Source organism: Medicago truncatula, chromosome 2 (assembly GCF_003473485.1).
Source record: "Medicago truncatula cultivar Jemalong A17 chromosome 2, MtrunA17r5.0-ANR, whole genome shotgun sequence".
Classification (NCBI taxonomy): domain Eukaryota; kingdom Viridiplantae; phylum Streptophyta; class Magnoliopsida; order Fabales; family Fabaceae; genus Medicago; species Medicago truncatula.
Window position 1 is genome coordinate 23,962,008 of NC_053043.1, and position 63,192 is coordinate 24,025,199.

The 63,192-nt window shown below is 37.3% G+C and overlaps 1 protein-coding gene and 2 non-coding genes across 3 annotated transcripts; 2 read left to right on the plus strand and 1 right to left on the minus strand.

Annotated features, from left to right (window-relative positions):
* The first annotated feature begins 37,454 nt into the window (after positions 1–37,454).
* LOC120578770 (small nucleolar RNA R71) lies at positions 37,455–37,561 on the plus strand. Its single transcript, XR_005644581.1, has one exon. It is a non-coding gene; the product is annotated as a small nucleolar RNA R71 (small nucleolar RNA).
* Positions 37,562–52,646: 15,085 nt separating this feature from the next.
* LOC120578796 (small nucleolar RNA R71) lies at positions 52,647–52,753 on the minus strand. The gene has a single exon (XR_005644607.1). It is a non-coding gene; the product is annotated as a small nucleolar RNA R71 (small nucleolar RNA).
* A 1,712-nt stretch (positions 52,754–54,465) lies between these two features.
* Positions 54,466–60,430, plus strand: LOC120578058 (uncharacterized). The gene is made up of 2 exons (XM_039830134.1): positions 54,466–55,112; positions 60,296–60,430. Exons 1-2 carry the CDS (start codon positions 54,525–54,527, stop codon positions 60,338–60,340), a joined length of 633 nt encoding a protein of 210 aa, XP_039686068.1. The 5' UTR covers positions 54,466–54,524; the 3' UTR covers positions 60,341–60,430.
* The last annotated feature ends 2,762 nt before the right edge of the window (positions 60,431–63,192 follow it).

A 63,192-nucleotide genomic window follows, 5' to 3' on the forward strand; every position in this document is an offset into this window, starting at 1 on the left:
TGATGGGGATTCTGATGAAGATCCTACTGAGAAGATGGCTATGCTCTCAAGCAAGCTGGAGTATCTAGCGAAGAAGAATAGGAAGTTTCTGATGAAGAAAAATGGCTACAAGAACTTCAAGAAGGAAGATCAGAAGGGATGCTTCAACTGCAAGAAGCCTGGACACTTTATTGCGGATTGCCCTGATCTTCAGAAGGAAAAATCCAAGGACAAGCCAAAGAAATCTAGCTTAAATACAAGAAAATCCAGGAAGCAGATTAAAAAAAGCTTAATGCCAACATGGGAGGATGTAGATAGTGAATCAGACTCTGAAAAGGAGGATTCTGAAGAAGATGCTAAAGTAGCAGTTGGGTTAGTGGCTACAGTGACTTTAGAAGCAGATACTAATTCAGATTCTGAAGATGAAAATGAGGTATATTCTAAATTTCCCAAAGAAGAATTAATTGAGTCTCTTAAAGAACTTCTTACACACTTTGAATACAGAACCAATGAGTTGAAAGATTTAAAAGAAAAATATGTTGCCTTAATGAAGTAACAAGAATCAACTCTATTGGATCTGAAAGCTTCTGAAGAAGGGCTTAAAGGGTTTGACTTCATTTGTAGAACTTATGAAGAAAAACTCAAGCACCTTTGTCAGAAGCTACAAGAAAAGTGTAGTGCAAAGTCTTTAAGCAAAGAGAAAATTGCTCTTGAGGAGTACATTATATCTGGTATTGATAGGAGCAAAGTTGCTTCTATGATATACAACATTTACATAAACAATGGCAGAGGGATTGGTTTTTCAGAAGGAAAACCTAATGAAATCAGTCTCAAAGCTTGTTGTGAATGTATTAAGGAAGGTTTGAAAACCACCTTTGTATCTGAGAATGTTGTCCAGTCAGAACCAGAAGCTTCTAGTTCTAAGGTTGTGATTAATTCAAAGCCAAAGAACTCTAAGCCTAAGGCAATAACAGCTTCTGAATCAAAGATTCCAAAGATTAAGCTTCTGAAGAGATCAGAACCTGTTCCTCAGGGTCTGATGAAACCAGAAGCTGGCATCTTAAAGTCTGGGGTTCGGAAGAAGAAAGTAGTTGATGCCACTGAAAACTCAGAACCTAAAGGTACTAAGCCTAAGGTAATGAACAGTTAGAAGCAGTCAAACTCATAGCACAAAGTACAAGGTGTGAAGAGTAAAACTTCTAGAACTAACCCCAAAGGACCCATAAAACAATGGGTACCTAAATCTGAAAATGCCAATATTGCAGATATGTCTAAGAGCAAAAGTAAAGCAAAAATCATGGTACCTAGATAGTGGTTGCTCAAGGCACATGATAGGAGAGAAGTCTATGTTCCTCACCCTTACAATGAAAGAAGGAGGCAGTGTGAAGTTTGGTGGAAGCCAACCTGGCAAGATCATTGGTACAGGAACTATTGGTAACTCCTATACCTCAATTAATAATGTGTGGCTAATAGATGGTCTTGAACATAACATGTTAATTATCAGTCAATTTTGTGATAATGGTTATGATGTGATGTTTGATAAAATCAGTTGCACTGTAATAAAAAAGGATGACAAATCCTTAATATTCAATGGAAAGAGAGTTGGCAATGTCTATAAAATCAATTTTTCTGAACTGGCTGATCAGAAGGTAGTTTGCCTTCTTTCAGTGAATGATAAGAAATGGATGTGGCACAGAAGGTTGGGACATGCTCACTGGAGGTTAATGTAACAGCCCGATTTTTAGCTAGGTTTATTTTAATTATTTTAATTATGTGTTTGTGTGTGATTATTTGTGCTTGTGTGTATTTAATTGTCATCGGGTGCATTTTCATGGGTTTTCATATTAGAAGGGTATTTTGGTAATTTTGTGAGGATGGGTAAAATTATAATTTTTAGTGGGAATTGCTTTAGTAATTAGTGAGAATGGTTATTTCATTAAGTTACTAGAGAAAGTCGAGATTTTACCGTTAGTGACATTTTACCGTTATTAATTAAAATATCGTTTAGAGTGTAGTAATATTTTTGGTTTGAATAGAAACGGGTTAAGCCCACTAGAAACTAAGTTAAGCCCATTAGTAGAGATAACACTAGGGTAGTGTTAGAAGAACCAAATCATTTTCATTTCACAAAACATTTCTAGAGAGAGAAAGTGGGAAGAGAAGATAAGGGTTTGGAGAGAAGAACTTGAAGAATCCAATTGGGAAAGCTTAGGAGCTAAATTGAAGCCTAGGTTTGGTCTAATCTTCATCTAAGGTAAGGGGGTTAGTCTTTATCATAATCATGTTCATTCTTTGCAATTTTTCATGATTTGTATGAAATGGGTTGAAATGAATGAATGGATAATTGTTGCTAAATTCGTGCTCCAACTTTGATGATATGTTTGTATGCATGAATTGATAATAATTGTATGATTGTTGGTTAAATTACATGTTTAAATATGTGAAAATGAAAAGTTATGAAAATTGTGCAAAATGGATGAATTTGACATGTTGTTGTTGAATTATGATGGAGTGTATGATTATATGTTATGATTGTGGTTGATTGATGATGTTGATCTCATTTCATGACTTGGGTATGATTTATGTTGAGATGTTGTTGAGAATTGTGTTGAATTTGAAGAGATGAATTGTGGTTGTTTGAGAACTTATTGTTTTGAGAAAAATTATTTTAAACAATTTCATAACTTGTACAAATGCCCCGAAACGAGCGAGTTCGATGTGTTAGAGCCTCGGGTTATGCCTCGGATCACTTTTGATGATTGAGGATTTGAAACGTTCGATTTTTGATCGAAATTGGCGAAAACCCGCGGCCGAGACACGCGAAAACGCGCGTTTACGGAGCGCTGCGCCTGTAGTGGAGCGCTGGGCGCCCACTTACAGGGAGTCAGCGCTTGGGCGCCGCACCTCTAGCGCCAGGCGCCCATGACAGGACAGCGGGAACGTTGTTCCGTGTCCGGGTGCTTGGGGGTGGTCGTGCAGGGGTCCTAGGCGATCGTTTTGAAGTGTTCTTTTGCTGTTTTCACCTACTTTTCTACTGGAACACATTTGGCTTTGTCGAAACTTTAATTTTCTAAATGGTTTGAAACTTGAGTTTGTGTCGTTTCGGTTTTTCGGAAATTGTTGGAACTTGGTCTTGGTGAACAAAAGGAGTTGCAAGCTTAGTCTACAGTTCTTATGGGCTTAGGCAATGCTTTTAAGGTTCGTACAATGTCTTAATCATGTCAAAATTGATTTTCGGGTGGGAATGTGGAATGTTTAAACTTGGGATTTTCTCATACGAACTGAGGCTAACCTTTGAACTAATGATCGATAGTTCGTAAGTGGCCTAAGCTCATACTTATATGATTGATTAAGATTGAATTGTAGGATTTCAAACTTGAATAAGTTGCCTAGCTTTGAAAATTATCAATGTTGGCCGTTTACCACATGATTTGGATTTTTGTCGGAAATGTTTCTTTAGCAAATTGTTTTGTGAGTTATTGAGATTATTCTTGTATGACTAAGTGAAGTTGTATGAAGGAGTGATTATATTTTGGATATGATGTTTATCATGAGATGTTGTTTTTCCCTATTGCTTGGAATATGAGAATGCTTGAAATGGTGAAACTATATGATATAGTTAATGTTGCATGACATTGTTGACTATTGATAATTATGTTGAAGTGTGATGGTGAATACTATGATTTAATTGTGTATGGGCATGTTTCCTTGATAATGCAATGTTGTGGAGATAATCAATATAATTGGGTGTTGTCCTATATATTGAGTTTGAAATTGTGATTGTTGTCGCATTATCGAGTCATTACACATGTCCATGCATCATAGTCGTTGTTGCTGTAAAAGGGATGACTCTTTTACTTCGAGATTATTGTAAGGCAGAGGTGAGCCTTATATGCGATGTTGGCTTGTCCATCGGAGGTGACGACCTTGTTGAGATTTGGTACCGCATGCATTTATGTGTCCATAAGTGCATATCATAGCATGAGTCATATGTGAATTATGTGATTGGTGATGAATGAATGTTGCTAATGATTGTCTATGACTGATGTTGTGAATGAATATTTATGATTGGATAATTATTCATGTGATTGATATATGTGGATATGAACTAGCAAGTTGTGATATAAGTATTTATGCATGACTATTATTATTCAAGTACATGATATTATTGAATTTGATTATTATCTGGATTATGATAATGTAATGCTTACCCCCAGTGGTTTTAACCGCCTACTTGCCTGTATGGGTGAGTAGACGTTGTGCAGGAGTAGTCTCGGTGAGTCTTTGCTTGGGATATCAGGAGCTTCCTCCGATATCGGTGTTGTGTCGGCTCTGATCTAGGCTTGTCGTGTCGGTCTAGATTAGGTTGTTTATATTTTCGTTTGGATTATTATTTTGTTGATGACTACCCGTATGTTTGGGTTTTGAGATTTATCTTTGCAATATGATTTATTTGCTCATGACATGTATATATTTGATCACTCTGATTTATATTCCGCTGTAACTGTTGAGGTTTACATACATGTCTATCGGTTTTTGAATTTTGAATAAGACGTAATCTCTATTTCTTGAATAAATGTATTATTCGCATGTTTAATTGCTTTAATAGAAATAGGAGCGTTACAAGTTGGTATCAGAGCCATGGTCATTCGTGTTTAGATTAATCTTTGTTGTGTTGTTTCTTATCGGTTAGATGGTTGTGTAGTGCGAACATGGCAGGAGGTCGTGATGATGCGGCGATTGCACAAGCCTTGGCAGCGATGGCTCAGGTGTTGGCTCAATCGAATGAGCAAGCGGCGATTGATCGTCGGAATGAGGGAGAAGCTGAGGAGCGGAGGCTTGATCGTTTCTTGCGAAACAATCCACCTACGTTCAAGGGAAGGTTCGACCCGGATGGAGCTCAAACATGGTTGCAAGGCATGGAGAGGATCTTTCGTGCTATGGTGACTAGTGATGATCAGAAGGTGAGGTTGGCTACTCACATGCTAGCTGAGGAAGCAGAGTATTGGTGGACTAATGCTAAGGGAAGACTTGAGATTGGTGGGGAGGTTGTGACTTGGACAAGGTTCAAGGCTGAGTTTTTGAGGAAGTACTTTCCAGAGGATTTGAGAACTAGGAAGGAAGTGGAGTTCCTGAATTTGAAGCAAGGGAGTATGTCTGTGGCCGAGTATGCGGCGAAGTTTGAGGAGCTTGCAAGGTTTTGCCCCTACATCAATGCGGAGGATGCTATGGTTTCGAAGTGTGTGAGTTTGAAAGTGGGCTTAGGCCGGACATCTATCAGTACATGTGTGTTCAGGAGATCCGAGACTTTGATACTTTGGTGCATAAGTGTCGTATGTTTGATGATGCTGGGAAGGCTAAGTCTAATTACTACAAGGCTCAGGGTGAAAAGAGAGGAAGAGGACATGGGGCTGGAAAACCTTACAGCAAGGACAAAGGAAAGAAGAGAGAAGCTGGTGGAGGCTCTAAGCCAAGTTTGGCGGATGTCAAGTGCTTTAAGTGTGGATCTATGGGTCACTATGCTAGTGATTGCAAGAATGATTTTACTTGTCACAAGTGTGGGAAAGCGGGTCACAAGGCGCCCGATTGCAGAGGTGTTGCAAGAGAGATTACTTGTTACAATTGTGGAGAGAAGGGTCATATTAGTACCAAGTGTACCAAGCCAAAGAAGGCGGCGGGAAAGGTGTTTTCTTTGAACGCAGAGGAGGTGGAGCAGCCGGATAATCTTATCCGAGGTATGTGTTTCATCAATAGTACTCCTTTGATTGCAATTATTGATACTGGTGCTACTCATTCTTTTATCTCGGCTAGTTGTGTTGAACGTTTGGATTTGGTTGTAACTCCTTTGTTGCGTGGAATGGTTATTGACACCCCGGCTAGCGGTTCGGTGACTACTTCTTTTATGTGTGCTAAGTGTCCTGTTAATTTTGGTGATGTTGATTTTGAGTTGGATCTTGTTTGTCTTCCGTTGAAGCATATGGATGTGATTTTTGGTATGGATTGGTTGTTAGCTTTTGGGGTTAGCATTAATTGTTTGACTAGGAGTGTGACTTTTTCTAAGCCGGTAGAAGAGTTAGATAGGAAGTTTTTGACCGCGGAGCAAGTGAAGAAGTCTTTAGATGGTGAGGCTTGTGTGTTTATGATGTTTGCATCCTTGAAGGTTAGTGGTGAGAAAGGAGTTAGTGATTTGCCGGTATTGCAAGAGTTTCCTGAGGTTTTTCCAGAGGATATTACCGAGTTACCGCCGGAGAGGGAAGTTGAGTTTGCAATTGATTTGGTACCAGGCACGAGTCCTATTTCGATTGCGCCGTATCGGATGTCTGCATCAGAGTTGGGTGAATTGAAGAATCAGTTGGAAGAGTTGCTTGAGAAGCAGTTTATTAGACCAAGTGTTTCACCGTGGGGTGCTCCAGTGTTGTTGGTTAAAAAGAAGGATGGAAGCATGAGGTTGTGTGTGGATTATCGGCAGTTGAACAAGGTGACGATTAAGAATCGGTATCCACTTCCAAGGATTGATGATTTGATGGACCAGCTAGTGGGTGCAGAGGTGTTTAGTAAGATTGATTTGAGATCAGGATATCATCAGATTAGAGTAAAGGCGGAAGATATATCCAAAACTGCGTTCCGAACGAGGTATGGACACTATGAGTATTCTGTGATGCCATTTGGAGTATCTAATGCGCCAGGTGTCTTTATGGAATACATGAATAGAATATTTCATCCTTATCTGGACCGTTTTGTGGTGGTGTTCATAGATGATATTTTGGTGTATTCGAAGTCTGAGGAAGAGCATGCTGAGCATTTGAGGATTGTGTTGCAAGTCTTGAAAGAGAACCAGTTGTGTGCCAAGTTGTCTAAGTGTGAGTTTTGGTTGAAGGAAGTGAGTTTCCTTGGTCATGTGATTTCTAAGGGTGGTATTTCTGTGGATCCTTCCAAGGTTGATGCAGTGTTGCAGTGGGAGTCTCCTTAGTCTGTTTTTGAGATTAGAAGCTTTCTTGGTTTGGCCGGTGATAAACTTTTAGCAAGTGTACTAAAACTATCGAAGTAATAAAAATAAGTTCGTATCCACGAGGACTGTGTTAATCTCAACTTAGCAATAAAGTTAATATCTAGGATGTGTAAATTTTGTAAGTGCCTGAGGCAGTAGGTTTGTGTGCATAAAAAGTAAATAAAAGTTGTTGAAAGATGATTCGAGAAGGATGATTATGCCGATGAATCTGCTATTGCTTTATATGAGTAGTTTACCTCCCTTTATTACTAATTACTATTCAATCTTTACGACAAATTAACTAAGTAGTTTTGATCAATCTCTTGACTCAAAACCCTTTCCTAAGTTATAATCTTTTAATCTCTTAAACCGATTGAATAACTGCGGAAGCTATAAAAGTACGTTAATTCATGAGTCATGATCCTCAATTTCCTATCTCTAGGTTCCTATGTTGAATCAAACAAGATTACTATTTCAGGATTAAAAGCTAGGGTTAATAGTCATTCAATTCCTAATATCAATTCATGTAATTGCACGAAGCTAGGGTTAATAGTCATACAAAGCAATTATTTGAAAAGCAATGAACACAAGTAATTCTGAATAAAGACTGAATAACATTAATAATAAAGAGAGTATCAACTACTGATTCATATATTACAATAGGTTCATCATAGCTTAATCAACAAGGAAATTAGCTACTCATAATTAGAAAATTAAACAACATGAATAAAAGAAATTACAAACAGAGATGTTACGCTCGTGAAGTTTTCTTTTATCATGGAAGTCCTTCTTCTATCTCTCGTGTTGCTGCTGCAGCTGGTTCCCCAAAATAATCCTAATCCCAAAAACGTGATTCTGCTTTTTTTTTTCCCTTTTTGTACCAAAGCGTGAATTGGCCTTTTTTATAACAAAGCTGAAGTTCCAACCCTCGGGTCAACCAACAACATGGGTCAAAACCCACTTTATAATTCCGCGTTTCCTTCAATGTTTATTTTATATGTGGCTTGTTTTAATCTTTTGATGCCAATGTATATAACTCAAAAATATATGTCAGCATGATATATGCTTCCTTGGTCCACTTTTTCATCCAATAACACCATCAATACTAATGCATAATACATGTTCTTGTTATTTTCAATCCAGCCCTCCTTTGTATGTCACACTATCTTTCTCTCTTGTTTGATCATGTAGCTACTGAGCAATAATAATAGATAAAAATACACTACTTGACTCGATAAATAAAAAACTATAATATATAAAATGACTCTAAATTAAATAGTAAACTAATAAAAATAGACTAAAAACTTATTAAAAATAACTTTAAAAATAGTGAATGACTGACTGTCATCACAACCCCAAACTTGAACTGTTACTTGTCCTCAATGAACAAACTTGTTAAATGAAAAATGACAGTAAAATAACAGCTCGCCAACCAATGATATCATCAAAGTTCATCTCCCTACTAGCCATATGTTGAGCTAGTTTGACTTGCTTGCATCCACCATTCACAACTCCACTCAACAATTTGATAAAGGTTCACACACAATATACATGCAGGTCTACATATTACCATACGCTTGAAAAGTTTCTAAACGTCAATCAAAATCAATGTCATTACACACTTTGAGGTCTTAAGGGATTATACGGGGCTTAGGTGAAGGTGGAATAATATTTGGATAAGTAGGCTACACAAAATTTGAGTTAGGCATTCCTACGGAAGTTAAGCACAAAATTCAATCCATCATTCATTCACCTTTTGGAACAACAATTCTTGCAAGGGTACTAGAGATTATTTGTAACTTATTGGGACAATCGAGTTTGGAATTACTCAGATTTTTCAATGTTTGTCCCTTTGTTTTTCATTTTTTTTTAATACACCATTTTTGTGTGTATTTTTCATGATTTGTTCTTTGTTCTCTAGTACCACCACCCCAAACTTAGTTGGTTGCAAATTCCAATAGCAACCCCAAACTTATTTTTTAACAACATTCTACAATGCCTAACTCAGATATAACAATTTCGGACAAATTCTAAAAGTCTCTAAGTTTGTAATGTAGTTTGTCACCGAACAAAATGATCTAAACCTACCGGCTCAATTTGGCTTTCAAAAAGGATAAATTTCAAATCATAATCAGGGTAGGCTTCAAAGGCTCACAGGACCAAGCACTTTGCCTCAATGTGTAAATGACATAGATCAATCAACAGTAAAGAAACAATGCAAGTTCTAGAAATGTAGTTGCACGGAACACTCTATATAAGTAAATTGAAAAATAAAATTTGGTCATGAACCTTACAGTGTTAGATTTCTGTGAGTTGTGACTACCTATCTTTAATTGCCGTACACTTCGCCTTTGAAACACAAGTCACTCCCCCTTTTGAACTTTGATGTTATCATCGGTGAAACAAACTGTTATCAAACTGGAAAATTTCAAGAAACAAGAAAATTCATTAATAATAAACAAGCAAACAATTAAAGTTAATCAAACTGAGAAATGACACAACTGACATCTGATAAAGATAAGTTATTGAAAAAAATAAAAAATAAGAACTGATGTGGACTCTGATTTTTTTTCTCCTTTTTTTTTTTTTGGTCCATCTTTTCACTTTTTTTTGTTTGTTTTTTTTTTTAACTAAAAAAAAAAACCTGCAAAATAAAAAACATTAAAAAAAAGGATGGGTTGCCTCCCACCAAGCGCTTTCTTTTACGTCATTGAGCTTGACGCTTCAACCACTGTTAGGGTGGCAAAAATGATAGAAAAAATATATCATCCTTCTTCTTCCTCTTGTTTGGTAGGAATTCCATGAATTTGACATAAAGAATCAGATACTCCCATGCACCCACTGTTAAACCTTTGGAATTTAAGATCTCCCACCTTAGAGAAGGACATGCATCCATCTGCACACGAGTGATTTCCTTAACCCCCGTTGGTTCAGACTTTGGGAAAATATCAACACTCCTCACTTTGGGATTTTCTTCCACCACAACCTCGTGACACTCGGTCTCCATCTGAACCAGCTTCCTCTGAGACTCATGTGCTTTTGCAACAAGATCACCACACTGAACTTCAAACTTCTCAACTGAAACTTGATTTGACACCAAGAAATCATCTAAAATATTTTGAAGTTGAGTATTGTAATCGATGTTGATCACCTCTTTCTTCTCTTCACAATTACTACTTGGTTGATCCACCTCATAACTGTCACACCTCTCATTTAATAGCGAGATTTTACTGTCCAAACATTTTATCTTCAAAGTTATCATATATTTTTCATACTGCAATGACCAAATCTCTTTTGTCTCATAGAGGCGTAACCTGTCTATCATAGCTGAAAAACTTGGATAAACTTTTTAGTAGAACCGTACAATGAGAAGAAAACGAAGAGCATAAATAATTTTTTTTTTTTCAATATATATATATAAAAAAAAATATATATATATATAAATAACAGAAATCCTAAACAAAAACAAAATTGCCAAGTTGAAATGATTCAACAGTCCCCGGCAGCGGCGCCAAAAACATGATAAACTTTTAGCAAGTGTACTAAAACTATCGAAGTAATAAAAATAAGTTCGTATCCACGAGGACTGTGTTAATCTCAACTTAGCAATAAAGTTAATATCTAGGATGTGTAAATTTTGTAAGTGCCTGAGGCAGTAGGTTTGTGTGCATAAAAAGTAAATAAAAGTTGTTGAAAGATGATTCGAGAAGGATGATTATGCCGATGAATCTGCTATTGCTTTATATGAGTAGTTTACCTCCCTTTATTACTAATTACTATTCAATCTTTACGACAAATTAACTAAGTAGTTTTGATCAATCTCTTGACTCAAAACCCTTTCCTAAGTTATAATCTTTTAATCTCTTAAACCGATTGAATAACTGCGGAAGCTATAAAAGTACGTTAATTCATGAGTCATGATCCTCAATTTTCTATCTCTAGGTTCCTATGTTGAATCAAACAGGATTACTATTTCAGGATTAAAAGCTAGGGTTAATAGTCATTCAATTCCTAATATCAATTCATGTAATTGCACGAAGCTAGGGTTAATAGTCATACAAAGCAATTATTTGAAAAGCAATGAACACAAGTAATTCTGAATAAAGACTGAATAACATTAATAATAAAGAGAGTATCAACTACTGATTCATATATTACAATAGGTTCATCATGGCTTAATCAACAAGGAAATTAGCTACTCATAATTAGAAAATTAAACAACATGAATAAAAGAAATTACAAACAGAGATGTTACGCTCGTGAAGTTTTCTTTTATCATGGAAGTCCTTCTTCTATCTCTCGTGTTGCTGCTGCAGCTGGTTCCCCAAAATAATCCTAATCCCAAAAACGTGATTCTGCTTTTTTTCTTCCCTTTTTGTACCAAAGCGTGAATTGGCCTTTTTTATAACAAAGCTGAAGTTCCAACCCTCGGGTCAACCAACAACATGGGTCAAAACCCACTTTATAATTCCGCGTTTCCTTCAATGTTTATTTTATATGTGGCTTGTTTTAATCTTTTGATGCCAATGTATATAACTCAAAAATACATGTCAGCATGATATATGCTTCCTTGGTCCACTTTTTCATCCAATAACACCATCAATACTAATGCATAATACATGTTCTTGTTATTTTCAATCCAGCCCTCCTTTGTATGTCACGCTATCTTTCTCTCTTGTTTGATCATGTAGCTACTGAGCAATAATAATAGATAAAAATACACTACTTGACTCGATAAATAAAAAACTATAATATATAAAATGACTCTAAATTAAATAGTAAACTAATAAAAATAGACTAAAAACTTATTAAAAATGACTCTAAAAATAGTGAATGACTGACTGTCATCAGCCGGTTATTATCGGAGGTTCATTGAGGGATTCTCTAAGTTGGCGTTGCCATTGACGCAGTTGACTTGGAAAGGACAAGCTTATGTTTGGGATGCCAAGTGTGAGAAGAGTTCCCAAGAGTTGAAGAAGAGGTTGACTTCAGCTCCAGTGTTGATTTTGCCGAATCCGAAGGAATCGTTTGTTGTGTATTGTGATGCTTCTAAGATGGGTCTTGGTGGTGTGCTTATGCAGAATCGTCAGGTTGTAGCTTATGCTTCGAGGCAATTGAAAGTGCATGAGAAGAATTATCCGACTCATGATTTGGAATTGGCAGCCGTTGTGTATACATTGAAGATTTGGAGACATTATCTGTATGGTTCTAAGTTTGAGGTGTTCAGTGACCACAAGAGTTTGAAGTATTTGTTTGATCAGAAAGAGTTGAATATGAGGCAGAGAAGATGGTTGGAATATCTTAAGGACTTTGATTTTCAGTTGAGTTATCATCCCGGAAAGGCTAATGTTGTTGCGGATGCTTTGAGTAGAAAGACTTTGCATATATCTGCTTTGATGGTTAAAGAGTTGGAATTGATTGAGCAGTTTCGAGACTTGAGTTTGGTTAGCGAGTTGACACCTGATGGTGTGAGGTTGGGTATGTTGAAGTTGACAAGCAATATTTTGGAGGAGATCAAGAAGGGTCAGAAGGAAGATTTGGAACTCGTGGACCGAGTGACGTTGGTTAATCAAGGTAAAGGTGGAGACTTTAGATTGGGTGAGAATGGTGTCTTGATGTTTCGTGATCGAGTTTGTGTGCCGGATGTGTTTGAGCTTAAGAGGCAAATTTTGGACGAAGGTCATAGAAGTAGTTTGAGTATTCATCCAGGAGCAACTAAGATGTATCAGGATTTGAAAAGGTTGTTTTGGTGGCCTGGAATGAAGAAGGAGATCGCTGAGTTTGTTTATGCTTGCTTGGTTTGTCAGAAATCGAAGATTGAACATCAGAGACCATCGGGTTTGATGCAACCGTTGTTTGTGCCAGAGTGGAAATGGGATAGCATTTCTATGGATTTTGTTGGAGCGTTGCCTAAGACTAGTAAGGGTTTCGATTCGATTTGGGTGATTGTTGATCGGTTGACGAAGTCAGCGCATTTTGTTCCTATCAAGACTGGTATGTCGGTAGCGAAGTTGGCTGAGATCTACATTGAGCAGATTGTTAGATTGCATGGTATTCCTTCTAGTATTGTGTCGGATCGGGATCCGAGGTTTACTTCTAAGTTTTGGGAGAGTTTGCAAGCTGCTTTGGGAACTAAGTTGAGATTGAGTTCTGCTTACCATCCTCAGACCGATGGGCAGACAGAGAGGACTATTCAGAGTTTGGAGGATTTGTTGAGAGCTTGTGTTTTGGAGCAAGGTGTCAGTTGGGACGAATGTTTACCGTTGATTGAGTTTACTTAAAACAACAGTTTTCATGCTAGTATCGGAATGGCACCATTTGAGGCCTTGTATGGTCGGAGGTGTAGGACACCGTTGTGTTGGTTTGAGTCCGGAGAGAATGCTTTGTTAGGACCGTAAGTTGTGCAAGAAACTACGGAAAAGGTTAAGATGATTCAGGAGAAGATGAAGGCGTCTTAGAGTAGACAGAAGAGCTATCATGATAAGAGGAGGAAGGATATTGAGTTTCAAGTTGGTGATCATGTGTTTTTGAGAGTGAATCCTGTGACCGGAGTTGGTCGTGCTTTGAAGTGTAGAAAGTTGACTCCTCGTTTTGTTGGACCGTTTGATGTGATTGAAAAGGTTGGGGTTGTAGCGTACCGAATTGCGTTGCCACCGTCTTTGTCGAATCTTCATAATGTGTTTCATGTGTCTCAGTTGAGGAAGTATGTGCATGATGCGTCTCATGTGGTTCAAGTGGATGAATTGGAAGTAAGGGATAATTTGACGGTTGAGACTTTGCCGGTTAGGATTGAGGATCGTGAGTTGAAGCGTTTGCGTGGCAAAGAGATTGTTTTAGTCAAAGTGATTTGGGTTGGACCAACTGGTGAGAGTGCCGCTTGGGAGCCGGAGAGTAGGATGAGGGTTTCGTATCCGGAATTGTTTCCTTCAGGTAAATTTTCGAGGGCGAAAATTCTTTTAGCGGGGGAGAGTTGTAACAGCCCGATTTTTAGCTAGGTTTATTTTAATTATTTTAATTATGTGTTTGTGTGTGATTATTTGTGCTTGTGTATTTAATTGTCATCGGGTGCATTTTCATGGGTTTTCATATTAGAAGGGTATTTTGGTAATTTTGTGAGGATGGGTAAAATTATAATTTTTAGTGGGAATTGCTTTAGTAATTAGTGAGAATGGTTATTTCATTAAGTTACTAGAGAAAGTCGAGATTTTACCGTTAGTGACATTTTACCGTTATTAATTAAAATATCGTTTAGAGTGTAGTAATATTTTTGGTTTGAATAGAAACGGGTTAAGCCCACTAGAAACTAAGTTAAGCCCATTAGTAGAGATAACACTAGGGTAGTGTTAGAAGAACCAAATCATTTTCATTTCACAAAACATTTCTAGAGAGAGAAAGTGGGAAGAGAAGATAAGGGTTTGGAGAGAAGAACTTGAAGAATCCAATTGGGAAAGCTTAGGAGCTAAATTGAAGCCTAGGTTTGGTCTAATCTTCATCTAAGGTAAGGGGGTTAGTCTTTATCATAATCATGTTCATTCTTTGCAATTTTTCATGATTTGTATGAAATGGGTTGAAATGAATGAATGGATAATTGTTGCTAAATTCGTGCTCCAACTTTGATGATATGTTTGTATGCATGAATTGATAATAATTGTATGATTGTTGGTTAAATTACATGTTTAAATATGTGAAAATGAAAAGTTATGAAAATTGTGCAAAATGGATGAATTTGACATGTTGTTGTTGAATTATGATGGAGTGTATGATTATATGTTATGATTGTGGTTGATTGATGATGTTGATCTCATTTCATGACTTGGGTATGATTTATGTTGAGATGTTGTTGAGAATTGTGTTGAATTTGAAGAGATGAATTGTGGTTGTTTGAGAACTTATTGTTTTGAGAAAAATTATTTTAAACAATTTCATAACTTGTACAAATGCCCCGAAACGAGCGAGTTCGATGTGTTAGAGCCTCGGGTTATGCCTCGGATCACTTTTGATGATTGAGGATTTGAAACGTTCGATTTTTGATCGAAATTGGCGAAAACCCGCGGCCGAGACACGCGAAAACGCGCGTTTACGGAGCGCTGCGCCTGTAGTGGAGCGCTGGGCGCCCACTTACAGGGAGTCAGCGCTTGGGCGCCGCACCTCTAGCGCCAGGCGCCCATGACAGGACAGCGGGAACGTTGTTCCGTGTCCGGGTGCTTGGGGGTGGTCGTGCAGGGGTCCTAGGCGATCGTTTTGAAGTGTTCTTTTGCTGTTTTCACCTACTTTTCTACTGGAACACATTTGGCTTTGTCGAAACTTTAATTTTCTAAATGGTTTGAAACTTGAGTTTGTGTCGTTTCGGTTTTTCGGAAATTGTTGGAACTTGGTCTTGGTGAACAAAAGGAGTTGCAAGCTTAGTCTACAGTTCTTATGGGCTTAGGCAATGCTTGTAAGGTTCGTACAATGTCTTAATCATGTCAAAATTGATTTTCGGGTGGGAATGTGGAATGTTTAAACTTGGGATTTTCTCATACGAACTTAGGCTAACCTTTGAACTAATGATGGATAGTTCGTAAGTGGCCTAAGCTCATACTTATATGATTGATTAAGATTGAATTGTAGGATTTCAAACTTGAATAAGTTGCCTAGCTTTGAAAATTATCAATGTTGGCCGTTTACCACATGATTTGGATTTTTGTCGGAAATGTTTCTTTAGCAAATTGTTTTGTGAGTTATTGAGATTATTCTTGTATGACTAAGTGAAGTTGTATGAAGGAGTGATTATATTTTGGATATGATGTTTATCATGAGATGTTGTTTTTCCCTATTGCTTGGAATATGAGAATGCTTGAAATGGTGAAACTATATGATATAGTTAATGTTGCATGACATTGTTGACTATTGATAATTATGTTGAAGTGTGATGGTGAATACTATGATTTAATTGTGTATGGGCATGTTTCCTTGATAATGCAATGTTGTGGAGATAATCAATATAATTGGGTGTTGTCCTATATATTGAGTTTGAAATTGTGATTGTTGTCGCATTATCGAGTCATTACACATGTCCATGCATCATAGTCGTTGTTGCTGTAAAAGGGATGACTCTTATACTTCGAGATTATTGTAAGGCAGAGGGGAGCCTTATATGCGATGTTGACTTATCCATCGGAGGTGATGACCTTGTTGAGATTTGGTACCGCATGCATTTATGTGTCCATAAGTGCATATCATAGCATGAGTCATATGTGAATTATGTGATTAGTGATGAATTGAGATGAATGAATGTTGCTAATGATTGTCTATGACTGATGTTGTGAATGAATATTTATGATTGGATAATTATTCATGTGATTGATATATGTGGATATGAACTAGCAAGTTGTGATATAAGTATTTATGCATGACTATTATTATTCAAGTACATGATATTATTGAATTTGATTATTATCTGGATTATGATAATGTAATGCTTACCCCCAGTGGTTTTAACCGCCTACTTGCCTGTATGGGTGAGTAGACGTTGTGCAGGAGTAGTCTCGGTGAGTCTTTGCTTGGGATATCAGGAGCTTCCTCCGATATCGGTGTCGTGTCGGCTCTGATCTAGGCTTGTCGTGTCGGTCTAGATTAGGTTGTTTATATTTTCGTTTGGATTATTATTTTGTTGATGACTACCCGTATGTTTGGGTTTTGAGATTTATCTTTGCAATATGATTTATTTGCTCATGACATGTATATATTTGATCACTCTGATTTATATTCCGCTGTAATTGTTGAGGTTTACATACATGTCTATCGGTTTTTGAATTTTGAATAAGACGTAATGTCTATTTCTTGAATAAATGTATTATTCACATGTTTAATTGCTTTAATAGAAATAGGAGCGTTACAGTTAATCTCTAAGCTTAGCAAGTTACAATTGGTTAAAAGCCTACCTAACATTGATTATCATTCAGATGCACTTTGTGGTGCATGCCAGAAAGGGAAAATTGTGAAATCATCTTTTAAAACAAAAGACATTGTTTCAACCTCCAGACCCTTAAAATTACTTCATATTGATTTATTTGGACCAGTTAACATTGCATCCTTATATGGAAGTAAATATGGATTAGTTATTGTTGATGATTACAGCAGATGGACTTGGGTAAAATTCCTAAAAAGTAAGGATTGTACATGTGATGTATTCAGTAGCTTCTGCACTCAAATACAATCTGAAAAAGAAATGAAAATCTTGAAAGTCAAAAGTGATCATGGTGGTGAATTTGAAAATGAGCCATTTGAACTTTTTTGTGAAAAATATGGAATTGTCCATGAATTCTATTCTCCTAGAACTCCACAACAAAATGGGGTTGTAGAGAGAAATAATAGAACTTTACAAGAAATGGCTAGAACCATGATTCATGAAAACAATTTGGCTAAACATTTCTGGGCAGAAGTAGTGAATACAGCATGTTATGTCGAAAATAGAATCTATATCAGACCTATCTTGGAGAAAACAACATATGAACTCTTTAAGGGAAGAAGACCCAATATCTCTTACTTTCATCAATTTGGATGTACCTGTTACATTCTAAATAACAAGCTCTACCTAAAGAAATGTTATGCCAAGGCCCAAAGAGGAATCTTTCTAGGTTACTCTGAAAGGTCAAAGGCATACAGAGTGTATAATTCATAGACACTTTGTGTTGAAGAATCAATGCACGTTAAATTTGATTACAAGGAGCCTGGAAGTGAAACTCCAAAGCAAGATGAAAGCTTTGTAGATATACGGATTACTGAGAACACTTCAGAATCTAACCAGAAAGATGAATCTGAAGAAAGTCCAGAAGCTGAACCAACCTCAGAAGCACAAAATGAAAATGCTTCTGAAGATATTCAAGATGACTCTCAGCATGTAATTCAATCCAAATTTAAGCACAAGTCTTCACATCCTGAGGAGTTAATCATTGGAAACAAAGATAGTCCTAGAAGAACAAGATCATATATCAGACAAGAAGAGTCTATGATAGGATTGTTGTCACTGATTGAACCTAAAATAGTTGATGAAGCACTTTCAGATGATGGATGGATATTAGCTATGCAAGAAGAGCTAAATCAGTTTCAAAGGAATGATGTGTGGGATCTGGTACCCAAACCTCAGCAGAAGAACATTATTGGAACAAAATGGGTATTCAGAAAAAAGTTGAATGAACAAGGTGAAGTAACCAGTAACAAAGCCAGACTTGTTGCACAAGGTTACAGTCAACAAGAAGGCATTGACTACAGTGAAACATTTGCTCCAATTGCAAGATTGGAAGCAATCAGGTTACTTCTATCCTATGCAGTTAATCATGGCATAATATTATATTAAATGGATGTCAAGAGTGCATTTCTTAATGGCGTCATTGAAGAAGAAGTGTATGTCAAGCAACCTCCTAGTTTTGAGGATCTTAAGCATCCTGACCATGTTTACAAATTTAAGAAATCACTATATGGCTTGAAACAAGCTCCCAGAGCTTGGTATGATAGACTAAGTAATTTCTTAATCAAAAATGATTTTAAGAGAGGTCAAGTTGACACAACACTCTTCAGAAGGAATCTTAAGAAAGACATTCTAGTTGTGCAGATATATGTTGATGATATAATATTTGGTTCTACTAATGCATCTCTTTGCAAGGAATTTTATAAGTTAATGTAGGATGAATTTGAAATGAGCATGATGGGAGAGTTAAAGTTTTTCCTTGGAATTCAAATTAATCAAAGCAAAGATGGAGTATATGTTCATCAAACAAAATATACAAAGGAGTTTTTGAAGAAGTTCAAGCTAGAAGATTGTAAAGTGATGAACACTCCAATGCATCCAACTTGCACCTTAAGCAAAGAAGATACTGGAACAAAAGTAGATCAGAAGCTGTATAGAGGTATGATTGGTTCTTTGTTATACCTCACTGCATCTAGACCAGATATTTTATTCTATGTATGCTTACGTGCAAGATTTCAGTCAGATCCTAGAGAATCTCATTTAACTGCTGTTAAGAGAATCTTCAGATATCTGAAGGGAACAACAAATCTTGGACTTCTCTATAGGAAATCCCTAGATTATCAATTGGTTGGATTCTATGATGCTGATTATGCTGGTGATAGGATTGAAAGAAAATCAACCAGCGAAAACTGTCAGTTCCTGGGAGAGAATCTGATATCCTGGGCTAGCAAAGGAAAAGCAACTATTGTTATGTCTACAGCAGAAGCAGAATACATCTCAGCTGCAAGTTGTTTTACACAACTACTTTGGATGAAACATCAGTTGGAAGACTATCAGATAAATGCTAACAGTATTCCCATTTATTGTAATAACACTGCTGCTATTTGTTTGTCAAAGAATTCAATTATGCATTCAAGAGCCAACCATATTGAAATCAAACACCACTTTATTAAAGACTATGTTCAAAAAGGAATTTTAGATATACAATTCATTGATACTGAACATCAATGGGCTGATATATTCACTAAACCTTTAATTGTGGAAAGGTTTGATGTTATAAAGAAAAATTTGAACATGCACTTTGTGTCTGATTAAATTTGCTTTCTCCTGAACAAGAAGTTTGGTTCTGAAGTCTGTTCAGAAGTTATGGTCCATCAGAAGCTCTTAACTGAGATTCTTAGGAAAATGTGCTTTTGAAGATGACGACAGCACTTAAACTTCAAAAGCTGTATTTCTTACTTCTGAATTGCAGTGTTAGTGGAAACGTTGGAAGTTACTCTTCAGTAACACCCATTCCCACCAACTAAGCAATTATTCTGAAACGACTCTGACGTGGTCTATTTGTATTGGTGTATGACTTTAGTGGGCAATGATGACTTTTTGCTTTGAACGTATTTTTGTAACACCCCGTTATCCCAAACAATTAAATAATAAATAATAAATCAGAGTTCATCAAACAACGGGCATGTCACACTGCTTTTCAAAATTTCTTAAATAGAATATAAAACTATTTAATAAACATCATCCTTTAAAAACCATCAATAAATTGCAGCGGAATATTTTTCATTAAATAACATCAACATCCAATGTTTAATTCTCCAATAAATAATCCTGGCATAAAAGCCTCACCAAATTAATTCAAACAACAAGTAAGGGCTACATCAGCATGTTCCAAAATATGATACATAAGGAATGAAAATAAACAACTAATTCCCATTCCGTTACGTATCAGAGCCCTAGACACTTGAGCCACCATCTACTACTCAGGATCACCTGCAAGTTACCCATAGGAAGGGCAACATTTCCAAGCAGAAGGGGTGAGATTCACAACAATAATAATAGATATATAATTCATCAATTGAATCTAACACCCTAAAATAACAATAATTATTCAATATACATATATATTTCATAATTAACAACATCATCAATATATGGCAATTTCAACCAACAACAGCGACTCATGCAACTACATGACAACACCACTAAGACTTCTCAACAATGCGACTATGCACATGCATGTGGTACCATTTTACAGGGCAGAAGCCCTCACCGAATTTGAATGGTTAAAGCATTCACAGGGCATAAGCCCTCACCAATTTGAACAACAAGGTGTTCCAGGGCCTGAGCCCTCCCACTTTGTATGATTATGCAATGGACTCCACTTGTGTATATCTACATACAACTCAACAATGCATACAACGACAGCCACTATTCATCAATTCATATATATAAATATGACTTACACATCAACATGGTCAACTATGATATCAACAACTTGTATAATTTGTTCAAATGAAATTTTACATAAATCAACAATCAACCATCATTCATATTCCGGGTAAAATAATGTACTCATATATAATCATTATCGTAACCAAAAGAATCAATCAAACAGTGCGTACGACTAGGTACACAAAACTAAAAAATGGTTTCAGCTACTGGGCACTTTCGCCAGATGAACTACTAATCTCGCCAGGCGAATTCAACAAAAAATGGCTGCTCGCTAGGGCGAACAAACTACTCGCCATGGCGAACTAAGTCAGTGTTCTCGGGAATCCCTACTGGGCACTCTCGCCAGGGCGAGCAAAAGGCGAGGGAAGGGCGCTAGTTCGCCAGGCGAAAATTGCTTCGCCAAGGCGAATCGCGTCAGTTCAGACTCGTGAATTCTGCAGTTTTTCACCAAAAATCCCCATTTTCCCCAATTCAATCCCCAAAACTGTTTACAGTAATGTTATGCAATCCAAAAATCGACCTGAACACAATCTAAGTACAATTAACATGGTTTCTATACATTTTCAATTCAAAAACCACAAATCAAAACCTATTTCCCAAAGCTCTACAAAATCTCTCCGGTTCTTTGTAACACCCCGTTTTCCCAACATAAAAATTTCTTAACATAAATCAGAGTAATCATCATAAACGGGATATCACATTTCACATAATTTAAAAACAGTTAAATAACAATTTAACTTCCAACAAAATATCTCAATCATCGCAGCGGAGTTAATTCAAAAATCATAAATTATCTTGGCACGTAGGCCCCATCATAATATCTCAAATAAATTCAGTTAAGCAGCATGAAACATCATAAATGAACACGTAAAGGAAATGAAGCATGCATATCAAAACCCCATCCCGTTATGTATCAGAGCAACCTAGGACTCAGTGAGGCAAGGCCACTCACGACAACACAACAGCAACCTACGCTCGATCACCTGCAAGTTACTCATACGAAGAGCAACATTTCCAAGCAGAAGGGGTGAGATTTCACAAAACAATAATATTAATCAATATAATTCAATAATCGTAATTAACAACATAAACATCTTAAACATGATAGCATCATTGATAATAAAATATCAAGTAATCACTTCATTCAATCATCATAAATAACATAACATCTTAACATCTTTCATCATTTGACTCGACAATGCGACAATGCAACTTAGACCTCTTATATGCATGTGGTACCAATTCAGGGCATGAGCCCCCAACATTTTAGTATTAATATACTTTAAGGGCATAAGCCCCCAACATTATTTTGAGCAAATGCTCCATCGTGGTGAGTACAAAGCTCCAGGGCATGAGCCCCCAACAAATGTATGCTAATGCATGGACTCAATCATCTTAAAACATCTTAATCATCATCTCATATACATCCAATAATTTGGAGTTCAACATCATCTTAATCATCTTGTATAGACTCATGCAACTTAGTTAAATAACAATAGCAGCAGAATCAGATCACAACAACAGCATAACTTCATAATATCAATTCATTTCAACAACATCTTGATCATTCAATAATATTTCAAGTAATGCAATTAATCATTAAATCACATAATAATCAACTTAACAGTTCATAACAGCTTCACAGATTGCAGTTAACATCTTAAATAGGTCACATTACTACCTAAGGGTCCAACCCTAATCAATTTATGCGAAACAGATCGCAACATCCTAACTTGCATTCAGTTCTGGAAGTGCTTGCGAGGCGAGAGCATCTGCTCGCCATGTCGAGTACAAGCCAGATTCCCAACTAAAGTTGTTCTAAGCTAAACCAGGTTCAATCTCACTCTACGTCATCATCTAATCTTTAATAATCATCTTTAGGCACTCAAAAACATCTAAGGTTCAACTCCAAAGTCAAAAGTACAGAATTCGACACGCTCTCTGGTCATGCTCGCTATGGCGAGTAAGGTTGCTCGATGTGGCGAGCTGCGACTTGCAACTCGCGAGGCGAAGGGAAATGGCTCGCGTGGCGAGCGATGAACTTCATCACTCGCGAGGCGAGGATTGATGAGATAAAACCGCAAGTGCACGGTCTTACCGAAGTAGTATAAAAGAGTATCGTTCCGACAGGGAGTAGTTCAATTCAATTAACTTTTTAGAGAAAATTAGAAGAGAGAAGAGAATTGTAAGTTGGGGGTTTTCAAGCGTTTGAAAGATAATAATGATAAAAAGAGCCTTGGGATTGTTGGTTTCCTCCAAATGACAAGTCCTTCTCAAACCAAAACTATAAGCTTATAATGTTATGTTAGACCTAATTTCTCAAGACAGTTTCTCTTATGTTCCTCTAGCAACCAAGCCTATTTCGCTGACTTGATTACTATTAGATTTTGGTTCCTCTAACAACCAAGCCTATTTCGCTGACTTGATTGTTATTAGTTCCCTTGAAGATCGAAACTATATGTCTCAAAGATTGCAAAGCCTATTTCGTTGACTTTGCAATCCTTGTCTGAATTCACTTGTTCGAATATCAAAGCTCCACTTTCGTTTTATGAATTGATATTTGGAATAATGGATAAACAATTATCAAACCCTCCACTTTCGTTTCCACAGTTTGGTAATGGTTGATCCATGTTAAGACGGTGAATTCAGATAAGAAATTAGGGTTACATAAGATTAAGGCTTAGAGCTTGGTTTGATTAGGATTATGTCATTTAGACTTATCCAACAATCCCAAGACAAGGAGAAGTCTACTCACTCATGTTCATCGTAGACATGGGGGAGAAGAGAGAAAGCATAAAAGTAAATGACAAGAAAATAAAGGAAAAGAAAAGAACTTTAATTAGAAAAGCAATTGTCACTTATTGAATTCCAAGTAAAGATGAATATTTGTGATGGATGGCTACTCTATTTATAGAATTCGATCGACTTAAAATCTAAGCTATTACATTTGGGCTAAAAATAGAGTAGCTTAAAATCTAAGCAAAAGCAGCAAAAGGCACTCTGGAGGGTGGCACGGCCGTGCCAAGGCTAGCACGGGCCGTGCCAAGCTTCTGACTTGTGGGAGACATATTTTTGTCTCTCAATCTTCGTATTTTTGCATCTAATCGGCTCCAAGTCCCTTTCTATTGCTCCAAGATTCAATCCATCCAATATTCTTTCCTGAAATATAATAAAATGCAATTTAAAGTAAACTATCCTAAAAAGGAAATAATACTAATATAAAATCATATAAAATCTAAATAAAACTAAACTAAAAAGCATATTAAAATAGTCAATAAATGACTCATCAAACTCCCCTACACTTGAATCTTTGCTTGTCCTCAAGCAAAAGGCATAAACATAGTAGCACAAACAGTTATATCAAATGACAATTCAATTAAAGCACGTGTCTCCTCAAGGGCTCAAATCCCAAATGTACACTAATCACAAACTCAAGCATTTCTTGTAATTTTTATTCAACCCAACGATCAAGTTTTAAGTGAGTGTGTGTGTGAAGTCCAACCCTTTTCTTGCTCCTGTATAAGATAGGCATTATGAGGAAACATGGTCTAATCCTAGCACTAAACCAACCAAGAAAGATTCCTTCTATAATTCATATAAGAGAGATGGGAGTATTTGAGAATCTTTGTTCTTTGCCATTTGCACATTTTAAGTTCTTTATTTAAGGAACAACATCTTCACGTAGGAAGTCGGAGGGCCTACCCCCTTCCCCAATCTAGATTCAATGGTATCCCTTAAAACATCATCTGCACGTAGGAAGTCGGAGGGCCTACCCCCTTCCCCAATCTAGATTCAATGATGCTTTTTAAAGTTTTTCCTTAAGATAACAATCATCTTCACGTAGGAGGTCGGAGGGCCTACCTCCTTCCCCAATCTAGATTCAATGATGAGATCTTGGAATTTATTTGGCTTTTTATGAACTCCCTTATACTAACTTATACTACTGGCACTTTGAGAATCTTTAAAGGTTAATGCACCACTAAGATTAAAACGCGTTTCCTTAAAATACATATTCATACATTTACTCAAGGGAAGCAACTTTGTGTTTTTCTTATTGGAGAATTTTATTCACTTTAAAACAAGATGTGGGTATATCAAGAAGACTTAAAACACAAGAGTTTGCTTTCATGTACAAGAATCAACAAAATAAGAGGAGACAATGAAAATTTTGTGTCATGATATTTTCAATAAAAATTAGCTACTTAACCATGCCTTTTACAATAAAACAAAACAAAAGAATAAAGTTCAAGGGAGTTTGGAAACACTACGACTAAAGACAATTTATTAGGCTCCCCCCACACTTAGGAGAAGCATTGTCCTCAATGATTCAAGATAAAAGAAGAATAAAAGAGAAGGAGAGGAAGAAGAGTGAGATAGAGAGTGAAGAGATAAGGTGAAAAAGAGGAAGAGGAAAGCTCACATTTTTATTGAGGTCCATAGGGAGGGCCTTGGAGGTTGAGGTGTTGCATCATGTTCCGAAGCATTTGGTTATTTTCTTCGGATATGCAGTTGCCCCGTAGGACATCATTTCTTAGCCCGGATAATTCAACACCTTGCCTTTGTTGCTCGGTGCTTATCCTTTGTACCTCGGTTTGCATCCATGCCCATCTTTCATTGTTGTCGTTATGGTCATGGGGCTCCTCTTCATGGTGCATGTGGGCACCTTCTTCGTCACCTTGCTTATGCTCTTCATGTACCTGTAATCCATCACCAACATACAACAAATTTTCCTCCACCTCGAGGTTAGTCCGAGATGGGTTAGGAAGTAGAAATAAAAGAGGTATTCGAAGTTGAAGTGCATAAGTCATGGGTGGGTGAATCTTAATGAAGTTCATAGCAACAAGGGTTTCAATATTAAGCCTATTGTTGCCCTCAATTGGATTTATCCCATCTTCCTCACCCACTCCAAACTTCCTAGCGATGAAGGTAATGATACCACCGACTACTATCTCAGCTCTATTATCAGGTCTAGCTCCTATGGAGGAAAGGTAATCAAGTAGGTAGAAACAAGTATTAACGGGATTGTTACTAAGCATTGCCCAAAGCATAAAAAGTTCATCCGTCCTAGTTGTTCCTACCTCTTTCCTACCCCAAATGGTACAAGCCATGACCCTCTGGAGGTATCTAAGTACTGGGTTGTGAATGTTACTAGCCTTATTGTTGCGAGGATTATATTGCCTTAACCCGGTAATGCGTCTCCAAAAGAGAGCGGGGTCATAGTTTTCCGACTTTAAATTTGGATTCCAAGAGTCATGGATGAACCCCGCATTTGCGAAGTCCATCTCTAAACAGAAATTTTCGAGAGACATCTCATAATCCATATTCAAAAGTCGGAAAGAGACTCTATGGTCGGGGTTGTCAAAATTCACTTTATCCTTCGTAAATTCAATAGAACTTAAGAATTCATAAGTGAAATTTTCGAAACCTTTCATAGGTCTAAGCATATCAACCCATCCTAAATTTCCTAGTAAGCTAAACACATTATCCCTTAGTCCTAGCACACTCAAAGTATAAGGATCTGGATATCGACAAGGATGCAAAGGTTTAGAGAGAAGAATTTTATACCTATCCCTTTGCTTGGTGTCCTTGAAGATTATGCCATGATTCTTGGCTTGCGTTTTCTTCTTTGATTGTGTCCTCCGGAAGAGCTTGCTCCACCTTTCCTAGATGCCATTAATCCTTAACCTTGGTTGACCTTTTGTGTTTTTGGTGAAGGTTGGGTTTTGGGAAATGTTTTTTGGTGGAAAAGGTTGGTTGGGTGATGGGGTTGGGGTTTGAGTAAGTGTTAGGAGTTTGGTTGGGTGAATTGGTGAAGAATTTGTGGGTTTTTAGGTAGGTGAATGGGGGCTACGAATTTGATGATATTTGGTAGGGATGGAGGAAAGTTGTTTTTGATTGATGGGTTATGATTGAAATGGGGATTGTGGTTGATTGGGGGAAGAAATTTTGTGAAATGGTGAGGTTTTGGGGGAGATATGGAGGTTTTGAAGTTTTATGGTTATGGAGGTTTTGGAGAGAAGTGTAAATGGAGAGAGAAGTTTGTGGTGGAGAATGAGGGAAGAAGAAGGTGAAAGGGGAGGTTTATCCTTACCTGTAGTCGGGCACGGCCGTGCTAACCTTAGCACGGGCCGTGCCAATATTCTGGAGTTTCTGCTGGTTTTGGATGGGCATGGTCTGGCACGGCCGTGCCAGTGTGAGCACGGGCCGTGCCAAGGTTCTGGACGTGGGGCCTCAAAATTTTTCTCGTTTTCTTGAATCACCTTCGTACAATTACCTATAAAAGAACTTAAAAACAACAAAAAACAAACAAAACGAAAGCAGTTAAATACGTGGGTTGCCTCCCACGAAGCGCTTCTTTATAGTCATTAGCTTGACATTATAAGAAAGTATCCTTAGAAGGGATCAAAGAGGTCATATTGTGTAGATGGTGTAACGCCCACTTTCGTTTAATCGTTGATTTAATTGAGTTTAGGCAATTATATGATAATTATATAGTATATGCATGATTTTGGTATGTTTTGATGATTTGATCGATGACGTGTTAAGTTATGAGTATTGAAGGATTTGATTATGATATGGGAATTATTTTATTGTTAAATAAAATAAAGATTTGAAAATAATATAAAATATTTAGTTGAGGGCTGTTTTGATATTTTAGATAGTTTTGGGGGAGAAAGTGAGATAAGATAAGTAATTAGAAAAAGATATAAATAGGAGAAGACCTAATATTTTAGAAACTCATTGTACGTGAAAACTTTTGGAAGAAGGGAGAAAAGCCAAGTCTAGAGGAATCAAGGTAGAGTGCTGCGATTTTCTTCATTCAAGGTAAGGGTAAGACTAGTAATTCAATAGCATTGATTGTTGTAATTCTGATGATTAATTGACAAAGTTAGGATTGATTTAGAAAAGTTTTGGAATTAGGTTAAAACCCTAAAAATTGATGATCAAACGGTAAAACTTGTTTAGATTGATGTAGAAACCGTCCTTTAACCTTAGAATATGTTTAGGATGAATTCTGGAATCAAAATTAGGCTTTGAACCATGTTGTGTGATGGATTTTTGAGAAAAACCCTAGTCTGCCCGTGCTTCTGTTCATCGCTCGCCACGGCGAGTGATGATCCTCGCCTCGCGAGTGATGAACTTCATCGCTCGCCACGCGAGCCCCTTTCCTTCGCCTCGCGAGTTGTTTGGTCCAACTCGCCATGGCGAGCAACCTTCCTCGCCTCGCGAGCTTAGGCAAAGTGCATGTCATATTTCGTGTTTCGACCTTTTTAGTTGAATCTTGTATGCCTTTGAGTACCTGAACATACCTAGTATTGATTGGGAATGAATGTAGGATCAGAGGGAACCCAGAACAAGCTTAGTTTGTGAGTTGAGTGGTGCTCGCCATGGCGAGTAAGTACTCTCGCCTCGCGAGTACAACCAGGATGAACTTGTTTATGTGTTTGTGCGATCTGTGTCGCACTTTTTGATCAAGAGTGAACCCCTAATTGGTAATGAAACCTTATGATAACGTTTAATGCAGTCTGTAAAGCTATTGAGTTATGTTGATATTATTTGAGCATGATTAAGGTATTATGCAATATGTAAGATATAATTGAAATGATTATGATTCTAGCAAATTGTTGTTGATATATTGATATCTCCTTGCTGTTATGCGACTTGACTATGCTGCTGCTGTTATTTAACTGAGTATGCATTGTTTATATATGAATATAATGAAAATGATGACGTTTTGCATCAAGTTATTGAATGCACATGATTACGATGATTTTGATGTTTTGTTCATATGTGTCCATGCATAGCATATCATTGAGCTTAGTCCTCACCACGAAAATTAGGAGCTTTGTCCTCCGCACGTTTTATAGGAGCTTTGTCCTCCGCACGATTAAAGTATATTAATACTTATGATGACGATTGGTACCACATGCATATAAGGAGTCTAGGAGCATTGTCACATTGTCATGATTAAGATGCCTTGTTGATAATGAATGAATATGTGATTATGTGATAAGTGTTATTTGATTATGTTTCGTTGTTCATAATGAATTGGATATATGATTACGTGATAACTGTTTAGCATTTATGCAAAGTTAATAATGGAATGTTTATGATGTTAATTATGATTCGCAATTACATTGATTAATGTTATTTTATTATGAAATCTCACCCCTTCTGCTTGAAAATGTTGCCCTTCGTATGGGTAACTTGCAGGTGATCGTGCTTAGTGTGCAGTTGCTTCTGTGAGTGGCCTTGCCTCACTGTGTCGTCTAGGTCGCTCTGATACGTAACGGGATGGGGTTATATGCTATAACATGCTTCATTCTTTTACGTGAACTGCTTATGTTTTGATAAACTCTTTGAGATACTTGTTGGGCCTGCGTGCCAAATCGTTTTACGAATTATGATTATGATTTTCCGCTGCTATGTTAAAGATATTTGTGAAGGTTAAATTATCATTTAACTGTTTTTGGATTACGTTTCTATGTGATATCCCGTTTATGGTTTTTACTCTGATAATTGTTTAAGAAATTTGTATATTGGGAAAACGGGGTGTTACAATTGGTATCAGAGCAGGTCGATCCGTCCGGTCAATTAGAGAGTCGTGTCGAGTCTTAGTAATATTTATATTACTATCTTATGTTGTTGTTGCTACTTTTGTAGAATATCAGAAATGGCTGGAAGGAATGATGCTGCGTTAGCTGCTGCTCTACAAGCTGTTGCCCAAGCTGTGGGACAACAACCTAACGTGAATGCTGGTGCAAATGCTGAAGCTAGGATGTTGGAGACGTTCATGAAGAAGAACCCTCCGACTTTCAAAGGACGTTATGACCCTGATGGAGCCCAGACGTGGCTTAAGGAGATTGAGAGGATTTTCCGGGTTATGCAGTGCACGGAGGATCAGAAGGTGCGGTTTGGTACTCATCAGCTAGCTGAGGAAGCTGATGACTGGTGGGTTGCTCTTCTGCCTACCCTTGGGCAGGAGGGAGCTGTTGTGACTTGGGCTGTTTTCAGGAGAGAGTTCCTGAGAAGATACTTTCCGGAAGATGTTCGCGGGAAGAAAGAGATCGAATTCCTTGAGCTGAAGCAAGGAAATATGTCCGTGACAGAGTATGCTGCCAAGTTCGTGGAGCTGTCTAAGTTCTATCCGCACTATACTGCAGAGAATGCTGAGTTCTCGAGATGCATCAAGTTCGAGAATGGTTTGAGGCCCGACATTAAGAGGGCGATTGGGTACCAACAGCTGAGAGTTTTTCAGGACTTGGTTAATAGCTGCAGGATCTACGAAGAGGATACGAAGGCTCACTACAAGGTAGTTAATGAGAGAAAGGGCAAGGGACAGCAGAGTCGTCCTAAGCCGTACAGTGCCCCTGCTGATAAAGGGAAACAGAAGATAGTCGATGTCAGGCGGCCTAAGAAGAAGGATGCTGTAGAGATTTTGTGTTTCAATTGTGGTGAGAAAGGCCACAAGAGCAACGTCTGCCCTGAGGAAATCAAGAAGTGTGTCCGGTGTGGCAAGAAAGGTCATGTTGTAGCTGATTGCAATCGTACAGACATTGTTTGCTTTAATTGCAACGGAGAGGGTCACATTAGTTCACAGTGTACTCAGCCTAAGAGGGCGCCGACTACTGGTAGGGTCTTTGCTTTGACTGGGACTCAGACAGAGAATGAGGATCGTTTGATCAGAGGTACTTGCTATATTAATAATACTCCTTTAGTTGCTATTATTGATACTGGTGCTACGCATTGTTTTATTGCTTTCGATTGTGTTTCTGCTTTGGGTCTTGATTTGTCTGATATGAATGGAGAGATGGTTGTCGAAACTCCAGCTAAGGGTTCGGTGACTACTTCTCTCGTATGTTTGAAATGTCCTTTGTCTATGTTTGGTCGTGATTTTGAAATGGATTTAGTTTGTCTACCTTTGAGTGGTATGGATGTGATTTTGGGTATGAACTGGTTAAAGTACAACCACGTTCTTATTAATTGTTTTAGCAAGTCAGTACATTTCTCTTCCGTCGAAGAGGAAAGTGGTGCAGAGTTTTTATCTACTAAGCAGCTAAAGCAACTGGAACGCGACGGTATCTTGATGTTTTCGTTGATGGCCACTTTATCTATTGAGAATCAAGCAGTGATTGACAGGTTACCGGTGGTGTGTGAATTTCCTGAAGTTTTTCCAGATGAGATTCCTGATGTGCCTCCAGAGAGAAGTTGAGTTTTCTATTGATCTTGTTCCTGGAACGAAGCCGGTCTCGATGGCACCTTATCGTATGTCTGCTTCTGAGTTATCTGAGTTGAAGAAACAGTTAGAAGACTTGCTTGAAAAGAAGTTTGTTAGACCAAGTGTTTCACCTTGGGGAGCGCCGGTTTTGCTAGTAAAGAAGAAAGATGGTAGTATGCGGTTGTGTATTGATTATCGACAGTTGAACAAGGTAACTATCAAGAATAGGTATCCACTTCCGAGAATTGATGATTTGATGGATCAGCTAGTGGGTGCACGAGTTTTCAGCAAGATTGATTTGAGATCGGGTTATCACCAGATTAAAGTAAAGGATGAGGATATGCAGAAGACAGCTTTCAGAACGCATTATGGTCACTATGAATATAAAGTTATGCCTTTTGGAGTTACCAATGCACCTGGAGTGTTCATGGAGTATATGAATCGCATCTTCCATGCATTTTTGGATCGGTTCGTAGTTGTGTTTATCGACGATATTTTGATCTACTCCAAGACTGAAGAAGAACATGCTGAGCATCTGAAGATTGTCTTACAAGTGTTGAAAGAGAAGAAACTTTATGCCAAATTGTCTAAGTGTGAATTCTGGTTGAAAGAAGTGAGTTTTCTAGGCCATGTTATTTCTGGTGATGGTATTGCAGTGGATCCGTCTAAAGTTGAAGCGGTATCACAGTGGGAGACTCCTAAGTCAGTTACTGAGATTAGAAGTTTCTTGGGTTTAGCTGGTTACTATAGAAGGTTTATTGAAGGGTTTTCTAAGTTAGCTCTTCCGCTTACACAGTTGACTTGTAAAGGTAAAACTTTTGTGTGGGACGTCCAGTGTGAGAAAAGTTTCGGTGAATTGAAGAAGCGTTTGACAACTGCTCCAGTGTTAATTTTGCCGAAGTCAGATGAACCTTTTGTGGTATATTGTGATGCGTCCAAGTTGGGTTTAGGAGGTGTGCTTATGCAAGAAGGTAAAGTGGTAGCTTATGCTTCAAGACAGTTGAGAGTTCATGAGAAGAATTATCCTACGCATGATCTTGAGTTGGCGGCCGTAGTCTTTGTATTGAAGATATGGAGACATTATTTGTATGGTTCGAGATTTGAGGTGTTTAGTGATCACAAGAGTTTGAAGTATTTGTTCGATCAGAAGGAATTGAATATGAGGCAGCGAAGATGGCTCGAATTGTTGAAGGATTATGACTTTGGTTTGAATTATCATCCAGGTAAAGCTAATGTTGTTGCAGATGCCTTGAGTAGGAAGACATTGCATATGTCCGCCATGATGGTCAGAGAGTTCGAATTGCTTGAACAGTTTAGAGATATGAGTTTGGTTTGCGAATGGTCACCTCAGAGTGTGAAACTGGGTATGCTGAAGATTGATAGCGAATTTCTGAAAAGTATCAAGGAAGCACAGAAAGTTGATGTAAAGTTTGTGGACTTGTTGGTTGCTAGAGATCAGACTGAAGACAGTGATTTTAAAATCGATGATCAAGGTGTGTTGAGATTCCGAGGAAGAATTTGTATCCCAGACAATGAAGAGATTAAGAAGATGATTCTTGAAGAGAGTCATAGAAGTAGCTTGAGTATTCATCCGGGAGCTACGAAGATGTATCATGATCTAAAGAAGATTTTCTGGTGGTCTGGTTTGAAACGAGATGTGGCACAGTTTGTGTATTCCTGTTTAGTTTGTCAGAAGTCGAAAGTTGAGCATCAGAAACCTGCTGGGATGATGGTACCTTTAGACGTGCCAGAATGGAAATGGGATAGTATATCGATGGATTTTGTGACGAGTTTGCCGAATACTCCGAGAGGGAGCGACGCAATTTGGGTTATTGTTGATAGGTTGACGAAGTCAGCTCATTTTCTACCTATTAATATTAGTTTCCCTGTTGCCCAGTTGGCAGAGATTTATATCAAGGAGATTGTGAAGTTGCATGGTGTTCCTTCGAGCATTGTATCAGATAGAGATCCAAGATTTACTTCTAGATTTTGGAAAAGTTTGCAAGAGGCTTTGGGTTCGAAGTTGAGATTGAGTTCGGCGTATCATCCACAGACAGATGGTCAGTCGGAGAGGACAATTCAGTCGCTAGAGGATTTGTTGAGAATTTGTGTTCTCGAGCAAGGAGGAACTTGGGATAGTCATCTTCCGTTGATCGAGTTCACTTATAATAATAGTTATCATTCTAGTATTGGAATGGCACCGTTCGAGGCTTTGTATGGTCGGAGATGCAGAACTCCGTTGTGTTGGTTTGAATCAGGAGAAAGAGTGGTCTTAGGACCAGAGATTGTTCAGCAAACTACTGAGAAAGTTCAGATGATCCAAGAGAAAATGAAGGCGTCGCAGAGTCGACAAAAGAGTTATCATGATAAGCGTAGAAAAGATCTTGAATTTCAGGAAGGAGACCACGTGTTTTTGAGAGTCACTCCTATGACTGGTGTAGGACGTGCTTTGAAGTCAAAGAAGTTGACCCCGAAGTTCATTGGTCCGTATCAGATATTGGAAAGAGTTGGAACGGTGGCTTACCGAGTGGGTTTACCGCCGCATCTTTCGAATTTGCACAACGTTTTCCATGTGTCGCAACTTCGAAAGTATGTTCCGGATCCATCTCATGTAATCCAAAGCGACGATGTGCAAATTAGAGACAACCTTACGGTAGAGACTTTACCGTTGAGGATTGATGATCGTAAAGTGAAGACGTTGAGAGGCAAGGAGATACCTCTCGTGAGAGTCGTTTGGTCGGGAGCGACTGGTGAAAGCTTGACGTGGGAGCTTGAGAGTAAGATGCTGGAGTCTTATCCAGAGTTGTTTGCTTGAGGTAAATTTTCGAGGACGAAAATCTTTTAAGTGGGGGAGAGTTGTAACGCCCACTTTCGTTTAATCGTTGATTTAATTGAGTTTAGGCAATTATATGATAATTATATAGTATATGCATGATTTTGGTATGTTTTGATGATTTGATCGATGACGTGTTAAGTTATGAGTATTGAAGGATTTGATTATGATATGGGAATTATTTTATTGTTAAATAAAATAAAGATTTGAAAATAATATAAAATATTTAGTTGAGGGCTGTTTTGATATTTTAGATAGTTTTGGGGGAGAAAGTGAGATAAGATAAGTAATTAGAAAAAGATATAAATAGGAGAAGACCTAATATTTTAGAAACTCATTGTACGTGAAAACTTTTGGAAGAAGGGAGAAAAGCCAAGTCTAGAGGAATCAAGGTAGAGTGCTGCGATTTTCTTCATTCAAGGTAAGGGTGAGACTAGTAATTCAATAGCATTGATTGTTGTAATTCTGATGATTAATTGACAAAGTTAGGATTGATTTAGAAAAGTTTTGGAATTAGGTTAAAACCCTAAAAATTGATGATCAAACGGTAAAACTTGTTTAGATTGATGTAGAAACCGTCCTTTAACCTTAGAATATGTTTAGGATGAATTCTGGAATCAAAATTAGGCTTTGAACCATGTTGTGTGATGGATTTTTGAGAAAAACCCTAGTCTGCCCGTGCTTCTGTTCATCGCTCGCCACGGCGAGTGATGATCCTCGCCTCGCGAGTGATGAACTTCATCGCTCGCCACGCGAGCCCCTTTCCTTCGCCTCGCGAGTTGTTTGGTCCAACTCGCCATGGCGAGCAACCTTCCTCGCCTCGCGAGCTTAGGCAGAGTGCATGTCATATTTCGTGTTTCGACCTTTTTAGTTGAATCTTGTATGCCTTTGAGTACCTGAACATACCTAGTATTGATTGGGAATGAATGTAGGATCAGAGGGAACCCAGAACAAGCTTAGTTTGTGAGTTGAGTGGTGCTCGCCATGGCGAGTAAGTACTCTCGCCTCGCGAGTACAACCAGGATGAACTTGTTTATGTGTTTGTGCGATCTGTGTCGCACTTTTTGATCAAGAGTGAACCCCTAATTGGTAATGAAACCTTATGATAACGTTTAATGCAGTCTGTAAAGCTATTGAGTTATGTTGATATTATTTGAGCATGATTAAGGTATTATGCAATATGTAAGATATAATTGAAATGATTATGATTCTAGCAAATTGTTGTTGATATATTGATATCTCCTTGCTGTTATGCGACTTGACTATGCTGCTGCTGTTATTTAACTGAGTATGCATTGTTTATATATGAATATAATGAAAATGATGACGTTTTGCATCAAGTTATTGAATGCACATGATTACGATGATTTTGATGTTTTGTTCATATGTGTCCATGCATAGCATATCATTGAGCTTAGTCCTCACCACGAAAATTAGGAGCTTTGTCCTCCGCACGTTTTATAGGAGCTTTGTCCTCCGCACGATTAAAGTATATTAATACTTATGATGACGATTGGTACCACATGCATATAAGGAGTCTAGGAGCATTGTCACATTGTCATGATTAAGATGCCTTGTTGATAATGAATGAATATGTGATTATGTGATAAGTGTTATTTGATTATGTTTCGTTGTTCATAATGAATTGGATATATGATTACGTGATAACTGTTTAGCATTTATGCAAAGTTAATAATGGAATGTTTATGATGTTAATTATGATTCGCAATTACATTGATTAATGTTATTTTATTATGAAATCTCACCCCTTCTGCTTGAAAATGTTGCCCTTCGTATGGGTAACTTGCAGGTGATCGTGCTTAGTGTGCAGTTGCTTCTGTGAGTGGCCTTGCCTCACTGTGTCGTCTAGGTCGCTCTGATACGTAACGGGATGGGGTTATATGCTATAACATGCTTCATTCTTTTACGTGAACTGCTTATGTTTTGATAAACTCTTTGAGATACTTGTTGGGCCTGCGTGCCAAATCGTTTTACGAATTATGATTATGATTTTCCGCTGCTATGTTAAAGATATTTGTGAAGGTTAAATTATCATTTAACTGTTTTTGGATTACGTTTCTATGTGATATCCCGTTTATGGTTTTTACTCTGATAATTGTTTAAGAAATTTGTATATTGGGAAAACGGGGTGTTACAGATGGCGCTAATAAGCGTTCTTTCACATTATGACCTTTAATCATATTACAAGAATAGAGGGCGGGACCTTTCATATAATTCTCCAACTCAAATCCTATTAACTCATCACTCACTTGAAAAACAATCCCACCGTTTTGAACATCTACTATAGCACCCGCAGTGGCGAGAAAGGGTCATCCTAAGATTATAGGGCACGCATTGTCCTCATCTATGTCAAGCACCATGAAATCAGTTGGGATGTCTATCCCTTCTATTTTAACGGGGATATCCTCGACATATCCGACAGGTTGGATATCAGAACGATCGGCTAACTTCAATGTTGTTTCGGTAGGCTTTAGCTCGCCCAACCCCAGCCTTGTAAAGAGGGGTAAGGGCAACAGACTAACACTAGCTCCTAAGTCACACAAGGCTCGGTTTAAGGTTTCATTCCCTATCATACAAGGGATGGCAAAACTTCCTGGATCTCTAAGCTTTGTAGGTGGCTTCTTGATGATTGCACTATTGTCCCTTGTCAAAGCTATTGTTTCATTATGATCTATAGCCTTTTTCTTTGAAAAAATTTCTTTTAAAAACTTGGCGTATAGAGGCATACGAGACAAAGCTTCAGCATAGGGGATCTTAATGCAAATCTTTCGAATTATGTTAAAGAATTTAGTGAATTGAGCCTCCAAGTTGAGCTTAGTAAGCCTTAATGGTGTAAGGGCTTTGTTCTTATCAAGCGGTTTCTCACTTTTTATCACACCATTCTTACCTAGACACCTAACACTCTCCCTCTTGACACTTTTGGCTTTAGTAACAGTCTCTTCTAGCTTACTACCCCCTAGAAAAATAGCGTTGACATGGGCTTTGGGGTTTGTTTCAGGTTGACCAGGAAAGACTCCTGGTGTTTGAGAAGAGGTGGCCACTTGTTGGGCCACTTGGGAGATTTGGGTCTCAAGCATTTTGGTGTGTGTGGCGATAGAATCAACCTTGGTATTGAGTTTGGAGAGAGAGTCGTTCAGAAATCCTGTTTGGTTTTTCAATTCTTGAAGATTTTTATTTTGATTCATCATGCAGTTTTCCAACAGAATTTCCAGACTAGATTTCTGAGCCACTCTCTGGTTGTTTGTGTAGCTAGGTGGTGCTGCTTGTCCATAGGAACCTTGAGGATTTTTGTAAAAATTTTGATTCGGCCTCGTTCCTTGGTTATACTGAGCGTAATTCAGTTGCTCAATATTGGCAGCACTACCTAACTGACAATCAACACCGATATGACCGGATATACCACAGATTTCATAAGGAGGGGATGCAGAAGAAGGTGCGACAGCATTAACATTAAGTTTTTCAAATTTTTGGGTTAATGCCTCAACCTTAGCAGCAAGGTGGGTTATATTCAGAGACTTCGTATATACCTGCCTCTTTCTTAGAGGGAGTAGGAGTGGTGACGGCTCTCTCGTTGGTCCATTGGTAGCGATTCTGAGCCATGTCTTCAATCAAAGCATAAGCCTCCGTGTAGTTTTTGTTCATTAGAGCTCCACCTGCAGCTGCATCAACAGACATCTTAGTGGTATAAGACAAGCCATTATAAAACGTGTGGACTATAAGCCACTTCTCTAGGCCATGGTGGGGACAAAGTCTAAGCATTTCCTTGAAACGCTCCCACGCCTCATAGAGAGATTCCCCATCTTTTTGATTGAAACGCGTGATTTGGTCTCTAACCTTAGCGGTTTTAGATGGGCAGAAAAATCGGGCGAGGAATGCTCGCCTCATATCGTCCCATGAAGTAATGGAACCGACTTCTAGGGAATGGAACCAAGCGCTAGCTCTATCCCTTAAGGAAAAGGGAAAGAGATGAAGTCTTACGGCTTCTTGGTTCTCTTTTATGGTGCCACTGAGTCTTAGGAAGGAAGAAATATGGAGATTTGGGTCCTCAGTGGGTGATCCAGAAAACTGATTTTGCTGCACCAAATTGAGTAGTGCAGGCTTGATTTCGAAGTTATTACCCGCAACCGTTGGGTACACGATAATAGCTTGTGGCTCTTCCGTTGAAGGAGTAGCATACTCTTTGAGAGTGCGTTCAGCCATAGCAGTATTATTTTGTGCCTCTCTCTTTTTCTTATGCAAAAACCTTTCGATCTCAGGAATAAATTCTCCGAGACTTTTACTTCTTCGCATAAGAAACCGAGAACCCAAGAAGTTAGTGGTAATACAAAAGAAAGAAGGAGAAGAAAAGAAGAAGACAAGAGAGTTCTAATCACAAAGAAAGAGTTAATCAAATTAGTTTACTCCCCGGCAGCGGCGCCAAAAACTTGATGAGATAAAACCGCAAGTGCACGGTCTTACCGAAGTAGTATAAAAGAGTCTCGTTCCGACAGGGAGTAGTTCAATTCAATTAACTTTTTAGAGATGATTAGAAGAGAGAAGAGAATTGTAAGTTGGGGGTTTTCAAGCGTTTGAAAGATAATAATGATAAAAAGAGCCTTGGCATCGTTGGTTTCCTCCAAATGACAAGTCCTTCTCAAACCAAAACTATAAGCTTATAATGTTATGTTAGACCTAATTTCTCAAGACAGTTTCTCTTATGTTCCTCTAGCAACCAAGCCTATTTCGCTGACTTGATTACTATTAGATTTTGGTTCCTCTAACAACCAAGCCTATTTCGCTGACTTGATTGTTATTAGTTCCCTTGAAGATCGAAACTATATGTCTCAAAGATTGTAAAACCTATTTCGCTGACTTTGCAATCCTTGTTTGAATTCACTTGTTCGAATATCAAAGCTCCACTTTCGTTTTATGAATTGATATTTGGAATAATGGATAAACAATTATCAAACCCTCCACTTTCGTTTCCACAGTTTGATAATGGTTGATCCATGTTAAGACGGTGAATTCAGATAAGAAATTAGGGTTACATAAGATTAAGGCTTAGAGCTTGGTTTGATTAGGATTATGTCATTTAGACTTATGTTCATCCCAAGACAAGGAGAAGTCTACTCACTCATGTTCATCGTAGACATGGGGGAGAAGAGAGAAAGCATAAAAGTAAATGACAAGAAAATAAAGGAAAAGAAAAGAACTTTAATTAGAAAAGCAATTGTCACTTATTGAATTCCAAGTAAAGATGAATATTTGTGATGGATGGCTACTCTATTTATAGCATTCGATCGACTTAAAATCTAAGCTATTACATTTGGGCTAAAAATAGAGTAGCTTAAAATCTAAGCAAAAGCAGCAAAAGGCACTCTGGAGGGTGGCACGGCCGTGCCAAGGCTAGCACGGGCCGTGCCAAGCTTCTGACTTGTGGGAGACATATTTTTGTCTCTCAATCTTCGTATTTTTGCATCTAATCGGCTCCAAGTCCCTTTCTTTTGCTCCAAGATTCAATCCATCCAATATTCTTTCCTGAAATATAATAAAATGCAATTTAAAGTAAACTATCTTAAAAAGGAAATAATACTAATATAAAATCATATAAAATCTAAATAAAACTAAACTAAAAAGCATATTAAAATAGTCAATAAATGACTCATCAAGGATCATCGTTCGCGAGGGCGAGCGATGAATTTAGGCTCGGGCAGAATGCAGTTTTTCACGAAAATCCAACATCTCACATGGTTTAAAGCCTAATTTCGATTCCAGAATTCATCCTATTCATAATCTAAGGTCAAAGGACGGTTTAAGCATCAATCTAACAATCTAACATCATTGGATCATCAAAATCACCTATTAACCCTAATTTCATAAACTTTTTAATTCAATCCTAACTTGCTAATTTGATCATCAGGATTACATGAATTAATACTATTGAATCATTAGTCTCACCCTTACCTTAGTTTGAAGAAATCGCAGCTCTCTCCCCTGTCTTCTCCCTTCTAAGGCTTTTTCCTCCTTTTTCCAAAGTTTGATCGTACGTACAAAGTGTTTTCTAAAACTAGGTCTTTCCTTTTTATATCTCCTCCTAAAATCTTATCTTATCTCACTTTCTCCCCCAAAACTCTCTAAAATCTCAAAACAGCCACTAACTAAATATTTTATTTTATTTTCAAATCTTATTTTATTAAACAAAAAAATAAGTCTCATAACCTCATAAAAATCATCACATCACATAACTCATCTAAAATCATCCAAATGATCCAAATCGTCATAAATCATCATAATTCACACATATATTATATAAATATAATATAACTCGTCTAGACTCAATTAAATAATTAATTAAATAAAAGTGGGCGTTACGTTCTTCACTTGGCTACCTTGGCTCTTCTCCTTTGTTCTTGGTTTTTCTCCCAAAACTCTTGTTTTTTCGTGAAACAGTTTCTAACTTCTCTTTTCCTAACTCCCAACACTTAACTCCCCCTTTATTTCACTTAAATAATAATAATTCTCACTTATTCTAATTAATATCAAAATAAATCATATACTAAAATATAACACACCACATAATCAATCAATAATTATTTAAAATCATATAAAAGACTCTAAATAAATCATAAATAAATAAAATAACGACTAGGATGTTACAATTTTCACGCGCCCCCAATTGTCATTAATGTTATGTTTGTTTGTCCCCTTCGGAATTGCAAATGTTTTATGAGGGTGAGAAAAACACAAGAAGGGGGGGTTGAATTGTGTTTTCTTTTTCTCTCTATAAATACTTCTTCTGATAAAACTTCAGAAGCAGTTTGTGAATGCTTCTGATGAAATGATCAGAATCAGATATGCAGCGGAAAAGATCAAAGCAGAGAAAAGAAAAGCAAGACACAAGCAGTTATCCTGGTTCCTTCCACAAAACGGAAGTAGTCCAGTCCCCCTTGCACTTCCAAGGAGATTTCACTATAATCACAAAGATTACAAATGCTCAATACTCTCTAAGTATGAGACTTCTCAAAAATGCTCAAGCACACACGCAAGAGTCTTCCAATGCTCAACCACTAAGCAAGAGTCTTCTAATGCTCAAGCACGCAGGCAAGAGTCTTCTGATCAAACAAAAATACAAAGAAATAAGTTTGACTTGAACACTTGATATACAATCAATGGTGTTCACAATACAATACAATAAAGACTCTAGAATTTTGAATTTCTAAGATGTATCAAATCAGTGCAGAAATTCAGTGTGCTTTGTAGAATCAAATTGACAGAGTTTTGGCGCTTTTTAACTTGTGTATCTCTATCTTCAATCTTCAAGTCTTCACTCCTTTATATAGAGGCATGAAAGAGACGTTGAGATGATTAGCACGTCTAAAGAGTCGTTGAGTTCCTTTGATCATTCACCAGTAATCCTTTGCCTGATTTGGGTGTAGTCCTTTGAAGAATTAGCTTCAAATTCATTCCCATCTTGAAGGCACAAATTCTGCAGGCATAGCTGTTGTCTTGTCTTGTAGCGTGGACAAAACAGAGTAGTGGAGGTAGTGGTTGTACACTTGTACTTTGTCAACTCTGTTAACGAAGGACAAATACTCAGTGCTATCCAAATGACCGTTGATACCTCCCTTTCAATTCTTCGTTCTTCTTAGACGAGGTTGAAATGAGAAACAACTACTTTGGATCTTCAGTTTGAATTTAAAAATCAATTGTAGCTTCTGGTGATGATTTCGCTTCTGATGAAAACCTTGCACCTGATGAGCTTCTGCTTCTGATGAGCTTCTGCTTCTGATGACGTCATCACTTCAGAGGCACTTCAGCTTCAGAAGCACTTTAGCTTCAGACGCAGTTTTCTTCAGATGCTTCGAGTTCCTTTGCTCTCCATTGTTCTTCCAAGACCTATTGAAATTACTTGACTAGCCTTTGGTCCTGTACACTTGAACAATCATTAGCAATAACCAATTGACAATTTTTAATACCTTGTTATCATCAAAACTTATTAAGGTTCATTATGAAACACATTTTGTTCCAACATTTTACTCAAAACACTTAGACAAAACACACACTACTCACTTTCACAACCTACACGTTCATCTTCTCAAACTACTCTCTCCGAAGTAAGCGCTTTCTCTCAACTCAAAACCTAGAATCCCAAAACTCATCTATACAATCAAATGGCTTCTTCAAGTTCTAATCCTGGATCATCATCTAACATGCAACAACAAGCTGCTTCTGGATATGAAATTAAAGGAAGAACCATGTCCTTGGAGGAACGGGATTTAAAGATTCAGACTGAATGTCCAGTAGATTTCGCATCACTAGCATATCATGGATGCGACATTGGAAAATACTACGATGCACAAGGGCTGGGAAGCTACTTCAACTTTCTAAATGGACCTACCTATCAGACGTTGGTACGTCACTGCTGGGTAAGGGCAAGCGTCTATGACAAAGAAGCAGCCAAGCTAGAAGAAGTTGAAAAAGTTATGTTACATCTAGAACTCAAAGGGAAATCAAGGCAAGAAATGGGTTTGGAACCCTCTGAAAAGAACTGAAATCAGATCAAGCATCATGGGTATCCCTGTTGCTATTTCTGAACAAGTTATAGCCTACGTCCTCAGAAGACCTTCAGAAGGAACATATAAGAGAGGAATCAAGAGCGTTAAGAACAGCTCTTGGAATCAAATTGTTAATCAATCAATCTTCAACAATGAAAAGAAGGGTGTCTATGCTGATATTAGCATGGAGAAGAAGGTGATGCTGAAGATTCAGAATGATAATCTGCTACCAAAAGGTGGTGGCAGTGATCAACCATCATTGGAGCACAAGATGCTTCTCCATCTCTTCATCACTGGTGAACCAAAAAATGTGCCAAGGTACATCTTCAGGAACATGATTCAACAGCTAAGGGAGAGCCAATTGAGGAAGAGATGATGGGTACCATATGGAAGGCTATTTTCAAAGATATTCCACCAAGGAGGACTCATAAACCTTCTTTGCAAGGTGGATTTCTTCACTGATGATCAGTTGGGAACTGAAACTGGGAAGATCATCAATGGAGAGACTCTGATCAAAATGAGGCTAATCAGCAAAGAAAACTACAAGAAGCTGAGCACATATATGAAGGAATCTGATGCCGTCTCAGCAATCATGAAGGACTTCCCTCCTATCTGCAAACAAGATCCACTTGATGTTCAGATGCACTACATCAAGAACCATTTTGCAACAACTGGAATTAAAATCAGTCTGAGGGATGTACTTGAGACTATGTTTGGAGGAGCCCTGCCTGTGGCCAAGAGCAGGAAAACAAAAAGGAAGGTCATCAGCATGGATGCTTACTTAGAGGAAGCTTATGAACAAACCTCTAAGAAAGCAAAGAAGGACAAGAAGAAGAAGTCCTATTCTGAACAGATTGCTGGTTCTGAGTTGCCAACAATTCAAGAAGAAGCTCAAGATCTTAATGTTGAAGAGATCTTGGAAAATAGGACCAGAAGCAGCAAGGAAGCTGCAACCTCTCAAGCAGCTCTTGAGCAGCCTGCTATTCCAAAGAAAAAGAGGAAGCATGCCATTAGAAAGCTGAGAATGGCAGCAGATGCATCTGAAGAAGAGGCTGCAACTGAGCTAGTCTCAAGAGAACTGAGGAAGAAGTAAGCTGAGGATGCTACTGCACTTCATAGAGCTGTGGAGTTAGCCCAGCAAACCAAGATTCTTGTATCGAGCATTGCTATGGAAGATATTGGTACAATTGCTGAGAAGTTGCTGAAGAAGTACAAGGTTTGATAGCTTCTGAAGCAGAACATCTGTTGAACACTGCTGCTGGTTCTTCAGAAGCCACTGTCTCAGATAGTCATCAAGGTATTACCAATTCTCCTCACTTTGACAATGTAATAGTTGTAGAATTAGACTCAACCCCCTCCATTTCATTTGACTCATCATCATCCTCATCCTCCTTGAATCTAGATGGCATACCTTTAGGAGAGTTGTATCCAACCATTCACAAAAGCCCTTCACCAACCTCCAAAATCCATAAAAAGCCTAGTTTGAAAACTTCAACCTATGAACCTATGGTTCCTACTCCAGATGAAAGGATTGGGAATCTATCTCAAAGGAGAATAGATGTTTGTCAACATCTACCTCTTAACCATCCTTTCCAACCATCATACATCCAACCACTAAATGTGATTCAGCCTGAAACCAACACTGAACCACAAAAAGCCCCTGAAGTAGCTTCAGAAGAAGTTATTTCAGAAGACCCCCAACAACAGCAACCTGAAACCATTCCTATCCCTGAACAAACTGTTCCTGAACAATTTGCTTCTGAACAACCTCAATCAGAAATCCAACCTCAAACCACTTTTAAACAAGTTGTTTCTGAACAACTTGTCTCTGATCAACAACCCTCATCACCAACTATCTCCCAACAAAATCATGAATCAGAACCTATGATCACATCAGATGTCTCTGATGTTGAGGAAGAGCCTAACAACTCTTCTTCTGATGTAATCATGGAGTCTGGCTCTGATCAACCAAACCAAACCAGTTAAACTCCCATCTCTACAAACAGCCAACCCTCAACATCCTTAGCAATTCAACCAATAGCCCCAACCAAACAACCAAAAATACCTTCCCCACCAACTATCTTTCTTGATTCTACACTTTTGTTAGATGTGTATGAAAATATTTATAAGGAACTGACTAATCTGATTCAAGATAGGGAAGAGCTGATTCATAAGCATAATTATGAACAACATTGGAATAGACTGAAGGAAAGAGTAGACTATGTTCTGACTGCTTTACAGAAAACCTGCATGGAAGCTCAAGATGCTGCTTAGTTGAAATTCCAGAACTGGCTCAAAGGGATTGACCAGGATCTGAAGAAAGTGAAAGTTCTAAAAACTTGGGTGCAATCTCCTCCATGCCTAAGAGAAAGAAATCCAACAGATTTCATTCCAGTAGGAGTGCATCCAAGGGAATTGGATTTAACTTTTCTCCAGAAGATTTACTTCAAGTCTGCTTCTACTGAATTGGAGCTTTTGCAAAGGAATACAGAACTTGAAAGGGAAAACAAGCAGCTGAGAAAGGAACTTCTCATTCAGAAGCTACTCATGCTTGAATACAAGATGTCCATAGATGCCAAGTTGGAAGAATTTAAGCAAGAGATGAACAGAAAGGCAGATGAAACTCAAAGAATGATGCAAAATATGATGGAAATGATTCAAAGACAAGCCCAACCTTAGTTGCACACCTATTTTAAGCTTGTTTAGTTTTATTTTCTAAGATGTTTACTTCTGCACTTTCTAATATGCTTCTAAACTTGTTTCATTGTCTAATTACATCTGATTGAATGAATACTTCTGAACTTCTTGTATGCTGTGTTTGATAAAACATTTTTTTCTCTGATATATATATTCTCCAGCATTTCTCACTATTTTTCTCATCTCTTTCTTTTTGTCTTTATTTTATACTTTTTGTTGATGACAAAAGGGGGAGTAGATGTATAGTATTTATAGGCTCTGAGCCCCATTAATTTAATTCTAATCAAGTTAAATTAATAGGATCATCTTCTAATCTCTTAGTCTTTTAATGTGAGTTTATTTTGAGAATTAATTACAAATTTAATGATGAATTTAATTAACATGGATAGAACTCAGGGGGAGCTTACAAACCTCACCTTAAAGAACTATTGGACTCAAGGGGAGCTTACAAACCTCATACCCTTAAAGTCAATGTGTTAATTAGATTAACAACAATTGAACATTTTAAATACTATTGTTTGTCATCATCAAAAAGGGGGAGATTGTTGGAACAAAATGTGTTTAGCAATAATAACCCTTAAGAGTTTTGATGATAAAAAAGTATTAAAAATTGTCAATTGGATATGCTAATATTTGTTCAAGTGTACATAACTATAGACAAATATTTGACATCTTAAAAAGGTCTTGGAAGAACAAATAAAGAGCAAACACATCAACAAAAAGGGAAGCTTAAAAGCGTCTGAAGAAAACTGCTCCTGAAGTTAAAAGTGCTCCTGAAGACAAAGTGCTCCTGAAGTGATGACGTCATCAGAAGCAATGTTATCAGAAGCAAGTTCATCAGAAGCTGTGAATCACCAGAAGCTGTAGTTCATCAGGAGATGCAACTTAAAGCTTCAAAAGCTGTTTGAAGGATTCAAACCCGTCTGAAGATTGCAGAAGACTGGAAAAGTATAGCAACAGCTATTTTGGAAGGATTGGAAAGCATTGGATGCTTATTCTTCAAACAACGTTGACATGGTACGTTTGTACGAAGTGTACAACCACTATCTCCACTACTCTGTTTTATGTCTGCTGCTACAAGACAAAAAAAACAGCTCTGCCTGCAACATTGTTTCTTCTCAATGGATATACATTTGAAATTGATCCTTCGTAGGACAATAACCATATCAGGCAAAAAATCATTGGTGATTGATCAAAAGCTTCAAACGACTTTATTTTGAATGTGCTGGCAATTCAACGTCTCTTTCACACCTCTATATAAAGGAGTGAAGACTCAGAGTTTCACAAGAACAATACCAAGAATTAACTAAGCCAAAACTCTTTTGAAATTGTTCTGCACTCAATGTTCACTTAGAATTTCTTATCAAAGCTCGTATCTTAGGAATTCTAGAGTCTTTAGAGTCTGTATCTGATTTGTATTGTGAACACCACTGATTGTATATCAAGTGTTCAACCTCAAACATTTTTCTTTAGAGTCAGACTAATTGAATTTACAAATGTCACATAATACGAACATTAAAACCTAATTGAAAAGAGAGTATTCATGTTTATATATTGTTATAGATATAGTGTGTGATTGGTATTACGGTGACTATGTTAGAATCACGATGACCACCATGATTTTAATGAAGTTACAAAGTGCAATTTTTAAAAAATTACGGTGGATCAATTTTGAGATATCTACCATGATACTAAACATAAGCATAATATAGTGGCACTAATTGTCTAGTCCTCTTTTCATTAAAAAAATTGTCCCTTCCTCTTTTCACTTGCGTTTGTTTCTTAACTTCAATTAATTTCCCAACAAGATATGTCTAACGTGAACTTGTGATTTGGAGTCACATTCATGTGGTAGTGGATGGGGACATAAGGGTTGTTCATGTTTGAAACACGAGCTTTTAGCTTTCTCTTCATATCTTCCCAACCGTCCATCATCATCTAATTGCCGTTTCATGTGCGATTTCGTATATTATTATGTAACCTCTTTTCGTTAGCTTTCTCAATCCAACAAGTTTTTAATGTATGCCAAAAATATGTGACGTTTTAAAAAGTTCAGCTAAGCTTTGTTTTTTTTTTTTTGAAGGAAGTTCAGCTAAGCTTTTGTTTAGTTTAGTACACTACTTGTATTTGTATACATATCAAATAGATATTTGATGCGTATGTGGCAACTACTTGTGAATTGTGGTAATATAGTACTCTACTTCTGTTCCCTCAAAAAAAAAAAGTACTCTACCTCTGTCTTAATTATTTTGTTTATAGCCAATAAATAGAATGAAGATCTATCCAAAAGATAATAGTTAAAAAGAACGACAAACACCAGATTGTCAATGGCAGAATCAAAATAAAATATTTGCAAATTTCATGATGTTTCAACTGCCACGTAATTTTTTAGTCAAACATCGATGATGGGTCCAAATGATAGTTATTCTTTTTTGGAGGGAAAATCCAAATGATAGTTCTATTAAGACATAAATAAAAAATTCATTAAAAGTATTCTTTATGGAGTTAGTAGTATAAAGAACTGAGAAATTCAAAGTTCAAATCCGAACCTTACATATCAATGTTTATAGAACTACTAACGAAAATATACTTACATGACATTTTTTTTTGATAATTTTTATACACACGCATTTACATTCAGTTGAATAAAATAGTTAATGAATTTATGATAAAAAAGTAGTCAATAAATTTCGGTTAAAGATGTATTGTTTAAATTGTTAGAGATCATTTTTTGAATAATTACTTATTTTCTAATCAAATTCTGAATTTGATCGCACTTTATTTATCTTTCAATCAAATTCTAAATTATTAGAGATCATTTTCTTTGAAAACAGATGCATGTGTAAATCAATTTTTTTTTAGAATGTTACAGGTTTCTATCATATGTTAAATCGTATGATTTCAAAAAAAAAAGAATCCTTGACTTTTGGAAATAAACACATCACAAATTTTTTTTCTTTCAAGAAATTGAATTTGAATTCATTAATTTACTTAATAATAATGACAAAAAAAAAGGGTAAAAGGGTTTAGGTGGCAAAGCATATGAACTGTGCAGCTTTTGCCTAACAGAAACCATCCCTTTCTTTCGATTTGGCATCACTACATAGTTCACTGGCAAGGCTACCAGCACCCATCAAATTTCTCTTTCATTAATATTTAGGTACAGAACAAACGAACCCCAGGATAAGAAGATGTAGTTTCTAAAAAATCTAAATAAAATATATTATTTGGACATACGATTTTCAACACCGTATCTTGACATCGTATACCATTAAGTGTGGACATCGGAAAAAAATGGATGATTTCGAGTTTTTTTTTTTTTTTTTTATCATGAATCACTTTTATTTTCTCTCTTTTACTTTAAATAAGTGACTTTCACGTAAACAAGTTCAAAACAATTTTTATTATGATTTTGTCGTTCGACATTGTTTCATTTTCTGTGGCTGAGACAAAAGTATTCAAGGAATCAAACTGCGCATCGATATTACATTTGTATCTACCTGATGGAGGGGGATGTCACAAACCTCTGTTGTGTTGGTGTGAGGAAGAGGCCCCCATGTTCGCCGCCATTACCTGCTGAGGAGGCGAAGTGGATGCGAGGACAGCCGGAGCGTTCGCCAATTGCCAATATGTAACCATGTTCCTAGCACGCTCTACAACCACAGCACTTGTTTCAGCGGCATCGTCCCAAACTCGAAGATTTCGGTGTTTCCATAAGCTCCACATGACAATTGACAGACGTTGGCCTAACTCAACAGACAAATTCTCCAAAAGAGAGAAAATAGCATCTGTAACTGAAGTAGTATGACTAAGAGCATGTTGCACCGAGCTCCAAAGGCCATTCCTGTTCCACACCTGTATAGCAAAAGGACAGTGGAAAAAAAAACATGCAAAAGATCCTCATAAGAAGAGTCACAACTAGCATAGTTAGTGGGACAAACTACACCTTTATCCAACAGACGGACACGGGTCAGTAAACATCCTCGACACATACGCAAAATTAAATTCTTAACTTTCGGTGGAACTTTAAGGTTCCAAATACAAGACCAATACCCCGGACGCCATAAATAGGAAGAATCAATTAATTTTGTTACACATAACCTGTAAGCACTACGTACAGAGTAGCGTCCGTGTCTTTCTGCTTTCCAAATAATTCTATCTGCCTCAACCTGAGAGATAAGTGGCGTACGAAGGATTTTATCTGCAATATCCACGCTAAATGTAACGCCCTATTTTATTATTTATTTATTTTATTGAGTTTAGATGTCTTTTTATAATTTACTCGATTTATTTTGATGAGTGATATTTTGCTATGTTATATGTTGGTATTTATTAGTATAATATATATGTTTTGTGGTGTAGAAATATATTTGTTATTTGGTGTGGAAATATTACGTTATTTGGTGTAGAAATATTATGTTATTTTGTGTGGAAATATTATGTTATTTGGTGTAGAAATATATATGTTATTTGGTGTAGAAATATATATGTTATCTGGTGTAGAAATATATTTGTTATTTGGTGTAGAAATATATATGTTATCTCGTGTAGAAATATATTTCTTATTTGGTGTAGAAATATTTATGTTATAGAAATATATTTGTTATAGAGATATATTTGTTATAGAAATATATATATATATATATATATATATATATATATATATATATATTAGAATAGAATATTGAGACTTGGAGGGCAGATTTGGAAAAAAGAGAAAATAGGTAGGTTAAAGATTTATATAAAAGGGGAGAGTTAGAATTAGAAAATAAGGATTACGTGAAACCTTTTTTTGGAGAAAAAGGGAGAAAACCAAGAGAAGAGAGAAGTCAGAGAAGAGAAGAATCTTCTGAGAAGAGAAGCAATCTTTTAGTGTCCGATCACCTAATTTAAGGTAAGGATGGGACTAGCTTTCTCTAATAATGGGTTGTATGATTCTAAAAAGGGGTTTATCATGTTGTTGTTTTGTTAGTTTTGATGTTATATAAATTAGGGTTAGATTTCATTCATAATCTTTTGTATAATCTCTTTTTCTTCTTCTACCCATAAGTGTCTATTTGTATAAAGTGATTATTGTGGGTTTAATTGGTGAAATTGTGCTTATGTTTTGATGCAATGTTTACGTATGTGAATTTGATGTTAATTAAGTTGTTGATGATGAACTTATATGTTCAAGTTATGCATATATATGTATACTTGTATTTTTGCTCAAAATTGGTCAAGTATGATGTTGTTCTTTTGATGATTTTCTAAAATAATATTTTGGGTCAAGTTTTATATGGTTTTGAGTCTCTTTTGATGTATATAAATGTTTAGACAAACTTTGGGATCAAATTTGGGCATAGTGAAGTTAAAATTGGGATTTTGTGGTGAAAAATGGGTTTTTCCCGAGTTGGTCTCTGACAGCACGTCCTGTTTCATGTTCTTGCGTCTTTTTCTCACGTTTCTGTTTTGAATTGGCCTTTGATGTAAACATGAAAGTTGTAGATAATTGTGTTAGATTTCCAGTGGCTTTGGTTTTGGTTGAAAATGATTTTTGGTTTTTGAGTTATAATGAAAATACTCCAAGGGGGTCTTAGTGAAATTTTATGAAAATTTCACATAACTATTTCTAGGTCAACCGAAAACTTATGGATTGTCTCCAAACTTCAAAGCTTGTGTATTATGAGTTCAATTAAGGTGCTTAAGAGTATTTAACCTATGTTTTGATGGATCTAACTTGGTTTGACATGAATATCTTTGTTGGATGATTTAATATCTATATGAATGTATATGTTGATGAAAATGATGTTTGATGAGTCATTTATATACTATTTTAATATGCTTTTTAGTTTAGTTTTATTTAGATTTTATATAATTTTATATTAGTATTATTTCCTTTTTAGGATAGTTTACTTTAAATTGCAATTTATTATATTTCAGGAAAGAATATTGGATGGATTGAATCTTGGAGCAAAAGAAAGGGATTTGGAGCCGATTGGACACGAAAATATGAAGATTGAGAGACAAAATACGTCTCCCACAAGTCAGAAGCCTGTCACGGCCCGTGCTAGCCTTGGCACGGCCGTGCCACCCTCCAGAACACCTTTTGCTGCTTTTGCTTGGATTCTGAGCTATTCTATTTTAGCGCGCAATCTCTCGTGGAATATTCTTAGAATATACTTGCTTAGATTTTAAGTCAAATGTGTGCTATAAATAGAGTAGCTAGCCATCACAATTATTCATCTTTTCTTGGAATGCAATATGTGACAATTGTCTTTCTAATAAAAGTTCATTTTACTTTCTTGCTATTTACTTTTATGTTTTCTCTCTTCTTCTCCTTGTCTACAATGAACGTCAGTGAGTAGACTTCTCTTGTCTTGGGATTGTTGGATAAGTCTAATGACATAATCCTAATCAAAACAAGCTTTAAACCTTAATCTTATGTAACCCTAATTCCTTATCTAAATTCACCGCTTTAACATGGATCAACCATTATCAAACTGTGGAAACGAAAGTGGAGGGTCTGATAATTGTTTATCCATCATCTCAAATATCAATTCATAAAACGAAAGTGGAGCTTTGATATTCGAACAAGTGAATTTAGACAAGGATTGCAAAGTCAGTGAAATAGGCTTTGCAATCTTTGAGACATATAGTTTCGATCTTCAAGGGAACTAATAACAATTAAGTCAGCGAAATAGGCTTGGTTGTTAGAGGAACCAAAATCTAATAGTAATCAAGTCAGCGAAATAGGCTTGGTTGCTAGAGGAACAAAAGAGAAACTGTCTTGAGAAATGAGGTCTAACATAAAGTTATAAGTTTAATAGTTTGGTTTGAGAAGGACTTGTCGTTAGGATGAACCAATAACCCCAAGGCTTTATTCTTTTATTTTATTATTTGCTTTTAATTAAAAACCCAAACTTTTCTACCTTATAAACCTTTAGTCTAATCATTATCTAAAGTCAATTAAATTCCTAACTCCCTGTCGGAACGATACTCTATTTTTACTACTTCGATAGAACCGTGCACTTGCGGTTTTATCTCATCAAGTGGTTAGTCTAAAAAAAAATATATATATATATATATATAATATAAAAAATATATATATATATATATATATATATAAAATAGTATATATACATATATTTATAAAATATTTTATTTCCTTTTTCTTACCTTTTTATTTTTTTTTATTTTTTTATATATTTATAATATATTTTATTTCCTTATCTTATTTTATTTTTATTTTATATATATATCTCTCCCTCCCTTTCTCCTTATTTTTTATTTTCTATCTTTAACCGTTTTGATTTCAGGCATGGCTCAAAGACAATAATAACGACATGGATGAGAAACGTGCTCTCAAAGAGTATGCAATCACATCTTCAGATGAGCCGTACGATGCTATTGTGTACCCAACGGTTGAGGGTAGTAAATTTGAAATAAAGCCTGCACTTATTTACCTAGTGCAGCAAAATCAATTTTTCGGATCACCCACTGATGATCCGAATCTTCATGTTTCAATTTTTTTAAAACTCAGTGGAACTTTGAAGGCAAACCAAGAGGCCGTAAGGCTGCACCTCTTTCCTTTTTCCTTAAGGGATAGAGCTAGTGCTTGGTTTCGTTCATTGACTATTGGTTCTATCACTTCATGGGACCAAATGAGGCGAGCTTTCCTTGCCCAATTCTTTCCCCTTTCTCAAACCGCTCAATTCAGGGCGAGGCTTTTTCAATACACTCAAAAAGATGGTGAATCTCTTTACGATGCGTGGGAGCGTTTCAAAGAAATGCTTAGGCTTTGCCCCCATCATGGTTTAGAGAAGTGGCTTATTATCCACACCTTTTATAATGGTCTTTCGTATACCACAAAAGTCTATGTTGATGCAGCTGCAGGTGGAGCTTTGATGAATAAAACTTACACAGCAGCATATGATTTGATCGAGGGCATGGCACAAAACCACTATCAGTGGACAAGTGAGAGAGTCATCACTGCTTCTTCACCCTCTAAAAAAGAGGCAGGTATGTACAAAATTTCCTCCCTTGATCATCTAACTGCTAAGGTTGACACACTGACACAAAAGTTTGATACAATGAATACTAGTGTTGTCACACCTGCTCCTGTATCACCTCCTTGTGAAGTTTGTGGTGTATTTGGCCATATTGGCATTGATTGCCAACTAGGTAGTGTTGTTAGAAGTCCTGAGCAAGTAAACTATGCTCAATATAATCGAGGGTTTGGAAACAACCATTTTTTTTATCAAACCCCTCAAAATCTTTTTGGACAACAAGCAACACCACCCAGTTATGGAAACAACCAAAGAGTCCCTCAAAAATCCAGCTTTGAACTTTTAATGGAAAATTATGTTATAAATCAATCCAAGCAACTCCAAGAGCTTAAAAACCAAACAGGATTTTTGAATGACTCTCTTGCCAAAATCACATCCAAGGTAGACTCCATAGCAACTCACAATAAGATACTCAAAACCCAAATCTCTCAAGTGGCCCAACACGTGACTACTTCCTCTCAAACCACCGGGATCTTTCCAGGTCAAACTGAAACCAACCCCAAAGGCCATATAAGTTCTATTATTCTTAGGGATGGTAACCAATTAGAGGACCCCGTTGTGACAATTAAGAACAATGAGGGAGAGATAGGAAGTGATGAGCCTCAAAGAGAGAAAACTATAGGAGAAAATGAAAAGTCATTTGTTTCACCACCTCATGAGCCTAAAAATCCATTAACACAAGGTTTTGTCAAATCAAAGTTAGATGACCAATTTAGAATTTTTATTGAAATACTTCCAACCAAATTATCATCTAAACTTAAGAATCCAGAAAATTTTCCCATACCTTGTGTCATAGGATCCGAAAGCATTGAGAAAGCCATGTGTGATTTGGGAGAGAATGCCAGGTTGACGCCGTTATCCCTTTGGGAAAGATTGGGTATAGGGTAGAAAAGCCTCTTGATCGTCAAGCTAAGACTATAAAGAAGCGCTTCGTGGGAGGCAACCCACGCATTTAACTGCTTTTGTTTTGTTGTTTTGTGTTTTTTAATTATTTTGTAGGTAATTGTCCGAGCATGATTCTAGAAAACAGAAAATTTTGAAGCCCCGGAGCCCAGAACCTTGGCACGGCCCGTGCTCACACTAGCACGCCCGTGCCAGACTTTGCCTCTCCAAAACCAAGCCAAACTCCAGGAACTTGGCACGGCCCGTGCCAACCTCAGCACGGCCGTGCCCGACCTCAGGTAAGGTTAAACCTCATTCTTCATCCTCTTTTTCCCTTATTCACCAAACCAAACATCTCTCATCCTTCCACCTTCTCTCTAAAACCTCCATAAACCACAAAAACCATTCCAACCACAACCCTTCATTCAAAAACAACTTTCATCCATCCAATCCAAAAAAAATTCACAACCTCCATTATCCTAACCCAAAAATCCACAAATTCAATCCCAACCTCCATCAACCAACTCCTAAAACTCACTTAAACCTTCCCTCCATCACTAAACCAACCCTTTCCACCAAAAACATTCACTAACCTCAACCTTCACCACAACCACACCAAGTCCAACTAAGGTCAAGGCTATGGCTTCCAAAAGAAGTGGAAAAGAAGTTGCAACATCTTCAAGAAGACCTCCCCCAAAGAGGCAAGTACCGGCAAATAACCATGGCATAATATTCAAGGACAACAAGCAAAAAGATAGGTATAAAAATCTCATCTCTAAACCTTTACATCCTTGCAGGTACCCTGATAATTATGACTTGGTTACATTAGGCCTTAGTGACAATGTGTTTAAATTTCTAAGACGATTAGGGTGGGTTGCTATGTTACGACCTATGTGGGGTTATGAAAGTTTCACCTATAAGTTTTTAAGTTCAAATGTTTTTACAAAGGATAGGATGAATTTTGATAACCCTAATCATAGAATCTCTTTCCGGCTTATGAACATTGATTACGAGATGTCGCTTCAACACTTTTGTGATGAGATGGACTTCGCTAACGCGGGGTTCATCCACGACTCTTGGGATCAAAGTCTTAAGCCGGTTGACTATCAACCCACCACCTTTTGGGAACATATCACCGACCTTAGGCAATTTAACACACGGTACCTTCAAAAGGTAATGACTGGCACTATTTGGGGTAGGACCGAATTGGGGAACACTAGGACGGAGGAACTGTAACACTCTAATTTTTATTTAATTATTTTTAATTGTGTGGTGTCATTTATGTGATTTTTGGTGATTTATGTAGTGTATATTTATTTATTATATGATTATTTTATTAAATAATTAAAATAATATAAGAATAGGATTAATTATTATCTTGGGGGTTATGAAATAATTAACATAATTAGTAGGGAGTTAATTGCTAATTAGGGAGTGGGAGGTTACATTTTGGGAGTTGAGAAAAGGAAAGAAAAATAGAGAAAACAGTTTTACGTGAAAACAGTCTAGTTTTGGGAGAAAAGCTAGTGCAAGGGAGAGAAGCTTAGGAATCATTGCTGCTGTATTTTTTCTGCAATTCTAAGTTAAGGGTGAGGTTTACCGCAATTATATAGATTCTGAATGTTGATTGTGTTCTAACAGGTTTATGTGAGGATTTGGGAGAAATTGGGTTTTTGTTGATTAAGGAGTTTTGAGTGTAGAAATCATAGAATTGAGGGTAGAAATGGGTTCTGGGTGCATAAAACCTTTCATTGCATATCTGTAAGCTAATTTGGGGAGTGAATTGAGGAAAAATGGGATTTTTGGGAAAAACCTGCATTCTGCCCGTACAGAAGTTCATCGCTCGCCTCGCGAGTAGCCATTACTCGCCATAGCGAGTGAACAACTTCATCGCTCGCCTCGCGAGTGATACAGCTCGCCATGGCGAGTAACCTTGTAAAAATCTGGATTTTGAAAAAGTTGTTATAAGCCGTATTTTGGGTAGTTTCGTGTACCTAGATGATTCTTAAGAGGACTAGAGCAAGTTTTAAGTGTAAAAGATGATTAGGGAGCTTAGAATTGAGGTTTGAGTGAGAAAAATGTCATTTTTCCCGAGAGCACCATATTTCTGTTCGCCTCGAGTTCGCCTCCAACTCGCCATGGCGAGTACCTGTTTCCTGAGCTCGCCATAGCGAGTAGATGAGCTCGCGAGGCGAGCTGCCCAGTATTTGGTTGGTTAATTTCTGTTGTTGTTTGGATTGTGTATTTGGTTGAATTATTGCATGGCTTGTATGCTGATATATATTTCCCTGGACGTTTTGGTTGGTTTTGATGAATGGATGCTGACTGAATGAATGTTGTATTTAATTAAATTCCCTTAAAGGTGTAAGTTGGTTGGTGAATCATATATATGTATATGTCTAGGTTGGTTGGTATGTAGATATACTCTATGGGGATTAGTTGCATTAACATAACAGTGGGAGAGCTTCGGCTCTGGAATGCTTAGTCGTTCAAAGTGGTGGAGTACTAGTTACTCAAAGTGGTGTAGTGGTGAGGACTTATGTCCTGTTGAGAATGCTTTAACCATTCGACAGCGGTGTGGGTCACGGCCCTGATTTTTGGTACCACATGCATGGGTGTTTAGAGGAGTCTTAGTGGAGTGGTGATAAGTTGTATATATTGTTGAGAGGTGTATGAATTAATATTGTGATAAGATGCGAAAATGATGTTATATAAACAATAATAATGTTGATGATTTATGATAGGGTGTTAGATTCAATTGATGTATTCTTTATCTATATTTTGTTGTGAATCTCACCCCTTCTGCTTGAAAATGTTGCCCTTCCTATGGGTAACTTGCAGGTGATCCTGAGTAGTTGGTGGTGGCTCAAGTGTCTAGGGCTCTGATACGTGGGATGGGATTTTATTGTTTAAATTCATTCTATGTATCAAATTTTGGTTAATGTTGTTGTAGCCCTATGATTGATGGAATATTTTATGTTGAGGCTTAATGCCAAGATTATTTTGGATAATGGAGTTTAATTTAAAGATTATTCCGCTGCAGTTTAATGAAGGATGTTGTTAAATAGTTTTAATCTATTTAAGAATTTATATTTTGTAGTGTGACATGCCGTTTAATGTGGAACTCTGATTTTATAATTTATAATTAAATTGATTTTGGGAAACGGGGTGTTACAATTGGTATCAGAGCAGGTTGGTCCGTCCGGCCAAGTAGTAGAGTCGTGTTGAGCCACCTAGGATAGAGTGTCAACTCTAACATTGTTGTGTTGTTGTGTTGTTGTTATTGTTGTTCTGAACTGTTGTTCATTATGTAGAATCTTAAGATGGCTGGTAGAAACGACGCTGCTATTGCTGCTGCACTTGAGGCTGTAGCTCAAGCTGTTCAACAGCAACCGCAAGCTGGTAATGGAGAAGTGAGGATGCTGGAGACCTTTTTGAGAAATCATCCCCCAGCATTCAAAGGAAGGTATGATCCAGATGGTGCCCAGTCATGGTTGAAGGAAGTGGAAAGGATTTTCAGAGTCATGCAGTGCTCTGAAGTGCAAAAGGTGCGGTTCGGGACGCACATGTTGGCTGAGGAGGCAGACGACTGGTGGGTAAGTTTGTTACCAGTGTTGGAACAGAATGGAGCTGTAGTGACCTGGGCAGTGTTTAGAAGGGAATTTCTGAATAGGTATTTCCCGGAAGATGTTCGAGGTAGGAAGGAGATTGAATTCCTGGAGTTGAAGCAGGGTGTGTTGAGATTCAGAGGTAGAATTTGTATTCCTGATAATGAAGAAATGAAAAAGTTAATCCTAGAGGAAAGTCATAAGAGTAGCTTAAGCATTCATCCGGGAGCTACGAAGATGTATCATGATTTGAAAAAGCTGTTTTGGTGGTCTGGGTTGAAGCGAGATGTTGCTCATTTTGTGTATGCATGTTTAACTTGTCAGAAGTCTAAGGTTGAACACCAGAAACCTGCAGGATTGTTGACACCATTGGATGTACCGGAGTGGAAATGGGATAGCATTTCTATGGATTTTGTGACGAGTTTACCAAACACTCCGAGGGGACATGATTCGATTTGGGTTGTGGTTGATAGGTTGACGAAGTCGGCACATTTTATTCCTATCAACATTAGTTATCCGGTAGCTCAGTTGGCTGAGATTTATATACATAGTGTTGTGAAGCTACATGGAGTTCCTTCGAGTATTGTGTCGGATAGGGATCCGAGGTTCACTTCTAGGTTCTGGAAGAGTTTACAGGACGCTTTGGGTTCGAAGTTGAGACTTTGCCGTTGAGGATCGATGATCGGAAAGTAAAGGCATTGAGGGGCAAGGAAACACCCTTGGTGAGAGTCGTTTGGGGCGGAGCAACTGGTGAAAGTTTGACTTGGGAGCTGGAAAGTAAGATGAGGGACTCTTATCCTGAGTTGTTTGTTTGAGGTAAGATTTCGAGGACGAAATTCAGTAATTTGGGGAGAGTTGTAACACTCTAATTTTTATTTAATTATTTTTAATTGTGTGGTGTCATTTATGTGATTTTTGGTGATTTATGTAGTGTATATTTATTTATTATATGATTATTTTATTAAATAATTAAAATAATATAAGAATAGGATTAATTATTATCTTGGGGGTTATGAAATAATTAACATAATTAGTAGGGAGTTAATTGCTAATTAGGGAGTGGGAGGTTACATTTTGGGAGTTGAGAAAAGGAAAGAAAAATAGAGAAAACAGTTTTACGTGAAAACAGTCTGGTTTTGGGAGAAAAGCTAGTGCAAGGGAGAGAAGCTTAGGAATCATTGCTGCTGTATTTTTTCTGCAATTCTAAGGTAAGGGTGAGGTTTACCGCAATTATATAGATTCTGAATGTTGATTGTGTTCTAACAGGTTTATGTGAGGATTTGGGAGAAATTGGGTTTTTGTTGATTAAGGAGTTTTGAGTGTAGAAATCATAGAATTGAGGGTAGAAATGGGTTCTGGGTGCATAAAACCTTTCATTGCATATCTGTAAGCTAATTTGGGGAGTGAATTGAGGAAAAATGGGATTTTTGGGAAAAACCTGCATTCTGCCCGTACAGAAGTTCATCGCTCGCCTCGCGAGTAGCCATTACTCGCCATAGCGAGTGAACAACTTCATCGCTCGCCTCGCGAGTGATACAGCTCGCCATGGCGAGTAACCTTGTAAAAATCTGGATTTTGAAAAAGTTGTTATAAGCCGTATTTTGGGTAGTTTCGTGTACCTAGATGATTCTTAAGAGGACTAGAGCAAGTTTTAAGTGTAAAAGATGAGTAGGGAGCTTAGAATTGAGGTTTGAGTGAGAAAAATGTCATTTTTCCCGAGAGCACCATATTTCTGTTCGCCTCGAGTTCGCCTCCAACTCGCCATGGCGAGTACCTGTTTCCTGAGCTCGCCATAGCGAGTAGATGAGCTCGCGAGGCGAGCTGCCCAGTATTTGGTTGGTTAATTTCTGTTGTTGTTTGGATTGTGTATTTGGTTGAATTATTGCATGGCTTGTATGCTGATATATATTTCCCTGGACGTTTTGGTTGGTTTTGATGAATGGATGCTGACTGAATGAATGTTGTATTTAATTAAATTCCCTTAAAGGTGTAAGTTGGTTGGTGAATCATATATATGTATATGTCTAGGTTGGTTGGTATGTAGATATACTCTATGGGGATTAGTTGCATTAACATAACAGTGGGAGAGCTTCGGCTCTGGAATGCTTAGTCGTTCAAAGTGGTGGAGTACTAGTTACTCAAAGTGGTGTAGTGGTGAGGACTTATGTCCTGTTGAGAATGCTTTAACCATTCGACAGCGGTGTGGGTCACGGCCCTGATTTTTGGTACCACATGCATGGGTGTTTAGAGGAGTCTTAGTGGAGTGGTGATAAGTTGTATATATTGTTGAGAGGTGTATGAATTAATATTGTGATAAGATGCGAAAATGATGTTATATAAACAATAATAATGTTGATGATTTATGATAGGGTGTTAGATTCAATTGATGTATTCTTTATCTATATTTTGTTGTGAATCTCACCCCTTCTGCTTGAAAATGTTGCCCTTCCTATGGGTAACTTGCAGGTGATCCTGAGTAGTTGGTGGTGGCTCAAGTGTCTAGGGCTCTGATACGTGGGATGGGATTTTATTGTTTAAATTCATTCTATGTATCAAATTTTGGTTAATGTTGTTGTAGCCCTATGATTGATGGAATATTTTATGTTGAGGCTTAATGCCAAGATTATTTTGGATAATGGAGTTTAATTTAAAGATTATTCCGCTGCAGTTTAATGAAGGATGTTGTTAAATAGTTTTAATCTATTTAAGAATTTATATTTTGTAGTGTGACATGCCGTTTAATGTGGAACTCTGATTTTATAATTTATAATTAAATTGATTTTGGGAAACGGGGTGTTACAGGAACTCTTCATGTCGTGGGTCATGCTTAACAAACCAACCCATTAACACATGCTTTTACTTGCTTGATTACCTTTCTCATGTCGGTAATAGGTCTGATAGTAGGGGAGAGATAGTTGTGGGAAGTATCATCACATACATTGCTAGGCAATTGGGAGTGGGTGAGGACCAAGGGATTACCAAAATTGAGGGAAACAATAGGCTTAACATAGAGACCCTTATCTTTATGAACTTCATTAAGCCCCATCCACCCATGTCCTACGCACTCAAACTCAATGTGCCTATTTTGATTATACTTTCTAACCCATCTCGGATCAACACCGAGGTGGAAGAAAATTTGTTGTATGTTGTTGATGATCCACAGGTACATGAAGAACACGATAATGAAGGCAAGGAAGATGCACATTTGCACCAAGAAGAGGAAGGTGCACAATTGTACCATGATGAGGAGCACCATGACCATGATGCCGGATAAACAAATGAAAATGCAAGATGGGCATGGATGCATACCGAGGCCGAGAGGATAAGCACCAAGCAACTAAGGTAAGGTGTTGAATTTTCGGGACTAAGGAATTATGTCCTAAGGGGCAACCGCATATCCGAAGAAAATAACCAAATACTTCGGAACATGATGCACCATTTTCACCTCCAAGGTCCTCCCTATAGAACTCAATGAAAAATGTGAGCTTTCCTCTTCCTCTCTTCTCTTACTACTCCTCCTCCTCCTCCTCCTCCTTCTTCTTCTTCTTCTTCTTCTTCTTCTTCTTCTTCTTCTTCTTCTTCTTCTTCTTTATTTCTCTTATTTTGAATCATTGAGGACAATGCTTCTCCTAAGTGTGGGGGGAGCCTAATAAAGTGTCTTTAGTCGTAGTGTTTCCAAACTCCCTTGAACTTTATTCTTTTGTTTTGTTTTATTGTAAAAGGCATGGTTAAGTAGCTAATTTTTATTGAAAATATCATGACACAAAAATTTTCATTGTCTCCTCTTATTTTGTTGATTCTTGTACATGAAAGCAAACTCTTGTGTTCTAAGTCTTCTTGATATACCCACATCTTGTTTTAAAGTGAATAAAATTCTCCAATGAGAAAAACACAAAAGTTGCTTCCCTTGAGTAAATGTATGAATAGGTATTTTAAGGAAACGAGTTTTAATCTTAGTGGTGCATTAACCTTTAAAGATTCTCAAAGTGCCAGTAGTATAAGTTAGTATAAGGGAGTTCATAAAAAGCCAAAAGCCAAATAAATTCCAAAGATCTCATCATTGAATCTAGATTGGGGAAGGAGGTAGGCCCTCCGACTTCCTACGTGAAGATGATTGATATCTTAAGAAAAAAACTTTAAAAAGCATCATTGAATCTAGATTTGGGAAGGAGGTAGGCCCTCCGACTTCCTACGTGAAGATGATGTTTTAAGGGATACCATTGGATCTAGATTGGGGAAGGGGGTAGGCCCTCCGACCTCCTACGTGAAGATGTTGTTCCTTAAATAAAGAACTTAAAATGTGCAAATGGCAAAGAACAAAGATCCTCAAATACTTCCATCTCTCTTATATGAATTATAGAAGGAATCTTTCTTGGTTGGTTTAGTGCTAGGATTAGACCTTGTTTCCTCATAATGCCTATCTTATACAGGAGCAAGAAAAGGGTTGGACTTCACACACACACTCACTTGAAACTTGATCGTTGGGTTGAATAAAAATTACAAGAAATGCTTGAGTTTGTGATTAGTGTACATTTGGGATTTAAGCCCTTGAGCAGACATGTGCTTTAATTGAAATTGTCATTTGATATAACTGTTAGTGCTACTATGTTTATGCCTTTTGCTTGAGGACAACCAAAGATTCAAGTGTGGGGGAGTTTGATGAGTCATTTATATACTATTTTAATATGCTTTTTAGTTTAGTTTTATTTAGATTTTATATAATTTTATATTAGTATTATTTCCTTTTTAGGATAGTTTACTTTAAATTGCAATTTATTATATTTCAGGAAAGAATATTGGATGGATTGAATCTTGGAGCAAAAGAAAGGGATTTGGAGCCGATTGGACACGAAAATATGAAGATTGAGAGACAAAATACGTCTCCCACAAGTCAGAAGCCTGGCACGGCCCGTGCTAGCCTTGGCACGGCCGTGCCACCCTCCAGAACACCTTTTGCTGCTTTTGCTTGGATTCTGAGCTATTCTATTTTAGCGCGCAATCTCTCGTGGAATATTCTTAGAATATACTTGCTTAGATTTTAAGTCAAATGTGTGCTATAAATAGAGTAGCTAGCCATCACAATTATTCATCTTTTCTTGGAATGCAATATGTGACAATTGTCTTTCTAATAAAAGTTCATTTTACTTTCTTGCTATTTACTTTTATGCTTTCTCTCTTCTTCTCCTTGTCTACAATGAACGTCAGTGAGTAGACTTCTCTTGTCTTGGGATTGTTGGATAAGTCTAATGACATAATCCTAATCAAACCAAATTTTAAACCTTAATCTTATGTAACCCTAATTCCTTATCTAAATTCACCGCTTTAACATGGATCAACCATTATCAAACTGTGGAAACGAAAGTGGAGGGTCTGATAATTGTTTATCCATCATCTCAAATATCAATTCATAAAACGAAAGTGGAGCTTTGATATTCGAACAAGTGAATTTAGACAAGGATTGCAAAGTCAGTGAAATAGGCTTTGCAATCTTTGAGACATATAGTTTCGATCTTCAAGGGAACTAATAACAATCAAGTCAGCGAAATAGGCTTGGTTGCTAGAGGAACAAAAGAGAAACTGTCTTGAGAAATTAGGTCTAACATAAAGTTATAAGTTTAATAGTTTGGTTTGAGAAGGACTTGTCGTTAGGATGAACCAATAACCCCAAGGCTTTATTCTTTTATTTTATTATTTGCTTT

Coding starts and splice junctions, on each gene's coding strand:
- LOC120578058 (XM_039830134.1), top strand. CDS start 54,525: ATGGCTTCCAAAAGAAGTGGAAAAGAAGTTGCAACATCTTCAAGAAGA. Junction 55,113..60,295: donor TGGGGAACACTAGGACGGAG/GAACTGTAACAC, acceptor GGGGTGTTACAG/GAACTCTTCATGTCGTGGGT.